Raw genomic sequence first — 72,089 nt, forward strand, 5'->3', positions numbered from 1 at the left:
GTTCCAAGAGATGAGGTACAAGTGATGGCAGATGAGGCTATGGGGAGACGTCCTAAAGCCCCAGTGTACACTTGGAATTGTAGTAGTATTTGCACTGTGCGTCAGGAATCTATTGACAAATTTTGAGAGTTTCTAAGAGAATATAGTAAAAAAAGTATAAAACAGAAGATTAAGGTGCTTCAAAGTCTGGATCCATGCAGAGTGAGAGAGAATACTGGTTTGCAGGGTCATTCTCTGGCTTGTCTATCTAGAAAAGTGTGCAATAGTGTTTTCCATCATTTTAGGATGCTGGCTGTTCATCATACTGAAATGAGAAAGTTTGTGAGACGGTTGTATTTTGCCAAAAGTCCAGCAATAAAGTTAAATGAATTGAATAGGGCTCTGTTCCGAGGAACGGTATCAGATGTAGAGAAGGTTGTTGATGAAATTCAGTTTTGTTACTTTGGTCCTGAACAAAACAGTGCAGAGAAGGACACAGTAAATGAGGAAGAAGTGGAAGAGAATGTAGAACCCTCTGTAAGTAACACATTTAATGATCATATAACAAAATGTGCAATAGTCTCTAATGAAAGACCAAATTTTACTTGTATTTGTTGCCGCAGAACTCATTATAGAAAACAAACTAGGAATGTTGATCTCTACAGAAAGAGTGAAAATGAAGATAATTATAAGTGGAAGGATTTTGCCACATATATATTTCTAGAAAATTGTTTTGATTTGGGTGAAGATCAGCGTATTTGTAAATACTGTTACAACAAGTTAGAAGAAAATAGAATGCCGACCAGAGCTGTACATAATAGTTTAGAATTGGATGCTATTCCTGCTGAACTTTCTGAATTAAATACATATGAGTCTATACTCATTCAATGTGTTCATCCGTTCCAGACCATAGTACGTATGGAGCCCAAAACTGGTAAATTGCCTCCTTCTGATTTACTGAGAGGTTTAAAAGGAAGAGTGGTGTATTTGCCCTTGGATTTGAAAAAAAATATGGAAACTATTGATGCGGATACTTTGGAAACTGAACCATTAATTATTCTGGTTAATGGTGTACCTACAAAGAATAAGAAGATTTGGCAGGAGCTGGTAGATGTGCGGAATGTACAAAGAGCAAATTTGTATTTGAAAAGGAATAACAAATGGTATGAATCAATTTATATAGAAGAAGAAGAAGAAGAAGATTTACAAGAAGACACAGAAACACCAACTGGACAAATTGAAAAAGTGGACAAGTCAAAGGAAGAAGAAATTTATGAACATTTTAGCATACATCCTCTTCATTCAAAAGAAGTTATGGGAGATAACATTGATCTCTTTCAGATGAAGAAAGCAAAAGGAACTCCCGTGAGTGTATGGGAGGAGAGCTTGGAAGCTCGATGTTTTCCCCAGCTGTTTCCTAAAGGAAAAGGAGGACGATACGATGAACGTCCAGAACAGATTCCAGCTTCTGAGTATCGGACTACAAGACTATATGCTGAAGATCCCAGATTTCGACAAAGTATTCCTTATTTGTTCCATCTTTTATTTGAAAGCGACTTGTCTGCACTGTCTTATGCAGTAAATCACATTTTAAAAAGTGGAGTACATTTACAAAATGTGTCTGCTAAGGATTTTATGGAGAAAGTGCAGCACCGAGATGATCATTTGGAAACACAACTGATCAATCTGATGGCTTGTCAGCGTGGGACAAATGAATATTGGTACCGACGCCATGGTGAACTAAAATGCATGTTACGGAATTTAGGAACACCAACATGGTTCGTTACCCTAAGCTGTGCGGAGTACGCTTGGGATGATTTACTGGATTTTCTACGAGAGGCAAATTCAAACATTAAAAACATTGAATACAAGACAGCAGGAGAACTGTGCTCATTGGATCCGGTTAATGTTTGCAGATATTTCAATCATAGATTTGAGGCTATGATGTCTTTCATCTGCAATAAAAAAAATCCACCTCTTGGAGAAGAAGTAGATTTCTTTTGGAGAAAAGAGTACCAGGCAAGAGGTGCTCCTCATATTCATATGCTGTTGTGGATCAAGGATGCCCCAAAGTTTGGAACAGATACTGATGAAGCAGTGTTATCTTTCATTGAAGAATATGCAACATGTGCTATACCAAAAAGCACAGAAGAGAAAAAGTTAAAGGAGCAAGTTTTACGTTTCCAAAGTCATCGGTGTGGAAAATACTGTCGACGGAAATACAAGAGCAAAGATAAATACTACACTAAATGTCGATTTGGATTTCCTAGACCTGTTCTTTCAAATGGAAGAGTCAACAGTTTTATGTCAGCTGTGAGACATACTATCACAAGGAAATCACCTAAGAATACCGACAACCTAAAAAGAAAAGAAGAATCCAAAAATATAAATGACTACAACCCAGTCATTTTATCCATGTGGAACGCTAACATGGATATACAGTATGTAGCTGACAATTCCATTGCTGTTGCTCGATATGTAACGTCTTACATTACGAAATCAGAAAAAACAGAATTGAAGGAAATGTGGGAAGAGATTTCTCACGAGAAGACTGTCAGTAAGAAGCTGTACAGTTTCAGTTTGAAGATGTTATCGCATCGAGAAATTGGATCCTACGAATGTTCAGATAGGTTATCTTCTGCAAGTCTCTACTCGAAGTCAAGAAGAATAATTTGGGCAAGTTTAGGCCTTGCAGCAATGAGAAATCGGGTACTGAAATCTGTTGGAGAAATTGAATATTTGGCCGAGAATGACCCAGAAAGTACAGATATTTTGAAATCAAACATGTTGGACACATATTATCCCAAGAGAAGTCAACATCTGGAGAACATGTGTCTCTATGAAGTGCTGCAGAACTACATTTATTCACGGAAAGCCGCAGAAGACATCAACAATGGAAAATATAAAGTCGTTGGTGAGGAAGGATGTTTGGTGAAGCAAACAAAAGGAAGTTTGATAAATCACAGGAAGCTGAGTTGCGACACTACTGACAAGAAGGAATTTTACTACTTGGCTCTTTTACAGTTGTTTAAACCATGGCGTACAGAGGATGAACTACTGGGAGAATTTCAAAGCTATGAAGATTCTTTTAATGCTTGCAAAGACAGCATACAATGCAGTACATTCTCAAGTTATCTGCAAATGTTAAATGAAGAAATTGAACAGGAAACTACAATTGCAGCAGAAATAGCTAGAGACAGTTCTCAGGACAGCCAAAGTTCAGGAACACTCAGTCAAGATCCCCTAGGACAACCAATCGTTGAAAATGAAGCATCAATAGCCATGAATGAAGTGGAAACGGCTATGAATCAAGCTCAAGAAGAATTTATAGACTTAGAAAATTTGGAAAGACAACTGAATCAAGAGCAGCAACAAATTTATGAAGAGATCAGAAACAAAATTGAACACGGATTTCTACATGAAAAAAAAGAGTGCTCATGCACATCATTTCATCCAATCAGGATGTATGTAAGCGGACAAGCTGGAACTGGAAAAAGTTTCCTTATAAAAGTCATCAGAAGCTACCTACAGCAAAAAACAGATTCTACTTTGTCTTGTGTGGTTACTGCTCCAACTGGGTTAGCAGCATATAACATAAAAGGAATCACTTTACATCGTTTGCTAATGTTACCAGTGGAGCATGAGAACAAAATACAATACAACAAGCTAACTGGAGAAGCATCCTTGGAAGTTTCAAGAGTATTGAAGAAGATGCAAGTTCTCATTATTGATGAGGTGAGCATGGTATCAAACTTAATGCTTGCCTTTGTGCATTTAAGAATGCAGCAAATTTTGAAGACAGACTATGACATGTTATTTGGTGGAAAACACGTCATAGTTTTTGGAGATCTTTTGCAACTTACTCCAGTTAAAGGACAACCAGTGTTTAGTACTGTCACACATGAAGACACGAAGAAGTCATTGGGAAGCATCGGAAATACAAATATTTGGTCCTTCTTTGAGTACAAGGAACTTACTACTAATATGAGGCAAGCAAGCGATGAAGAATATGGAAGTATTCTGAAAGATATCAGAATTGGACTACTCACAGAAGTTGGCAAAAAAGCATTACAGAGTCGGCTGCTACATAATTTATTTCCAAAGGAAGAAATAGTTGCAGAGAAGATATACAAGAACATTGCAGAAAACAAAAGTGTCATCTGCTTAATGCCAACTCTACGTGAATGCTCAATATTTAATGAGGAGCTTTTGAAATTGGAAAAGGAAGAGATCAGGAAATTGGAAGCAGTGGACAAAATTGAGGATGGAAGAATTACTGTCACAGTAACAGGCAAACTGAAAAATAAATTGGACTCACTAGAGAAGAACATCTCCAAAACAGCTGGATTAGAAAAAAATCTATATGTTTGCATGAACTGTAGAGTATTTTTAAGAAGAAATTTGGATGTTGAAAAAGGTTTAGTTAATGGAGCTATGGGAAGAGTTGTGGGTTTTATTAATTATCAGAAAAAAGATGGAATTGAATGTTTAAAAATAAAATTTGATCAGATAGAAGAAGTTAAAGATATTTGTCGTTGTACAGTTCGTTTCATGCTTGTGAAAGACTTATATGTACGTAGGAAGCAGTTTCCGTTTTCTCTAGCATATGCTGTAACTATTCACAAGTCTCAAGGATTGACTGTAGATTGTGCATTTGTGAACATTGGTTCAACTGTGTTCAAAGAAGGTATGGCATATGTTGCTTTGTCACGAGTGAAAACATTATCAGGTTTATTCATGATAGACTTTGATGATTCAAAAGTTAGTGCTGATACAAACTGTGTAAAGGAGTATAATAGATTAAGAAGAAGCTCTGCTCCTCATTTAGGTCAGTATCCTGTGTTGGAGAAACGTGTAGTTTCTCGTAAAAGAAAAAATGAGAATATCTGTAATGAAGATGTAGAGAAGAGGAAAAAAAAGAGGAGTGATGTAATTGCAAGCAAAAAGAAAAAGGAAAATGAAGAACAGGTTGTAGGATGTCATTTTGAAAATAGCTCTGGTGTCAACTGCTACGCAAATGTAGTGCTGAATGTTGCATTTTATCTGGAAAGTTTGCAAGAGCAGATAATAGTAAATCAGGGAAAAAGATTCTGTTCTGAGCTGAGTCTCCTTTTTCAAAAGCTGAGTAAAGATAAAACTCAAATAGAAAGTGCTACTGAAATTAGAAAACTTTTAGATATATGTTCAGGACGAACACAATTTTCTCAAAATGTACAGCAAGATGCACAGGAATTCTTGATGTATTTTCTTCAGGTACTGGAAGAAGAAGGGGTTCCCATTGAAAATGTATTTGGTCTCTCTTATAAATGGGAACATAGTTGTGAAAACTGTTATAATATATGTGGCTCTAATGTTGATAATGAAAGGTTTATTTATTTGACATTGCCAGACAGTAAAACAGTCACTTTTGCAAAATTAGTTAAAGATGCTAATCATAGCATGAAATGCGGTGAGTGTAAATCTGACATGTTTTCAACATTAATTTTAAACGAATACGGACAGTATGTAATTTTAATGATGCAACGATGTAGAGCTGATGGTTCAAAATTGGATACTTTAATAAAGAAGTTTACAGGACAGCAATTATCAATTTCAGGAAAAACTTTTGTAACTGTTGCAATAATTTTCCATGATGGACCTACTGTTACTTCTGGACATTACACAGTTTATCTTAAATGTGAAAAAGGCTGGACACTGTGTAATGATTCCCAATTGATTTTCAAACAACGTTTGCCTTTTGATTTAGCAAATTCTTATCTAATCTTCCTGAAACCTAAATTTTAGAGAAACTTGGCAAGATCTGGACAAAATAATTTTACCATTTTACTGGATTACCATTGGAAATTTCTAAAAAAAAGATTTTTTAAATTATCATTTGGCCTAATGGAAAGATAACCAATTGTAATGTTGACTTTTTTAATTTTTAATGAAACTTTCAAAAACCAATAATTTAGAGATAATCGGTAACATCTGCACAATTTAAATTTTGGAATGTTATTGGAGTGCCATTGGAAATTTTTTCAAAAATGATTTTAAAAATTACTATTTGGCCATGCGGAAAAGTAACCAATTCTATTGTGGACTTATTAAATTATTAAAAAAAAATTCTTGAACCAAAATGTTACAGAGAATCGGTGAGATCTGGACAAATTAAACTTTAGAATTTTATTGGATTACCGTTGGAAATTTAATCCCCAAAAAATTTTAAAATTACTATTTGGCCTAAAGGAAATGGAATCAGATGTATTGTGGAGTTATTTGAGATATAATATTGTGATTATACTTCTGAAACAAAAATATCAGACGGTATTTTAAAGAAATAAGTATTGTTTTTTGATGATATTTTTTTAGAATATTATGCATTTCTGTAATGTTAAGTTTAAGTGAGAAGAGATTCTGGGCTTTTTTAATACAATCTTTGAGATTGTTATTTTTTTTTTGCCCGCTGTTAAATGATGAATGCAATTGCTTTCACAATTTAAAGTGAAATGCAATATATTCTGAAAACAGCAAAAATAAGGCAAAAATATTTTTTTAAAAATATGTAAATACGAGTACTGTATTTTAAAATGTTTAAAAAATATTAATACTTTTTTCTTTTTTTTCAGATTGATATAGAAAATTTTCGAAAACTAGAACCATTTTTAAAGCAATTTTTTTTAAAAAAAACAAATGAATAAATATTTTTTTGAGTAGGTATGGTAAGTCAATAATAATAATTGTAGTGTTTCAAAGTCCTTGTAATGTGATTATTGATTTTTAGTGTTTTAAAAAAAAAAAAAAAAAAAAGAATAACGCACACCGTACGCGTACGGTAAAAAAAAAAAAAAAGTTTTTAAAAACATCTATAAAAAAAAGATGAAAGATAAGGTTGGCTCTTAAAAGAGCCGTTGTGTTCATGCAGGGAGAGAGGAAAGAAAGAATGGGAAAATTAGTCTCTGTGACAAGTGTGCTGATCTATTTTGAGGTCCACTAGGGAAACACTGGTCTCCCTATGACAAATTAGATCATGACAAGAGGCACATCGAATATCAACCCTCAGAAATCGAGGGTTAATTTCCAGAGGGCCAGCAAAAGGAGATGCTCCCCCCACAGATGAAGGGCTCACCTGACCTGCAGAAGAAGGAGTCAGCCCTGCAGATGATGGTCCAGGCTGAGCTGCTGTGGATGTGCTTGGTTGACTTTCTGAAGGGTTACCTCCAAAAAGTCGAGCATGTGTCCTTCTGTGTACATCCCTGAGGTGCCTCATCATGGTATGATTCCCAAAGGAATACTTCCTGTCAGGATTACCTCTTGAAAGTACACGCTTACACAGCTTACAAGTTACTAAGGGTGCATTTACCTTTTGCTGGCCTTCAGGAAAAGTAAAATAATCCCATACATAAGAGGTCTTTTGTTTCCTCGCTCTCTGCCTCAAGGTAGTGCTGCTAGTGCTAGCCTCACTCTCAGAAGGGCTCTGCTGGTCTGCCATCGTATCACAAAGACAACCCAGCTCCTTCTCCTAAGGGATCACAAGCAGAAATGAGGGGAATGGGTGTGGTGTAGGAGAGTTCTAGAACTGAAAGTAGTTTCAACCAATCAAAAGTTGTGTTTCATGATCACATGACCTACCGTACGCTTACGGTACGCTTACGGTACGCTTACGGCAAAAGTGCGCATGCGCGTAAAAAAGACACGCGCTTGCGCGCATGCGCATAACAGTCACTACCCGACACTTCCGCGTAACGTGCGCGTGTAGCGTACACGCGTACGCGTCCCACGCGGAGTACGCGCGGCTACGCAAATTGCGTAACTATACACAAACAGCGTAGAAAAATTACGGACATTGCGTAAACCGTACGCTTACCGTAAGCTTACGGTACGCGTACTAAAAAAAAAATAAAAAAAAAAGGAAAAAATGTATTGCTAATAAATTTTACCTTTTTATTTTATAAAATATTTTTAAAAAAACATATTATAGAATTTTAAAAATTTAACCACAGTCTTAAAAAAAGGATAGAAAATTTAAAAAAAAAATATGTAAAAAAAATAGAAAAAAATACATAACTTAGCATTTAAAAAACCGTACAAATTCACTGAAAAAACCATAGGTTTCACACACATTATAGTTAGGAATTTGCATTTAAAAAACCTTGCTAATTCAATGAAAAAACCATAGGTTTCACACACGTTATAGTTAGGAATTAGCATTTAAAAAACCTTAGAAATTCAATGAAAAAACCAAAGGTTTCACACACGTTATAGTTAGCTGGACATTTTACTCGTAAAAAACCATTGAAATTCCCCCGTTATAGTTAGTTAAGCTAACTATAACTCGCGCGCCTGCAATGCACTGCTGATGACGTCACATATTACATCACTCATGACATGGTCAGTGACATCACTCATGACATCACTGATGACATCTCAAATGACATCACTGATGACATCACTAATGACATCATCCTTGTGATAGAGTGGCAGACCTCCTCTCACCCTAATATAACCTTTGATACACACATTCATAAATAGAGACTAAACTTTTCAAAACAATGGACATACCAATACCAGTTACAACAAACTCTTCAGTAATTCTACGATCCACATACACATCCACTCATTCACCAACAGTCCTATTCAGTCACTCATACATGTACTCACTCATCATATGTACTCATACACCTATACATCCTGTTACACAATGGCACTCATCCGTAGAGTTACTCACACACATAGTCACTCATGCTAATAAAGAATCAAACATCCATTTACTTGCATATACAGTTATACACACACCACCACACTTACTTCTACAAAAACTTACACATACTTAGTCTTTTAAACAATCACTTATAGAAACACATACTTATTCATACAGGAACTCTTTCAATCTCTCACTCTCACATATACTCACTTATATACACCAATAGTCACATATACTAGTTTAAAACATATGTAGTTACTCATAAAAACACTGTAGAGACAGTCATTCACTCACGAACACACCCATACACACACTCATCCACCCATGCAGTCCTGCACACATACTATCTTCAACACATACAAACAGTAAGTCACTCATTCATGCACCTATGCACTACGTAATACCCCCCATCGAACCATACAGACATCAGACACTTATACTGATACCCAAAAAACCAACTAATAACCTATATAAACACTCATGTAGCTGCTCACCAACCCATGCAGCCACTTATACACAAAGTGAAAGACTGATACATATATATACATATTTAAACATTACTCACTAAGCCATGTATTCACTATGATACACCTAATCAGTCAGTTACACAATCAATTTTTCAAAAACAAATCATCCATTTAGACACTTATATACCCATTTATTCTTCCATCGACCTTGAGATATACATATATAAAACATATTTAATTTTCAGAAAAACACACATTCACGGGATGATGTCATTAGTGATGTCATCAGTGATGTCATTTGAGATGTCATCAGTGATGTCATGAGTGATGTCACTGACCATGTCATGAGTGATGTAATATGTGACGTCATCAGCAGTGCATTGCGGGCGCGCGAGTTATAGTTAGCTTAACTAACTATAACGGGGGAATTTCAATGGTTTTTTACGAGTAAAATGTCCAGCTAACTATAACGTGTGTGAAACCTTTGGTTTTTTCATTGAATTTCTAAGGTTTTTTAAATGCTAATTCCTAACTATAACGTGTGTGAAACCTATGGTTTTTTCATTGAATATATATATATATATACATATATATATATATACGAAAAGTAACACAGCTCCTTCTGGAATACTGGGCCCCATTGGAAGGTGGCGTACACTCCGGCGGAGCATGCCGGTGATAATTATCCAACCAACAAACAAAAGTATATGTCGTACGCTCTCAGGAAAAACCAAGCAGCAGTCGAGAAAGGTGATCCAAGTTTAATCCTACACAACGCGTTTCGGCGACAGCCTTGTTCACGTGTAGAGTTACAATGAAAAACGATACTGATAAAGTTGTACAGGATCCACATCATAGACATAGAAAATGGGGGCTGTGTGCAAACGAAAGGTTACTGAACATGGCATCTTGGAAAGGTGTGTTACAGCGTCAAAAACATGCTAATGTGTTCACTAAACATAATGGTTGGTTTTTCCTGAGAGCGTACGACATATACTTTTGTTTGTTGGTTGGATATATATATATATATATATATATATATATATATATATATATATATATATTACCTACTGGCGGTCGCCAGTAGGTAGTTATAGTTAGGACCTCTTTTCCATATGAAATCCGCAACATTCTATTCCCAATAACTTTGGGGCCGATTGACGGATCTTCGCGAAATTTTCTAAACTTTTGGCCAGCTCCGGTCCGCTCCCATGCTGAAAATCTCGGGATGATTCGTGTAGCGGGGGCGAGAAAAAAGGGGGGTCCCAAAACGTGTTTTCCCCAAGCAATTTCCCATAGACTTGAGATATAAGTATATCTGAGAAATGTTTGCATTTCTCAGCAACAACTGAATGGACTTACACCATTTAACAAAAAGAGTGCTTTCTGGATCAAGAGCTACCTTTTTGCCAAATTTCGTGTAATTCTGTGCAGTGAGGTGGTAGTGGGGGCAACATTTTGGCACAGATTGCAGGACATAGTCGCTATCAACTATATAATTTGTTTAACATACTTGTCACTGCTTCTTGAATTTGGCCCTTCAAAACAAACCACATCCCCCCACTACCACCTCACTGAACTGTGTATCTATATCACCACTGAGCACTGAAGGAGCTGAACTGTTTTTGTGATACAATGGCAGAGCAGCAGTCATCTTCTGGGTGTGAGCAGGAGACTCTTGTGAGACAGAGACAGCGGAAACAGAAAGATTATTTTATCTGGCAATATTTTACATTTCCACAGGGGCAGAAGAAAGTGAATGCTCCCAAAGTCACCTGCACTCTTTGTGGTCGTGTCTTATCAAGAGGAGATCCTAAAAAGAAGTACTCTTTTAGTATCTTCACTATGATCAGGCATGTTAGGGATGTACATCCTGTGGCTTATGCTCGAGCTGCTAGAGAAAACCCTCCAGCAGCTCAGCCGAGCACATCTGCAGCAGCTCAGCCGAGTACATCATCGGCAGCTCAGCCGAGCACTTCATCTGCGGCGGCAGCTTCACCTTCTTCACTCCTCTGGATATCCACCCTCTGTTAGAGAGGGTGCATATAAGGTGCAATACGTGTAATGCTCTTCTTGCTTTGTCGGAGACCAGCATTCCCCTAATAGACATCAAGATATAGCAGCACACGTGTGACACCCTATAATTTTTGCCATTCTTTCCTTCCTCTGTCCCTCAATTAACACAACGGCTCTTTTTAGAGCCACATCTAAACACTTTTTTTTTAATCATTTTTTTTTTTTAAATTCCCCGACGTGCGCGTACCGTGCGCGCACGGTACGCGCACCCCTCGATTTTTTAAATAAAATAACGTTTTTTTCACCCTTCATGGTCCTTCAGGGACCTCCTGTCAAAAGGTAGGGGGTCAGGAACTCTGTACCTTGCTCCCTTTTCACGTTCTCCACTTTTTTTTTAAATGGAAACACACATTTCTTTTTTTTGCATATTTTAACCTTTTCTAAATGATTTCTTTTTTTTTTTTTTTTTTTTTTTTTTGAAACCGTTTATTGCAGTTCGTAAAAGTTACAGGTATGGGCCTACAACCATCCGGCCGGCCGCTAGAATGACAAAAAACATATTGCACACATTCAGTAAAAGTCTCTAGGCAGTGTAGAGCAGTGAAACAGGAGTAATCAATGGTGCAGGCCACACAGCTCCAAGCCCACAGTACGGTTCCCTTTTCTTGAAACAAAACAACACCAAAAAACCACACCCGCAAGGCAACCCGCGATCCAAAATAACAGCACGTGCTCCATAAGTGGGGGATCCAAACCAGCAGCAGAACTCTGGAGAGGGGAATGGGAATAGATCAGGGACTGGGGGACCGCGCGCCCGCGGCTGAGGGAGGGGGGCCGTCTAGGGAGACGGAGCAGGCGAGGCCGCCTGTAGCAGTGGTGGCTCACAAATACCCCCGCGGTAGGCGTTCCAGGGGCCCCAGATTTTCACCCACGCCCCAGGCTTAGCTCTCGCCACATACACCACCTTTTCACGAAACATACACCAATCCATATGCTCTTTCCAGGCCAACACCGCAGGGGGCCTCTGGGATCCCCACAATTGAGCAATGTCGCGCTTGGCTATCATGTATCCCAGAGTCACCCACCGCGTCTGCGGGACCGAATAGTCATTCGGTTCCCATACATTCAGCAAGCATCTCCTCGCTTCAGGCAGCAGCGCAACACGCGTCACCACACGCAGGACCTCATGCACACCACGCCAGAATCGCTCCACCCTCGGGCACTCCCACAGTATATGCATGAAAGTCGCCAACGCACCACAGCCACGCTTACACATTCCGTCACCAGCAAAACCCATACGCAGAAGCCTTGGCCCCGTCACGTAAACCCGGTGAAGGATCTTGAGCTGGACGAAACGAAGGCGAGCCGGGATGGCCACCTCTTTCGGAGAGGCCACCGCGGAAATCCAATCCTCATCGTCCAGCTCCAGCCCGTCGGCAACCCAAGCCTCGCGGAGACTAGTCAGCAGGCACGATCTATCGTTGATCAGTTTTTTGTATATGAGGGAGATCGTGCTGTCCGGGACATGGCCATCTAGGACTCTGTCCTCCAGGGGGGAAGACTCCGGAATGGATGCGACATCCGGGAAGACGGAGCCCAGCGCATGGCGGACCTGTAGGTACCGAAAGTACTCACTGCCCTGCAGCTGGAACTCCGCCTGCAGCGTCTCAAAAGTTTTGAATCCCCCCCTCGTCCAGAGATCTCCCACCGTGCTGATTCCGATCGTGTCCCACTTCTCGAAGCCCTTCGACGTCCACAGGGAGCCCAACCTCTCAGACGCATACAGCGGTGACGCCCGGGTCAAACGGTCCTTCCACCCCATAGCTGCATTAGCCGCGTGCCAGACACGCACCATGACACGCGTCGGTCCCGACAAACGGGAGTCGGGCGCGCCAGCGTAGAGCGCTCGATTGTAATCGCCACCGGGCAGGAGCATCTTATCCATCTCGAATGCCGGGTTCAAGGCGGGCCCGTAAAGGCCATGATTAATTGCAGCTAGTTGGGAGGCCCAGTAATACCGTTTAATGTCAGGGAGGGCGACCCCCCCATCGTACCACGGGAGCGTCAATTTAGCCAGAGCAATGCGCGGCCTCCCGTCCCAGAACAGGCGCCGCTGGAGGCCCTCCACCTCACGGAAATAGCGTGCCGGGACCAAGTCCATAGTATTCTGGAGGGCGTAGAGGAAGCGTGGCAGGGACATCATTTTAAACAAGGCCGCTCGGCCGAGCGGCGAGAGCGGCAGACGCCGCCAGCGCACCACGTCCTCCCTCAAACGCCGAAGGGGGGGTAACAAATTCCGCTCGTAGCGGGCCTCCGGGTCAAGAGTGATATAGATACCCAGGTACCGAAAACCTTGGGAGGCAATCTGGATCGGACAGTCCCGTGGTAGGGCCGGAGCCTCCCCGGAAAGCACATATACACAGGATTTCGCCCAGTTGATGACCAGGCCTGAGTTGCGACCGAATGAACGCAAAACATCAACCAGGACGATCAGTGATTTACGCGGGGAGGCGAGATACAGAAGGATATCGTCAGCATAGAGGGACACACGGTCCTCATGCTCGGGGGTCCAGCGGAGACCACGGATAGAAGGGTGCCACCGCAGCCACTCCGCCAGGGGCTCCAGGGCCAGGGCAAACAGGAGAGGCGACAGGGGGCAGCCCTGTCGCGTACCCCTCCCCAGCGCGAATGGGGCCGAGACTCGCCCATTCACTACCACCTGCGCCAATGGGCCCGAATATAGCAATTTGACCCAGCTAATGAAACCCGGGCCAAACCCGAATTTTGCCAGCATCGCCCAGATGTATGGCCATTCAAGCGTATCAAACGCCATGGTGGCGTCCAAGGACGCCAAGATGGCCGGCTCCCGCACAAATGGGACACGCGCGAGCACCCCGTGCAAGCGCCGCAGGTTGAGCGCCGTGTTGCGGTGCGGTATAAAGCCAGATTGGTCTTGGTGGACCAAATCGCCCACCACGCCAACCAACCTGTTGGCCAACACCTTGGCAAGGATTTTGGGCTCCGCGTTCAAAAGCGAAATCGGCCTATAGGATGTGACCCGTTCACGGGGCCTCCCCTCCTTGTGGATCACCACAATTGTGGCTAGACGCTGGTCTAAATGATTTCTACCCCCAACATGACTTCTGCCTGCTAGCATAGCATTAGATCATGTAACACTTGTGTGTGCAGAGACGTCAGAAGTTCAGCACATAATGTTTCTAATCCAAAGAGCAAGAGTACATTTCACAGATGAAGGGAAAAGAGTCTTCCTTTTGATCTTTAGACTCTGCATAGATACTTATTTAGAGGTACCAAAAAACACTCAATTAACACAATGGCTCTTTTTAGAGCCAACCAACATCCAAACACTTAAATTTTTTTATTAATTTTTTTTGTTAAGGATTTGTTTTGTCGCATCTCTATGCTTCCCCTGCACAGGCGTACAAACTGCAGCCATGCGCCGGCGCAGGCTCCCTTGCACCATGGTACAAGGATGCCTGCGTGGTGGGGAGATTGTTCTTGTGCAGGAAGGGACACCTTCCTGCACAAAAATAATCACAAGAGGCTTTTTCCTCTTTCAATGCGTGCTGTAGAATGGAGGACACACTAAAAGAGGAAAAAACAAGGAGAAATAAAAACATTTCTCCTTGTTGTGCCTTGCAACACCACCTCTAGGGTGGCATAGCATTCACACACATCTCCAGAGTTACGATTTCTCGTAAACCAGGAGATGTGTCTAGTTCTTTGTGTGTTGCATGGGAACACCCACAACAACACCCATGGAACGCCCTTTCAACACACAGTGCTGCGTGTGAAGTGGCTGTATTTATGTGGAGAGGAAAAGTCACGCAGGATGGCTTTTCCTCTCCTTGTAAATATGAAGGAGCTCCCTGCGCCACCAGTACGTTATGAAAAGTGACGTAGTGGTGGCACAGAGGCCTTGTTAATCTGCTCCAGAGATGTTAAGGAAATTAAGGGTAAGACAGACAAAGGGAGAGAGACAGAAACAGAGACAGAGAGCAAGGAACTGAGAAGGAGTAAGGAAGTTAGAATGACTGAGACACATGGAGACAGGGAGAGATACATGGTTGAAAAAGTAGTGATGGAGGCAGTAAACCTAGGGGAGTAGTATAGAAGGAGTAAGGGAGTTACGAAAGAGCAGTAAAGGAAGAAGACTGAGAGAAGGGGAATGAGAAAAGCACAGTGAGGAGAAGTGAAGAAAAGGGAGCATGAAAGTGAAGGGGTGAGAAATACAGATATTTCAAACTTACCTGACCAACAAAATAACTTAATTATAAATAAATGTTTTTTTTTTAATTGCTAGAAAAAAGGATTACATTTCCTACATTTTCTTTCTCGATCTGAAAAAAAAGAAAAAAGTATTAATATTTAACAATACATTTTAGAATACAGTACACATATTTTCACATTTAACAAAGTAATTTTTTGCCCTTTTTTTGCTGTTTTCAGAATATATTGAATTTCACTGCAAATTGTGAAATCAATTGCATTCATCACTTAACAGCGGGCAAAAAAATTAACAATCTGAAAGATTGTTTAAAAAAAGCCCTGAATCTCTTCTCAGTAAAACATACCTTGATAGAAATGTAACATATATATTAAAAATATCATCTAAGAACAATAACGTAGGGTTGCCAAATCATGCGCTGACTCTGCAATAAGAATAGGGGAAGCCGAAACACGGATATCAACGCTGGAGGATGAAGTAATTTCTCAGAGAAAAGAAATCATTTCACTGAATGCTCACAAAGATGACTATTTATGGAAGTTAACCGATATGGAAAACAGGCTAAGACGCAACAATCTTAGAACTCTTGGGGTACCGGAGGGAAAGGATGGGACCGACCCTCGGAAATTCGTAGTGGAACTACTGTCTGAGGCCTTCCCGGATATCAACAGCTGGGATTGGAAAGCAGAAGTTCAAAGGGCTCACCGATTCCCGTTTTTTCGGAAGAAAACAGCGGCTCAAGAAACCTCCTTCCCCCGAGCAATTTTAATCTCTCTAAATCATTTTCTTGCTCGAGAGGCCCTTTTTGATTTGGCCCGTCCTAATAAGAAAGCCCATGCTATGGGCTGTGAATTCTTTGTGAGACCTGACTTTTGTCAATCAACGGTGGATCTCAGATGGAGACTTCGACAGCTGATTCCGAAATTTCAGGAAAAAGGAGCGCAAGTCTTCCTGCAAAATCCTGCAAGACTCAAAATTATTATAAAAGGACGGACATCTGTATTTACTGAAGAGGCTACCGCCAAAGAATTTGTGCATAAGTTATAGATGTCCAGGGGGTTTTTGTTCTGTTTTTCTAAACTCTGAGGTTCGGTGATTTACATTGTACGGGATCCAACTAAGGTTACCCGTTTGTTTCAATAACCCCTTATCAAAAAAAAAACAAAAAAAAAGAAGAGAAAGTTTTTTCTTCAGCAAAATCGAACCTGGTCGTTAATAATAATATAGAATGTTCCCTCTTTTCTGTTTCTTAGTTTGGATGGGATAGGGTAGGCTAGGCACGGACTAGCTATATTTAGATACGGATTAGAGTTCCGGGGGGGGGGAAAGGAGTGGCAGATCAATCACCATCTTTTGGGACAAGCATCCCTATGCTTCATGGGAAGGGTTACGGGGGGTTGGGAGGGGTAGGGGTGGGGGTTGGGGGATTCTTGGTGGGTTGAGAAGGGGGGTGGAAAGAAAAATCAGCATTGATCTTTTCGCTTTTTTTTGTTACTAAATGCCTGGGACTAGATTCCAGGCCAAAAAATATTATTATTGGGGATGTAGTTTGGTCCATGTTTGATGTAGGTATGACAAATTTACTGTCTAATTTAAAACAATTATTCAATGAGAAAAATACAGTTATGTACGCTAAATATATGTGGCCTGAACGACTTTAAAAAAAGGCTGGTTTTTGCACAATTAGCTAGGAGTTTCCCATGGGATATTGTCTGTCTTCAAGAGACACATATTGCTTGGGCCAATAGGGTATGGCTTAAAAAGATGGGGTTTGATTTGATCACATGCTCTAAGCAGTCTACTAATACGAGAGGTGTAGCAATTCTTTGTAAACCAGGCGTTGTTTCTTGTAAGAAGTATAAAGAGGATAGAAACGGCAGGTGGGCTATTATTGAGGCAGGGTTTGGTATAGGGGAGGTTATAACCATATGTACTATCTATGGTCCTAATGTAGACGATCCTGAACTATATGACTCCCTCAATTTGGAATTAGCTCTATGGCCCCATCCTATCATACTGTGTGGGGATTTTAACATACACTTAGCCGAAACAGCCAACATAAATTCAGGGATAGACTATATGGGTCGGAAACCAAAAGTTTTTAGATCCTTATGTAACCTAGCAAGGAAACAAGGCCTACATGATGCTTGGAACCAACTCAATAAATTCCAACAGGGCAGCACTTTTTACTCTGCTCCCCACAATAAATTATTCCGTCTTGATTATATATTTGCTTCTCCTTCTATTTTGGCAGATGCCACTATTACGTTATTGCCAAGATTAATCTCAGATCACAACCCTCTCGTGTTAAAATTCCAGATCTTTGCAGGGCCATTTATAAGATATAAATGGACCTTTGATAGGAAGCTATTAGTAGATGAGGAATATCGGGACTGCATCAAACATTGGCTCCCAAACTTTTTTGCAATTAATAATGGCTCTGCTTCAGATACAATGGTCTGGGATACTTTCAAGGCCGGCGTAAGGGGGGAAACCCTTAGATATGCATTAAGGAAACGTAATGCTATAAGACAAAAAAATGAACAAGCTATGCTAGAGCTAAGTGCATTGGAACGAGAGCTAGCCCAGAAGATTAAAGATCGGACGGACGTTTCTGTAATACAAAGTAACATTGTTAAACAGAGATCTTTAACCTATAATCAGCACATGGAAGAAACGGCTGCTAAATATCAGACATTCCGAAGGGAATGTTTTGAATATGGGGAGCAGGTGGGGAGAGTACTGGCAAATAGAATAAGGCAAAAGCAGTCACAAAGCAAAATCGATAAAATTAAGGATATAGATGGGTCTCTGCAAAACTCGGAGTCCGGCATTTTGGAGGTATTTAAACTTTTTTATGAAAAACGTTATGAAAGTGGGAAAACCTCTGACCCGTGGGGGTACTTGGGTGAAATCAGCACGGTAGGTCTGGACCCGGCTCAGAGTGAAAGCCTGTCTACCTCTATAATCTGGGAGGAAATTATTCAAGCAATGGTATCTCTACCAAGGGGGAAAGCAATGGGGCCTGATATGATTCCTTTAGAATTTTATGTCTCCTTCCAGGCTGAGCTACAGGACATGTTACTATCTTTATTCCAGCAGGCATTCATGGGTACAGTACCCGACTCATGGGCTAAAACAACTATAATCGTCTTTAAAAAGAAAGGCAAGGACGAGGCGGAGCCAGCCTCATATCGCCCTATCACATTAATTAATTCAGACAGCAAGATCTTCTCTAAAATACTTGCTAGAAGACTTGGAAAGATTATAGCACCACTAGTCTCACTACGTCAGCATGGGTTTGTGGCAGGTAAAGGCACTACGGATCATGTTCGGCGAATAATATCTCTTCTGGACTGGTCCCAGGCTTCCGAAGTCCCAATAGGGGTGGCCCTGTTGGATGCCGAGAAAGCATTCGACAGGGTCTCCTGGGAATTTTTATGGGCAGTTCTGCATTGGAAAGGCTTTCCATCTTCCTTCATTAAGGCGGTACAGGCCATGTATACTTGTCCAGTTGCCACAATCCGTATTTCAGGCAATCACTCAGGGGAGTTTAAGATATACAGGGGCACTCGTCAGGGGTGTCCTTGCTCCCCTCTTTTATTTTCTATCTATATTGAGCCCTTGCTGATTAAGATTGAGCATGACCTAGAGATTATCCCAATACAGCCTGTGAGTGAGTCTATAAAAGTTTTAGCCTACGCGGACGATGTGGCCGTAGTGACATTGGATGTTCCCAATGCAATGAGGCATATCGAATGCCTGACATCAGAATTCGGTGCCGTGTCTGGCTATAAGTTGAATTTACATAAAACTCAAGTCCTTTTTACTGGCTCTGACGCCCTACCCGGGGTCAACACAGTTACAGAGGCTATTTATTTGGGGGTAAAAATTGCGGTTAATGTACAGTCCATAGTCAATCTAAATTTTGAACCTATCTTAATCTCAACAAATAAAATGCTAGAGAATCTTGATTACTTGCATTTATCATTATATGGCAGGTGTAATGTTATCAAGATGGTAGTCTTCCCGAAACTTCTCTATTTATTCCGCACGATCCCACTTCTAGTTCCTAATCTAATTTTTATTAAAGCCGAAAGAATGTGCTCCCGCTTTATATGGGGGTACAAGAGAACAAGGAGAACCCTTAAAAAACTAAGCTTATCAAAGGAGAGGGGGGGATTAAATATCCCTCAATTTCAATATTATTACTGTGTGGCCATGCTCCAATATATGGGAATATTGTTTTTCGGTGTTCAGTCCTATAAGGACCCAGCTATATGTCCGTCTATTTATGAACTTATTTTAGGCCCAGAAGCCAACTATATGTTCTCTAAGTTTTTTGAGCCCAGCTATTACAAAAGGACACGTTTTAAGACTTTAGCTGCTGCTGCTGTAGTTTGGTCTAGAATTCGCAAATACTTTATTTTAAAGGAATATAACCGATATATGCCCCTGGGAATACCAGGTAAACTCCCTTTAATTTTTTGTGACTCTATTATGCGGAGATGGAGTGCTCAGGGGGTTAGAATCATTGGTGACCTTTTCATAGAGAAACAATTAATCCCATTTGCAGAACTTCAAGAGAAATTTGGGCTGTTACGTACAGACATTTTTTAAATATCTCCAAGTTCGCAGCTTTTTAGATAACCTTGATTTAAGAGGACAGATTAATCTAGAAAATAATGTAATATTAGAATGCATAAAAGGGAGATGTAAGATTTCTCAACTCGCTAAAATAATGATTGCAAGTCAGCAAGACGACCTTGCTTTATATGAGCACCGCTGGGAGATGAGGTTGGGGATAGCAGGGGTCGACCTACAAGCCGCATTCAATCTAGCCGATCGGTTAATTTTTTCAGGTAGATATAAGAGTCAATATTATATGGCCATTTTTGATTTATACTACTCTCCAGCGAAGATAGCCAAATGGGGGACAAACCGAGGGATCTCCTGTCCTAGATGTACCCTGAGGGCTGCCGACTTGGTGCATATGCTATATGAGTGCCCAGTTCTCTCTCCGTGGCTTAAGGAGATACAAAGTGTTTTGAATACATGTTTAGACATTTCAGTTAATTTGTCACCTCAACTAGTGCTGTTTGGTTGTGAGTTTGGAGCAAATGTCAGAATTCGACCAACCCCTGAGAAGGGATTTTTGTTTCTATGTATGGCTATTCTCCGTTTATGCATTACTTCCCAATGGCTAAGTCCTGACTCACCGTCCTTTAGTATGTGGATGACCAAACTATTATCCTTGTATAAGTTAGAAACTGCTCTGTACAAACTTAAAGGCAGGGAAAAAAAGAAATTCGGACTTGCACTATGGGCCCCAATCATGAACTGGGTATGATTAATTTGGTCTTTTTCTTCTTTTGGATTTTTACTGTATGTAAATGTCATTCGAACGCCTTCCTCTTATGTATACGTTTTTTTCTTTATTTATGGGTAATGTAACAAATGTTAACAATATGAAATTGTTTTATCACTAATGCTGATTTTTGAAAATTCTAAAATAATAATAAAAAAATAAGAACAATAACTATTTGCAATAAATAACGTCTGTAAATCTTGTTGCTTAAGCTCATACACCAAAATGTTATCTGTCAAAGAAGTCCACAATAGAAATTTTTACCTTTCCATGAGGCCAAATGGTAATTTTAAAATTCTTTTTTGGTGAAATATCCAATGTTAATCCTATAAAATCAAAATAATGGTTTCTTCAGATACTGCAATTTGTATCTAAAATTTTGGTTTTAGAAAAATTAAGTAGGAATTTGGTAATTCTGCAGGCAAACATTGCTTGAAAATCAATTTAGAACCATTACACAGTGTCCAGCCTCTTTCACATTTTAGATAAACTGTGTAATGACCAGAAGTTATAGAAGGTCCATCATGGAAAATTATTGCAACTGCAACAAACGTTTTTCCTGATATTGATAATTGATGTCCTGTAAACTTCTTTATTAAAGTGTCCAATTTTGATCCATCAGCTCTACAACGTTGCATCATTAAAATTACATACTGTCCATATTTCTTTAAAAATAACGTTGATAACATGTCTGATTTACATTGTGCACATTCCATGTTGTGATTTGCATCTTTAACTAATTTACTAAAAGTCACTGATTTACTCTCTGGTAATGTTAAATATATGAACGTTTCTGAATCAACATTAGAGCTGCATGTGTTCAGTTTTCACAACTATGTTCCCATTTATATGAGAGACCAAACATATTTTCTATTTCTACCCCTTCATCTTCCAGTACCATAAGCATATACATTAAGAATTCCTGTGCATCTTGCTGGACTTTTTGAGTAAACTGTGTACATCCTGAACATACATCTAAAAGATTTCTAACATCAGAAGCACTTTCTATTTTAGTTTTATCATTACTCAGCTTCTCATAAAGAAAACTCAGCAGAGAACAGAATCTTTTTTCATGATTTAGTATTATCTGCTCTTGCAAACTTTCAAGATAAAATACAACATTCAGCACTACATTAGCGTAGCAGTTGACACCAGAGCTATTTTCAAAATGACAACCAACAACCTCTTCAACATTGTCCTTTTTCTTTTTGCTTGGAATCACATCACTCTCCTTTTGTTTTCTCTTCTGTACATCCTCATTACAGATATTCTCAATTCTCCTTTTCTGACAAACAACACGTTTTTCAAACACAGGATACTGACCTAAATGAGGAGCATAGCTTCTTCTTAATCTATTATATTCCTTTACACAGTTTGCATCAGCACTAACTTTTGACTCATCAAAGTCTATCATGAATAAACCAGATATTTTTTCATGCGTGACAAAGCAACATATGCCATACCTTCTTTAGACACAGTAGATCCAATGTTTACAAAAGCACTATCTACAGTTAATCCTTGAGATTTGTGAATAGTTACAGCATATGCTAGAGAAAACGGAAACTGCTTCCTATGTACATATAAGTCTTTCACAAGCAAGAAACAAACTGAGGGGGAGGAGCCTAGCGCGCATCCAAGATGGTCGCGTGAGCACAGGGCTCCCCGGACCCTCGCTGCTCCTCGGAATTTATCCTGACAATATCCTGACGTGGTTTATGGAATCTGGGAGATGACGACCGGCTGAGCACGTATCTCTTTTCAGAACTTTAATCGGACCTGGGAATCCTGAGTTATCGTTGTTTGACCTTTTGGGACCCACCCGACGGAGGTGCCCGGGGCGAAGGTGAATCGTGGAGCCGTGTCGCAATTGAACAACAGCGGCTGCGGCTCGGTGCCAGGGGCCGCTCGACCACTTTCGGTTTCACTTTCAGGCCTCGGGGGGCTGGCCGGTGGAGCGCTTGAGGTGGCGGGGTGTTTCCTCGACCTCTGCACAAGGCTTTGTCTCCGCCTGCCTCTAGAGTGCCTATCGCCTTGGGTCCCCCCGCACCGCCATATTGTTGCCTCGGGTGAGGCGCTGGTTTCCAGGGCCTGTACCTCAGCTACTTTTGATCGGCGGTCCCCCTCGGAGTCTGTGACCACATGGGGGGCAAGGGGGGCCCCGAGGGGCGTAAGACTAAGGCCTCCCTCCGTGGGGGATCGGTCCAGACCAACAACATGGACCGCTACACACAGGGCAGAGGCTCCCCTGGAACGGCCGGTCCCCCCTCAGACGCCGCCGGTGGGGGCACATCCGTCTCTTCGGAACTTTCCCTACAGGATATCATGGGCGCCATTGATGGCATCAGGGAGACCATCGCCACGCAATACGAGGCCCTGGCCCGCAAGATCGATACGGTGGCGATTGATGTCACCTTAATACGGGCGGATCTCTCCAAAACAAACGAGAGGGTTCAAACTCTCGATGCGCGGACCTCCACCCTTGGTGCGGATGTGTCGGGCCTGCAGGCCGCGCTTGGTGACATCAAGGTGGTCAATGATCAGATGGCCCGGCGGCTGGAAGACTTTGAGGGACGGGCCCGACACAACAACATCCGTGTCATCGGCGTACCGGAGTCCTCCGACGACCGCCCGGTTGACCTCCTGGTCGAGGAACTCATCCTCCAACAGCTGACCCCTGCGGGCTTGAGTAAATTCTTTGCAGTTGAGCGGGCTCATCGAGTTCCGGGCGGGCGGCCACGGCCGGGGGCCACCCCGAGGCCTATCGTGGCCAAACTGTTTTACTACAGAGACCGGGATGCGATTCTGCAGGCCTCACGTGTCCATGGCCCGGTTCGACATGAGAACTCATCCATTAACTTTTATCCGGACTTTACTCAACTTGTCCAGAAACAGCGGATGGGATTCCAGGGGGTGAAACGTCATCTTCGTGAGCTGGGCCTAAAGTACTCTATGCTCTACCCTGCCAAACTCCGAGTGGAACATGAGGATCGGACTGCCTTCTTTGACTCTCCTGTGGCCGTGAGTGACTGGCTGGACTCGCTACCGGACAGAGGTGGCCGTCCCGGGCCCTCTGCAGGTGCCAACGGTGACGGGTCCCCTTTGGAGTGACTCTTGGTCCTTGATTTTGCCATTTTGCACTGCTCAGCTGGGTTGTACTTCTTTGGTTCAGTGTGTTTTGCTAGGACCTGTATGGGGGGCGGGCGGGGACGGGTCCCTTTCCTCCTCCAGGGTCTTTTTGTAGACTGGGGTTAGTTGGGCGACAGGCACACTGCAAGTTGGGGGGGTTTTTGGCCCGCAGGGGTGCAGGGTGGGGGGAGTTGGGTGTTGGGGGGGGTGGGGGGGAAGGAGGGGTTGTTTTGCCGTGTGTTTTTTGTTAGCAGGGCGAGGTATTGATTTTCTTCCACTTTTGGGACTTGTGCTACTTGCGGGGGGACCTTTGATCTATTGGAGGGGATGGGGGGGGACGGGTTGAAGTTGATTTCATGGAACGTCAATGGGTTGGGGGACCGTATCAAACGGGGTGTAGTACTGCAGTATCTGCGTCGTCTGACTCCTGATGTGGTGTTTATCCAGGAGACGCATCTGGTTGGTAATGTCTGCCATGCAATGAATAGGGGGGGATACCGCCTCGTGGCTCACTCTGGTTTCACAACTGGCTCCAGGGGGGTGGGCATTCTCCTGCGATCCTCACTTCCGTTGGAGATCACCAGGGTAGTCTCAGATGACAGAGGGCGTTATGTTTGTCTGACTGGGAGGTGGGAGGGGCATCCCCTTGCCCTGGTCTCAGTTTACGTCCCCCCGGGCCTCCAGAACTCCACCTTCGCGGACTTGGGTCGAATGCTGCTTGAACTTCCGGGCATTCTTTTGCTTATGGGCGGGGACTTTAACTCGGTGGTCTCGGGTGACCTGGATCGTCACCCACCCAGGGCCCTCCCCGCTGCCCAGGCTTGGCTAGGTGGTCTGTTGGAGACCTTCGGCCTGGTGGATAGTTGGCGATTAATGCATCCGACCCAATGTCAATACACCTTTCACTCTGGGGCACATGGGAGTCTTTCTAGGTTAGACTATTTCCTTATGCCCGCGGCGCAGACGGGTCGAATTCGAGAGGTCAGGCACCTGGCGAGGGGTATCTCCGATCATTCCCCGCTGTGGCTTCTCTTTGACACCGAGTCGCGGTCTGCAGGGCGGATCGCTCCCATTAACCCGTGGTACCTGCGAGACCCTACGACTCGCGAGAGTCTGGTTAAGGCTATGGACCAATACTTTCTTGAAAACGAGGGGTCGGTGGTGTCTGCAATGTCCCTGTGGGAAGCCTTTAAAACCGTAATCCGCGGACACGCCCTCTCCCAGATAGTGGTGGCTAAGAAGCTCAGGAGTGAGGCGGTGGTGAGGCTGGAGACTGACATCTCGGGGCTGGAATCGGCCTTGGAGGCGGGTGTCACCCCGGACGGGCTCCACGCCCTCAGCCTGAAACAGTTTGAATACAGATCTCTTGTCACTGACGCTGCCAAAACTATGTATAGGGAGCAGCAGGGTCGATTGTATGATGCCGGGGACAAGGCGGGAAAGCTGATTGCGTGGCTGGACAAGAAGGAGAGAGTGAATCGTGTGGTCCCGGAGTTGCGTGTCTCGGATGGAGTGTGTGTGACTGAGCCTGGTGAGATTGTGGAATGTTTTGCCGACCACCTCCGGACCGTGTACTCCCCGGTGACTGATAGGGATGAGGAAGACTCTTGCCTTCTACTGAGGGACATTGCTTTGCCCGGCCTGTCCGCCGAGGACCGTGAGCAGCTGGACGCTCCCTTGTCGGTAGATGAAATAGCGACGGCGATTCGATCCCTTCGCTCGGGCAAGGCCATGGGTCCCAACGGTCTCCCTATCGAATTATATAAGTTGCGCCCGGATGAACTAGCGCCCTTCCTCCGTCGTATGTTTCAGGTGTCCCTTGAGGCCGGTTCCCTTCCGCTCGACCAGCGACTGGCCACGATAGTCGTGATCCCCAAGGAAGGTAAGCCGCGGGACCGCTGTGCCTCCTACAGGCCTATCTCACTGCTAAATGCAGAGCCTAAAATCCTGGCTAAAGTCCTTGCCAATCGTTTGTTGGGCGTCATCTGCGATCTGATTCATCCTGATCAATGTGGCTTCATCCCGCATCGCAACACTGCCCTCAACTTGCGGCGTCTCCATGGCGCCCTCGCCAGGGCAGAATACCTCTCCGAACCCGCCGTGCTGGTTTCTTTAGATGCCACGATGGCCTTCGACACCATCGAGTGGCCATTCCTCTGGGCTGCCTTGACCAAATTCGGCTTTGGGGAGGGATTTCTTGGCTGGGTGAAGCTTCTCTACACGGGACCCATGGCTCAGGTGGTGGTTAATGGGCGGGTCTCTCGGCCCTTCGCTCTCGGTAGGGGTACGAGGCAGGGGTGCCCGTTGTCCCCTCTGCTCTTTGCTCTCGCCCTGGAGCCACTCGCTGCTTGGCTCCGCTGGGAGCCCTCGATCAAGGGGATCCGGTGGGCCCCGGGCTTTGAGGATCGGGTCTCGTTATATGCTGACGATATTCTCCTGTATCTTACCTCGCCGCGGCAGTCGCTTAACGTTCTCTTCGATGTTCTGACTTCCTACGGGAGAAATTCGGGTCTCACGATTAACTGGTCTAAATCCTGTGTCTATCCTATCTCCGGTGGCCCCCCTCTCCTGCCGCCTCGGCTTCCGATTCAAATATCTCTGTCCGGCTTTAAATACCTGGGGATACACGTCTCGTTGGACCCGGTGGCTCGCTATGAGCACAATCTCCTGCTTCCACTTCGGCGTTTGAGGGAAGACACGGCGCGGTGGTGTAGGCTGCCCTTGTCCCCACTGGGTCGGGCAGCATTGTTTAAAATGATGTCCCTTCCCAGATTCCTCTATGCACTTCAGAACTCCTTCGACATCATTCCAGTGGCCTACTTTCGGGAGGTGGAGAGCCTGCAGAGGAGACTGGTGTGGGACGGACGGGCGCGTATCGCCCTGGCCAAGCTTACTCTCCCCTGGTACGACGGGGGCATCGCGCTTCCCGACATTCGCAGGTATTATTGGGCCTCGCAGTTATCGGCCATTAACCATGCCACGTATGCGCCTGGCTTGAATCCGGCGCATGAGATGGATAAATTCTTGCTCCCCGGTGGGAACTATAACAGGGCGCTTTACTCCCGCTCGGCCGGACGGACCCTGACGGGCCCTACTAAGATCGCGGTACGGATCTGGAAGGCGGCCAATGCAGCCATGGGCTGGAGTGAGCGACTAACATGTGCTACTCCTTTATTTGCCTCCGACCGACTGGGAAGCCTCTGGACAACGAAGGGGTTTGACCGTTGGGACACGATTGGCATCAGTAGAGTGGGAGACTTATGGATGAAGGGCGCGGTTAAGACCTTCGCGGCGCTCCAGAGCGAATACGAACTCACGGAAAAGGAGTTCTTCCGATACGCCCAGGTTCGGCACGCCCTGCTCTCTGTCTTTGGGGAGGGGACCAAGATCCCTGCCTCTTCGCCCCTCGAGGACCGCATACTCGATGGTCATGTCCCCGACAGTACTATCTCTTTAATCTATAAAAAACTTATTAATAATCGGGCTGACCTCTTGGTGCGCCTTCGGGAGACGTGGACGGGGGACGGGGTGGAATTAGACGACGAGGACTGGCAGTCCGCACTATCGTCCCCCAAGGAAGTAGCCATTCCAGCCCGTCTCCGCCTGGTCCAGCTAAAGATTCTCCACCGGGTGTATGTGACGGGCCCCCGTCTGGTCTCGATGGGATTCTCGGAAGATGGGCTCTGTAAGCGGGGGTGTGGGCTCAGTGCCACCTTTCTCCATATCCTTTGGGAGTGCCGGGAGGTGGCGGAATACTGGCGTCGGGTTCATGGGGTCATGGGACAAGTCACCGGGGTTGCGCTGCTGCCGGAGGTGCGTCGCTGTGTCTTGAATGTGTGGGAGCCCAATGATTATAACGCGGCCCAGACTCGGTGGGCGGCCCTGGGATACATGATTGCCAAGAGGGATATTGCGCAGCTTTGGGGCTCCCAGCGGCCACCCACCGTGTCAGTATGGAAGGAGAACATGGACTGGTGTATGTTCAGGGAGAAGACTGTGTATGTGGCCCGCGGTAAACCCGGGGCATGGGGTAGAATTTGGGGGCAATGGAACGCGTATCGTGGGGGTATCTGTACGCCCCCCCTAGTGGACACCGATATTGCCTTGTCCCCCTGACCCTTGATGGTTCCTTGCAACTGGATGTAATAATCGAATATAGATGTTCCTCTCCCGTTACCCCCCCCCCCGATCCTTCAGTACTCCCTCCTGTTGATAGCTAATTGACGGTTTGGAGTAGAGTCCCCCGGATGTAGCCTGACCCACGCTTTTTGCCCTTATGCCTCGCCTTTTGTTTTTTAGTTGTTATTTATGTTAAATGTATGTCTCCTGTTTCTTTCGAGCTATCCTGAGCCATTTACAGGGCTGGGCCCCAGGAGTCGCCTACTGCCTTAACTACTGTAAGATCCTTTCTGAATCTAGCGGCCGGCCCTGGTGGTTGTAGGCCCATGCCTGTAACTGATTTATTGTTTCAATAAAAAATTTAAAAAAAAAAAAAAAAAAAAAAACGAACTGAACAACGACTAATGTCTTTAACCTCTTCAATCTGATCACATTTTATTTTTAAAAATTCAATTCCAACTTTTTTCTGGTAATTAACAAAACCCACAACTTTACCCATAGCTCCATTCACTAAACCTTTTTCTACATCCAAATTACGTCTTAAAATTACTCGACAGTTCATACATACATAAAGATTCTTTTCTAAACCAGCTGTTTTCGAGATGTTTTTCTCTAGAGAATCCAATGTAGTTGTCAATTTGCTTGTCAATATAATAGTTATTCCTTCATGTTGTATTTTATCCACAGCTTCCAGTTTTACAATCTCTTCATTTTCCAATTTCAAAAGTTCTTGATTGAATATAGAGCATTCATGTAGTGTTGGCATTAAGCAGATTACAGTATTTTTTCCAGCAATTTTCTTGTATATTTTCTCTGGAACTATTTGTTCTGTTGGAAACAAATTACATAGCAATCGACTCTGTAAATCTTTTCTGCCATGTTCTGTGAGTAGTCCAATTCTGATATCTTTGAGAATACTTGCATAAACATCATCATTTGCTTGCCGCATATTGGTAATGAGTTCTTTGTACTCAAAGTATGACCAAATATTCACATTACCTATACTTCCTAACGACTTTTTCGTGTCTTCATGTGTAAGAGTATGAAATACTGGTTGTCCTTTAACTGGAGTGAGCTGCAGTAGATCCCCAAAAACTATAACATGTTTTCCTCCAAATAGCACGTCATAGTTTGTCTTTAGAATTTGCTGCATTCTTAAATGTACAAAGGCAAGCATTAAGTTTGATACCATGCTTACCTCATCAATAATGAGAACTTTCATTTTTTTCACTACTCTTGAAACTTCAAAACAAGCTTCTCCTGTTAGCTTGTGGTATTGTATTTTGTTCTCATGCTCTACTGGTAACATTAGCAAAAGATGGAGGGTAATTCCTTTTATGTTATATGCTGCTAACCCAGTTGGAGCAGTAACAACACAAGACAAAGTTGAATCAGTTTTTTTCTGTAGGTAGCTTCTAATTACTTTAATCAAGAAACTTTTTCCGGTTCCAGCTTGTCCACTCACATACATTCTGATTGGTTCAAATGATGTGCATGAGCACTCTTTATTTTCATGTAGTAATCCATGATCAATTTGTTTTGTGACTTCTTCATAAATTTGTTGTTGTTCATCATTCAGTTGCTGTTCCAAATTTGGTAAGTTTATTAAATCTTCCTGAGCTTGATTCATAGCTGTTTCCACTTCAGTCATGGCTATTGCAGCTTCATTTTCTACGATTGGTTGTCCTAGGGGATCTTGACTAAGCGTCCCAGAGCTTTGACTGTCTTGAGAACTGTCTCTAGCTACTTCAGCTGCAATTGTTGCTTCTTGTTCAATTTCTTCATTTAACATTTGTACATGAGTTGTGAAAGTACTGCATTCAATGGTATCTTTGCATGCATTAAAGGAATCTTCATAGCTTTGAAAATGTCCAAGTAATTCATCCTCTGAGCGCCATGGTTTAAACAACTGTAAAAGTGCTAAGTGGTAAAATTCCCTCTTGTCAGTAGTGTTGCAACTCAGCTTCCTATGATTAATCAAACTTCCTTTTGTTTGTTTTAGCAAACATCCTTCCTCACCAATGACTTTATATTTTCCATTGTTGATGTCTTCTGTGGCATTCCGTTTATAAATGTAGTTCTGCAGCACTTCATCGAGACACATGTTCTCAAGATGATGACTTCTCTTTGGGTAATATGTGTCCAACATGTTTGTTCTTAAAATGTCTGTACTTTCTGGTTCGTACTCTGCTAAATATTCAATTTCTCGAATAGATTTCAGTACCCGATTTCGCATTCCTGCAAGACCTAAACTTACCCAAATTATTCTTCTGGATTTGGAGTACAGACTTGCAGATGATAACCTATCTGAGCATTCGTAAGAGCCAATTTCTCGATGCGATAACATCTTTAAACTGAAACTGTATAGCTTTTTACTGACAGTCTTCTCGTGAGAAATCTCTTCCCACATTTCTTTCAATTCCGTTTTCTCAGATTTTGTGATGTAAGATGTGACATACCGAGCAACAGCAATAGAATTGTCAGCTACATACTGAATATCCATGTTAGCATTCCACATGGATAAAATGACTGGGTTGTAGTCATTTATATATTTTGACTCTTCTTTTCTTCTTAGGATGTAGGTATTCTTAGGTGATTTTCTTGTAATAGTATGTCGCACAGCTGACATAAAACTGTTTACTCTTCCTTTTGAAAGAACAGGTCGTGGAAATCCAAATCGACATTTTGTGTAGAATTTATCTTTACTCTTGTACTTTCGTCAACAGTATTTTCCACACCGATGACTTTGGAAATGTAAAACTTGCTCTTTTAAGTTTTTTTCTTCTGTGCTTTTAGGTATAGCACATGTTGCATATTCTTCAATGAAAGATAAAACTGCATCATCAGAATCTGTTCCAAATTTTGGGGCATCCTTGATCCACAACAGCATATGAATATGAGGAGCACCTCTTGCTTGGTACTCTTTTCTCCAAAAGAAATCCACAACTTCTCCAAGAGGTGGATTTTTTTTATTGCAGATGAAGGACATCATAGCCTCAAATCTATGATTGAAATATCTGCAAACATTAACCGGATCCAATGAGCACAATTCTCCTGCTATCTTGTATTGGATGTTTTCAATATTTGAATTTGCCTCTCGAAGAAAATCCAGTAAATCATCCCAAGCGTACTCTGCACAGCTTAGAGTAAGGAACCATGTAGAAGTTCCTAAATTCCGTAACATACATTTCAATTCTCCATGGCGTCGGTACCAATATTCATTAGTCCCACGCTGACAAGCCATTAGATTAATCAATTGAGATTCCAAATGATCATCTCGCTGTTGCCCTTTGTTCATAAAATCCTTTGCAGACACATTATGTAGATGTACTCCAGTTTTCAAAATGTGATTTACTGCATAAGATAAGGCTGATAAGTCACTTTCAAATAAAAGATGGAACAAATAAGGAATACTTTGACGAAATCTTGGATCTTCTGCATATAATCTTGTAGTCCGATACTCAGAAGCAGGAATCTGTACTGGACGTTCATCATATCGTCCACCTTTTCCTGTAGGAAACAGCTGGGGAAAACAATGAGCTTCCAAGCTCTCCTCCCATACACTCATGGGAGTTCCTTTTGCTTTTTTCATCTGGAAGAGATCAATAGTGTTTCCCATAACTTCTTTAGAATGAAGAGGATGTATGCTGAAATGTTCATAAATTTCTGCTTCTTTTGACTTATCCACTTTTTCAATTTGCCCAGTTGGTATTCCTGTGTCTGCTAGTAAATCTTCTACCTCTTCTTCCATATAAATTGATTCATACCATTTATTATTTCTTTTCAAATATAAATTTGCTCTTTGTACTTTTCGTACATCCACCAGCTCCTGCCAAATTTTCTTGTTCTTTGTAGGTACACCATTAACCAGAATAACTAATGGTTCAGTTTCCAAACTATCTGCATCAATTGTTTCAATATTTTTTTTCAAATCTAATGGCAAATAGACAACTCTTCCTTTTAAACCTCTTTGTAAATCTGTAGGAGGTAATTTGCCTGTTTTGGGCTGCATACGAACTATAGTCTGAAACGGATGGACACATTGAATGAGTATAGACTCATACGTATTTAAATCACTAAGTTCTGCAGGAATATCAACCAATTCTAAATTATTATGTTGAGCTCTAGCAGGCATTTTATTTTCTTCTAACTTGTTATAACAGTATTTACAAATACGGTGATCTTCACCCAAATCAAAACAATTTTCCAGAAATAAATATGTAGCAAAATCCATCCACTTAGAATTATTTTCTTTTTCATTTTTTTATAGAGATCAACATTCCTTGTTTGATTTTTGTAATGTTTTCTCCGGCAACAAATACAAGTAATATTTGGTCTTTCATTAGAGATGATAGTAAATTTTGTCATTTGATCTTCAAATGTTTTACTAACAGTGAGTTCTACATTCTCTTCCACATTTTCTTCAATAACTGTGTCATTTCCTGCACTTTCTTGCTCTGGACCAAAGTAACAAAACTCAATATCCTCACAAACTTCTTCACATCTGTTACAGATCCACGGAACAGAGCATTATTCAACTCATGTAACTTTAGTGCTGGACTTTTAGCAAAATACAATCTTCTCACAAACTTTCTCATTTCAGTATGATGAACAGCAAGCATCCTAAAATGGTGAAAAACACTTTGACAAACTTTCCTAGAAAGACAAGCCAGAGAATGTCCTTGCAAACCAGTATTCTCTCTCACTCTGCATGGATCTAGTCTTTGAAGCACCTCAATCTTCTGTTTAACACTTTTTTTACTGTATTCTCTTAGAAAGTCACGAAATTTATCAATAGATTCCTGTCGTACAGTACAAATACTACTACAATTCCAAGTGTACACTGGGGCTTTAGGACGTCTCCCCATAACCTCATCAGCTAACACTTCTTCCTCATTTCTTGGAACCATTTTCTCCTTTTCCATTACACAACCATCCTTAACTTCATAAGCTCGACCACTGGTGTCAACTGCATGCAGCAAACTATTAGTTTGAAGATAACTCTCTTCATTAGAAAATGGTTCAGTACTTGAACTATGCTTCCATTCTCCTAAGAACACTTTACAAAAGTTTTTTTTTTCACTTCTCTTTTTCTTTTGCTTTTTGACTTCATTACATTCACTAATTTATCTAATGTACGGATCCTGTTCAAAATTAAAATGAATAGTTTTCTTTTTAATTCCAAAGCCTTGGCAACAATTGATTCAATATGTTTCTTTTTCTTATAAAATTTGGCTTTCTTCCTATATTTTTTCACATCCTTTAGCAAATTGAACATCACTCTTCTCTCAAACATTTTTCTACGAATGTTTTTTAAATCTATTTTTCTTTTTAAGTCATTCTTTCTTACTTCTGTTTGTACATTAGCATTTAGTATATTCTGTCGATTGTCTTGTTGTTTTCTACTTGAAACACTATTTCCAGTGGATATATTTTTTACATTTTTTCTTGGCTTGAGGATATTTTAAAAAAAATCCTTAGTCTGCTTACCAGAAGGCTTTTTCTTTTTTCCGACATGAGGTTCTTCAACTAATTTGTTTTGTCCAGTTGTCTTCAAATATAGATGTTGTTGCTGTTCTTTTCTCTTTCTTGATTTTATAGGCATCTTTAATTTATTTCAGTCTTGTTCAGCAATACCTGAAAGAAACTAGAAAAAAAATACCTTTATGTAATTTATATATATTACTATATTTTTTATGAGCTTTTCAAAACATATCATATGAGCTATCCCTTTCCTACGACTGCAAGTCTTACACAATAAAAGCTACACAAATTAAATCTCTGACAACAATTCCTGTGTGCACACAGACTCATGGTGTGATTCTAGGCAGAAAACGTTTTTTGATTGGCAATTTCAAAGCACATTTACCACTGTGGTTTTGCAAGTGATAATTACTGTAAGAGCCTGACACATTTTCCTTATAGTTTAGAGAGGCAGAAAAGAGCACATGTCCTAACAGCTACTTGAGAGCATGAGCATGTGGAACCTGGGTGAGTGATTAGACTAGAGCAAAAGAAATGAGCCTTGGTGATGATAAATGTGTTAGCATTACACACTACTATCTAAAATACCACACAGTGCTGAATACTTAGCATGGGAGTGCAGGAGAAGCAACTGCCTGTGTGCTAAGAGCGTGCTTCTGGAGACTGTGTATTGTCAGGTGCAAGAGAGATCTGCATGGACGCTTGCAGAACTGCATGAAGTCTGCACAGATGTATGTAAGAGTACATGTGGGGTAAGGGTTAATTGCAGTTTAGAACATGTAGGATCTACCTCACCCATGGCAGGAGTGGAAGGAAAATCTACCCTGTTGTTTTCAAATGTGTTAGCATTTGCCTCTCATTTATGAGATAGTGATTTCTGCTGAATGCAAACCATCACAGTTCAAGAAAACAAGCTGACCCTTTCCTACGAATGCAAGTCTTACAGAACCAGGCCAACACGAATTAAATCTCTGACAACAAATTCCTGTGTGCACACAGACTCATGCTGGGATTCTAGGCAGAAAACGATTTTTCATTGGCAATTTCAAAGCACATTTACCGCTGTGGTTTTGCAAGTGATAATTACTGTAAGAGCCTGACACATTTTCCTTATAGTTTAGAGAGGCAGAAAAGAGCACATGTCCTAACAGCTACTTGAGAGCATGTGCATGTGGAACCTGAGTGAGTGATTAGACTAGAGCAAAGGAAATGAGCCTTGGTGACATTGAATGTGTTAGTGTTACACACTACTATCTAAAATACCACACAGTGCTGAATACTTAGCATGGGAGTGCAGGAGAAGCAGCTGACTGTGTGATTAGAGCGTGCTTCTGGAGACTGTGTATTGTCAGGTGCAAGAGAGATCTGCATGGACGCTTGCAGAACTGCATGAAGCCTGCAGAGATGTATGTAACAGTACATGTGGGGTAAGGGTTAATTTGAGTTTTGAACATGTAGGATCTACCTCACCCATGGCAGGAGTGAAAGGAAAATCTACCCTGTTGTTTTCAAATGTGTTAGCAATTGCCTCTCTTTTGTGAGATAGTGATTTCTGCTGAATGCTAGCCATCACAGTTCAAGAAAACAAGCTGCCCCTTTCCTACGAATGCAAGTCTTACAGAACCAGACCAACACGAATTAAATCTCTGACAACAAATTCCTTTGTGCACACAGACACATGGTGTGATTCTAGGCAGAAAACAATATTCCTGGGTGATACCAGTACACCTTTACTTATGGTGAAGACATACTCCATAATATCTGACAACTTCAAGGCAGTTAAATATCTTCCAAAACATAAAATGTAAAACACAACTTTAAAACAAGAATCTCATTTACATTTTTCAAAATGCACCACATACATCCCCTCTCAAATTCATAACTCACCTTTAAAAGTAGTTAGTTGAGAAAGAAATGTGGCACTCACACAGCAGATTATCAGAGCCAGAATCTCTGAACTGTACACCTCTCAGCAGAACCAGTAAATGGCAATGTTTCCCTCTCTTTTTTCACACATATACATGTTAACTTCAAATCACAGTGCTTCCCACATTTTTTCAAATGGAAACACACATTTCTATTGGTTGCAAATTTCAACCCTTTCCAAATGATCCCTACCCCCAACATGACTTCTCCCTTCTACCATAGCAACAGGTCATGGAACACTGGTGTGAGCAGAGAGGTCAGAAGTTCAGCACACAATGTTTCTAATCCAAAGAGCAAGAGTGCTTGACTTTTCAAACCTAACAGCAAATCCAAAGTAATGTTCTGTGGGAACACATTTTTCTGAACCAATACAAAACATGCTTTTTAAAATTTAAACATACAGCCTAGTTTTTAGTGTAGAATGGTGTGAAACAGCCAATGAGTTCTTTTTAATAAAAAAAAGTATGTAAGCCTCCATTTTACAACTATCTTTCTTTTCATATTGCCATTCTACTGAAAGACACCTTCCGAGCGCATCCAGATCTCCTTGAAAGATGTTCACAGTGTGGATTGTAGGTCATAGCTATGTCTTCTGGAGTGAAAAGTATGCAGAAAAAAGAGGTATTTTCAAAGACCTTGCTTTGCCAAATGTAGACATTAAATGGATTGGTCAGAGAGGGTTAAAGTGGCACCAATTAATGCCTTTGGTGAAATCCTTTCTACATCTCCCACAGCCTGACCTTATAATTGTGCACTGTGGTGGAAATGACCTAGGCACTTTAACTGGGGTAGGTCTGGAAATGCTTGTTAAGGACACCTTTGTACAATTGATGTCACTTTTTCCACAAACTACCTTTGTATATTCTAATATATGCCAAAGGCAGAAGTGGAACTGGTCCAAGCAATATTGTCCGCAGATTGACAAAGCAAGAAAGCACGTCAATAAGTCTGTTTCTGCTTTTCTCAGAGACTATGGTATGGGTTGTATATACCACAACATCTTACGTTACAACATGCAAGGCATTTATAGAGGAGACGGTGTTCATTTCACAGATGAAGGGAACAGAGTCTTCCTCTTGAACTTTAGACTCTGCATCGGTACTTACTTGTAGGTACCAAAAAACACTCAATGAACACAACAGCTCTTTTTAGAGCCAACCAACATCTAAACACTTAAACTTGATTTTTTAATCTATTTTTTTAATGATTTTTTTGCCACCGTGCGCGCACCGTGCGCGCACCCCGCGATATTTATTTATTTATTTTTTTTTTTTTTTAGACCTAAGCAGTATTTCATGGTCCCCATGAGGATGCCTAGGGGGTCAGGGACTCTCTACCCTGCCCCCTTTTCACGTTCTCCACTTGTGTTTTTAGCTCTCTTCTACCTCTAAAACTCAAAATGGCAGCTGGGGGTGCACGCACCGTGCGTGCACCCCGCGATTTGTGGAAAAAAAATAAAATGTTTTTTTCACCCTTCGGGGTCCTTCAGGGACCCCCTGACAAAGGCTAGGGGGTCAGGAACTCTCTACCCTGCCCCCTTTTCACGTTCTCCACCTTTCTTTTTCACTGTCACACACACAACACACAAAATGGCGGCCGACACTTCCTGATTTCGACCGATTCGAATATTGACTGTCATGAATCCACCAATCGGAATTACGCTCGCGCACGTTAGGATGCGCGTACCGTGCGCATACGGTGCGCAGACGGTGCGCGCATATAGATATGTATGTGCTTTTAAATGCAATTTTCTCAGGAACTACTGAACAGATTGACACCAGACCTGCAAAAGGCACATGCCTGACCTGAGGACTACCTCTTTGCCAAATTTCAAGTAATTCTGTTCAGCCGTTCGGGCTGTACCTTCGACTAAAGGTCCTATGGGAAAATGTATGGGGAAAACGCGTTTTGGGACCCCCCTTTTTTCTCAGCCCCCGCTTGACGAATCACCCCGAGACTTTCAGGGTAGGAGCTGAGTGGAGCGCCCCATTAGATTTGAAAATTTCGCGAGGATTCGTCAACCAGCGCCAAAGTTATTCAAAATTGAATTTTCAGATTTCCTATGGAAACACGGTCCTGACTATAACTATCTACTGGCGACCGCCAGTAGATAGTTATATATATATTATATATATATATATTATATATATATATATATATATATATTTCCTTAAAACTCTACAACCCCTCAACCCATACCTTCCCTAAATCCTAAAACGACCCTTGCTACCCATAAACTCATACTCATCCTCAACCCTAACAAACCCTCTTTATATACAAGCACTTAAAACGTACCTAATACTTACATTTAACATGCATATTCCTTTACCACTCATGCCTTTACAATGAAATTTGTTGTAAAGGCAAGCATTGTAAAGGCATTTCTACAGGAAACAACCATTATAACACGTTGTTATGACTGCGTTGTAATGGTTGTTTCCTGTAGAAATCGTGTGCAGCTACAGATGGGAGGGAGTAACGGTACTAGACTAGCATCAAAAATATCCCAGGATAAAAAATGCTTTAAGGCCTAATATCTCTTTTAGTGCGTATTTGAATCCTATAAATTTGTCAAAAGCACACCTTTTCTTTTATATTAAAATATATCTGTTATAGGTGGAACACAAACATGGGCAAGTTTTACAAAAATATGTAGTATTTAAACTCCATATGAAAATACAATAAAATCAAATACAGAAACCTTGGCACTTAAAATTTGGTTAATAATACAATAGCAACAAAAAAATTGAAATACAAAATATCAACTTGTAACCTTTTTAGTGCAGCCAGAGGCCTGTTGCCGATGGCAGCACTACCTCTACAGTGCAGCCATTGGCCGCAGAAGAAAAGAAAATGCTTCTGGTGAAAACACCAAAAGCATTTTCTTTACACAAATGAAAGTTGAGATGCTTCCGTCATGTCCCTAGTTTGATATTTTTTGCTTTGCTTTAATGGCAAACAGAAAAGTGAAAGCAGATGTAGCAATGGCGCTGGAGCCTTGGAACCAAACCCGGCCCTCGCCGGCACTGAGAACTGTGACGAGTAGGAGGGCCGCTGTGGTTCACAGGGAAGCCCAGGGCAAGGGCCCAGGTGGTTAAGCCATCACAGGTGCTGATCTTGGTGGTATTTCTGTAGTCTGTTTTCACATTTTTTTTTTATAACACATTTTATTGAATTTTCGTGATACCAGCTGGGACGTAGCCCTACATACATACATTGACACCGAGATAGTCTAGATGTGCAGAGTTGGTATACATTATTACGCTGACGATACCCAATTGGTAGTCTCCTTGAGTCAGCAAGACCAATCCCTCACCAACCTCCACAACTGTCTTAGCGACATAACCAAATGGATGAACATCTCACATCTCAAACTTAATAATGACAAGACAGAGATAATGGTTTTAGGCAATCAGTCACTTTACCAACCCAAATCCCTGTGGCCGCCCTGTATGGGCACGCCACCCAATCCGAAACAAGAAATCAAGAGTTTAGGAATTTGGCTGGATGAAGGCCTCAATTTTTTCACCCAAGCAAGAAAAACGGCTGGTGTGTGCCATGGCCTTCTACAGACCGCTAGAAAAATTCTGCCATTACTTCCAACACAATTACAAAAACTTTTGATTCACGGCCTTGTGCTCTCCCGCCTAGACTACGGCAATGCCCTCTATCTGGGGGCCCCTAAAAAAGTACTTTTGATCGTGCCAGAGTCCTAATTCTGCCCACAAATCAACGCTAGAAAGGCAGCGTTGGATAGCAGACAGGACATGCAATCCTCAAATATTGATCTACACCGGTAGATGCCAGAGATCCATCCATTGCCTGAGGGTGCGGCCACCCTGGACATGGGCTAGTGCTACCTCTTAACCCCAGCCATAGCAGTCTTAAGCACCCCTGGGGGGCAGATAGTGGGTGTTTACCCATATTTTCCCCCAATAGGGGCAGAAAGCCCACTAGAACACCAGGGAATGGCATTTTCTGGGAGTGTAGGTATGATCCTGGGCTCCCCTATGACCCCTGGCAAAATAGTCTTTTGCACCCCCTGGAGGGCAGATAGGGTTGTTTATCCCTATTCTGCCCCTTTAAGGGGGCAGAAAACTCATTAGAACCCCACATAATAGTTTCTTTACTGTTTTTGTTGGTGAAACGGGCCCCTCATGAGCACCGGCCTGTGACCCGCCTGGCCTCCAAGGCATAATAGTCTTTTTTTACCCTACTGGAGGCAGAAAGGGGTGTTTAATCCCAATCTGCCCCCCCCCCCCCCATGAGGGGCAAAATGCCCACTGGGTCTACAGGGAATATTTTCAATCATTGTTGAGGGAGAGAGTGCCCCCACTGGGCATTTTTTAGTGCTATCCTGAGCACAAATGTATTTCTTCTGCCTAGGGATGAATATTTGGTGTTAACTCCAAATCTGCTCCCCAGGAGTGTAGAAAGCCCACTCGACCACCATAGAGTATTTTGGCATTATTTTTGGGGGAGGAGTGGCCTCCCTTGCATGGAGCTCTGCGTCCCCACCAACCCCTGGGCACAAGAGTCTTTCTGCACTCCTAAGGGACGAATCCAGGTGGAGAAACACCACTAGACCACCAGGGGTTAATTTTACATTATTGTTTTGGGGGAATTCCCTGTGCTCCTCCCCACCTGTGGCGTATACAAAAAAGTGATGGGAGGAATGCTTCTCATCCACTGATAATTACTCAGGCTACAACCCAGTCTACTGTTATTTCATACACCATGCCACCGAAGTTTGGACCCAGCTATATGCAAATCAGCCTTGACGCTGCTCCAGTGCGAACAGTCTAGCATGGACTGACGGGCTAGGTCCTGCCTGAACTGAAACACTAACAACCCCAGACCGCTTTAGCCCCCATCAAGGCTAATCAATTGGGTTTAGCTTGGCTCCAGTAGCACAGTGTGCACTGCACACGTCTGTTCATATCCATCCCACTTAGGGAATCTCACTGAATTATAAAAAAAAAATTACAAACCCCCTGGTTGGGCAAATAGGGTAGTATTACCCCCATTCTACCCACTTGAGGAGGGCATAAAGCCCCCTAGACCACCAGGGAATACTTTCCCATTATTTTCTGGGGTGTGCCTCCCTGGAAATAGGCCTGTGCTCCCCCCACTCTCAGGACAAGAATCCTTCTGCCTCTCCTGGGACTAGGTAGGTGGGTTTACTCCCAATCTGACCCCCTGGGAGGGAAGGAAACCTACTAGATACCAGGGATAATATGGGCAGAAAATAGGTAGGGAGGCTGATGGTACACCCAGTTATCGGATTGTGCCCCCACTACAGAATGGACCCATCTGAGGATAATTGGAGGTTTAGCACAATTCTGCCCTCAAGGGGGCAAAAAGTCACGTGTACAGCAGGAGATATATTGTTATGTTTTAGGAAGACAATATAGGGTGTGAGTGAGCCACCCTAGCATTAACCTACTGCTCACCTCTAAAGCCTCAATAGTCTTTCTGCGGTGTACCCCCATCCCTATGTCAAGAAAAGGGAAATTAGAATTCTTTTGAGCACAGTTTTGACAGATGGACAAGCAGAGCGTGAGTAAATGCAACTGTCCTCTGACTTGCCATGCTGAATGGCTGCATTGTTTGGGCTCAGGCTTGGATGCCTGCCAAACCTTAAACTTTGTCTAAAATCAAGCATTTTCCTCACACAAAAAAAAGTTCTGGGTTTTGCACAGATCGACAAAATTGCATCTGCAGGTTTATTCAATGAACGGCCAAATCATCATCCTATTATTTGTCAGAAATAATACAACTAGGGCGGATCATGTGAGAGTTCAGGTGTCAAATCCCCAATGAAAATGCACTGCTCGACTCCAGATAGGATCTGCAGCCTGAGAGTTGAATCCACTTAAGTTAACAGGTTCTGTGAGGGGTACATCAGGAAGGGAGGGGAAGAGAAAAGCAATCACCAAAGGGATGGATGTTGTCTGAAGGAGTTTCAAGAATACAATCGCCACACGTACACAGAGTGGAGGGGAGCGGCATAGCAGCAAATAGGCTGGGAAAGTAAAAACATACAGTGTAAGGATCAATATGGGTGCTCATGGATGACAATAATGCACAAGCCCATTCCCTTAGTGGCTCACCTAATTATCTGATGTAAATGCTGGTTGGAACTCAGGAAGCACCCATACACCTACTCTGAGCATGGGAGCACCAGGAGATGCTGGAGGCAAGACTGAGGCTGGCTGCAGCTGGTCCAAAACTGACATAATAGCTAATTTCACAAGCAGTGCAGCTATAAAGGAATGAACATGACAGGGAGTGAAAGGAAACAAAACCAAGGTGGAAGGATCACAAATATGATGAACAAACTGAACGAACAGCAACCATACAGGCAAGTAACCTTCCCATTACACTGGTGTAGCCTTTGTTTGTCTGACCTGCAGTGCCCTCCCTCTCTATCTCAGTCCCGGCCAACCTTTTCTGGTCTTCCAAAGCCTCCAGGTATCAGAACTCAGTCTGCTCTGGTATTTCTTAGATGTGATTGTTTCTTTCTTTTTTTAAACATACGTTTATTGGTTTTTAGTTCTGTAAGAAAATACATTACAATCGTTGACGTATATCAACAGACAGAGTAAAGGGAAATAGAATCAACATCCTTGTCTCACAGAAAAACAAAACAGTTTGCAATGTGAGTCGGCGGAATGTCAGTCCCATACATCATCTTTGCACGTTAACTACTCACTGCGCATCTAGGCAGGTCTCACAATAGGCAGAAAAGGTACAGTGACCCTGGCGGGAACTACACAGTCATGAGAAAGAAAACAACTATCGTCACGATAGGGGTCCGTCAACGACATCATAGTACTGATATAGGACAGACTGCAACACGTCATTGGGCTTATCACAAAAGGGAGGCAGCAAGGGAATAATCGGTACAGCATGTGCTTTCAACATATTACAAACTCTTATAATGGAAACAGCGTTGTGGCGCCACCTCCTCTAGAGTATCGGGCGGGGCCTCTGGCGCATGTAATAAAAGATAACTCTTGAGAGGGTCCCATATATCTTTGGGCCTCCAAGCTCGGGGGAGTGCTTCGGCATATGTAGTCAGTTGTTCCTGGCAACATAGTAAATCATTAAGCCACTCCTTGAACTTTGGGGCCCGCCCCCTGCCCCATCTACAAGCCACTGCGTTTAGCCAAGCACCAGGGCAATAGTAATGTATCGACGGTACGATTTGGGAATGTGTTTGGTGTACCCTAACAAGGCCATCAGAGGATTGCGCTCCAATGGGACTGGTGTCATCTGTTCCTAAGCATCAAAGACCTGTGCCCAATACTCATTCACCCGTGCACAATCCCAGGCCAAATGTAGGAGGTCGGCCACTGGACTTCTACATCTCTCGCAGCAATCTGTGTCTCTTAATTTGAATCGGAACATTTTAACTGGAGTATAATATAAGCGCTGCAGAAATGTATAGTGCGTGATGCACAATCTACCACTAGCAGATATTTGTTCTGTTAGTAAACAACAATATGTTCCATTGTTCATCCCTCATTTCATACCCTAGTTCTGGGTTCCATTTTGCACGGGATGAGCTGGGAGATTCTATCTGCTGAGTGCGTATAGTGTGATAGAGCATAGAGACCAGGGGGCAGATTTATGAGCCCCTTGCGCCACTTTTGCGTCACTTTTAACATGGGAAAAGTGACGCAAAAGTGTAACAATCGCCAGCAGTCTCACCACCGATTATGCCCCTTGTCAGGAAACCGGGAGTGTTTCCGCGTTTTCCCGATGTCAGGAATTCACGAACTACAAATCCCTGCATGCACTGGGGCGCACCCGACGACCCTGTCTACATAAGCACTTCCGCGGGAAGCGGACGGTGCTTGTCAATCAGAGAGCTTGTGGATGTTTGTGGCGGAAGGTGTTCCCCGCCGGATTCCAGCGAGAAGCATTTCAGCAGCCATCCCTGTGACGGGCCGTGTCCCGCGTTCCCGAGGAAGCCAGCCCGTCCCGCGTTCCCGAGGAAGCCAGCCCGTCCCGCGTTCCCGAGGAAGCCAGCCCGATTCAGCGGCGAGCGAGACGCCGAGGTATTTGGGAAGGTAGTTTCTTCAGCTATTCTGGTAAGCCACGAGTGTTGCTTCGTCAACATAACTTTATTGACACCGTGAGAGACATTGCAATATCCCGGATTACTTGTTCCCTCTTTGCCTGGACATGGTGGGGTCGGTGTAATGTAGACACGGACACTGAGTGCCTCATTGCCGTCCTGCCTCGCAATTGGAAAAGTATCCACGAAGTCCCGAGGAAGGGATTATCAATTGGTTATTTGAACTTTACTTTCGCTGTGACTGTGCACGTACGGAGGGCTCCCGCTTGGACCCATTCCGTCATTGGCTTGTGGGGGTGAGAGAGTATCACTTCCCGAAGACCTAGTGCTTTCTAGTGACATTGAAGTAGGGGATTGTGGAGTAACCCAGGAAAGGGTGTGTGCGGCTAAAGGCAGTTAAGGGGGAGCCACAGTGAGAGTTCCGCAAGAAGAAAGGTAATTTCAGACATCTCCTTTCAGGCGGGTAGGCGTAAGTCCTGTGCCTTCACTGCATTATATAGAGAGAAGTCTCCTGTTTACCGGTTCTCTCTCTCTCGTCCCATGTCTGCAGGTACTTATCTTCCCAGAGGAGAGTACAACCCCGACCTTCATCCTGGAGAGTTCCTATCCCTGGCCTCATCTATTTATGTTCTCCACTTCCCTTTTTCCCACAGACCTGATCTCACGCAGTTAGGTTACCTTCCGCTGCTGGGGAGTAGGTTTTTGGGAGTCAGGGACCTTCTCATCTATCGTCTCTGCTGGAGTCTACATTGCAGGTTAGTGGCGGGTTATTGGCTTGGGCGCTACTGACAACCTGGCAGACCTGACAGATTGACAAGCCCACGTTTACGCCCAGCCCAGACGATGGATACCAGTGTAGTGCTCACCTCTCTGCTGGACAGCCTGACGGCTCTACAGCAAGAGGTTCAGACATCCCAACAAGAAAATCAGAACATCCAGAGAGAAGTAAGCTCCTTGAGGAGAGAAGGGGCAGGTCTTTCTCGCAGGGGTCAGGGGGAGAGTTCTTACATTAGACCAGCAACCTTGCCCCCTCCTGTCTCTACCACCACTAACCCGTCTCCTGTAGGGGGCTTTTTCACCACCCCTCATTCCCACGCATCTACAGACACGGTTCCTACGGTTCACGTGGTACAGAATACCAGCATTCCGTTAGCCCCACCTGAACGCTTTTATGGGGATCCAAAAAAGTTCGAGACCTATTTAAATCAGTGTAGGCTTCATTTTCTCTGCAAACCTACGGTATTTCAGGGAGATGCAGCTAAAACGGCATTTATGATGTCTTATATGGGGGGCAACGCAGCCAGTTGGACCATCCCTCTGATGGAAAGAAACGATCCAGTCCTCCATAATTTCACGGAATTCTGCTTGGCCTTACGGAAACTGTTTGACAGAAAATCCCACATGCTGTCACTGGATCGTGAATTACTCACCTTACGACAGGGATCACAAGACCTGCTGTCCTACATAACCACGTTCAATCGGTTGGTGGTGGAGACCGAGTGGCCCCCTGACAAAAGACTAACCCTGTTTTATCAAGGACTCAGGGGGGAGCTCAAAGATGTCCTAGCCCAAGTTGTGCAACTGCCACAAACATGTGAAGAACTGATCGACTTAACCGTCCAGTTGGATCATCGTCTCCTAGAGAGAAAAGGGGATAAGAACCGAGGGGAAAACCGATTTTCCTATACTCAGCCACGGAACGTCCCGGAAGAACCACCTAAATCCCCAGAGGGGGTGGAACCCATGCAACTAGGAGGTCTTCGAGGCCCTCTCACCCCAGAAGAGAGAGAAAAAAGACGAAAAATGAAACTGTGCCTCTACTGCGGCAAGAGCGGCCACTTCATACGAGAGTGCCGTGCTCGGACGCCAATCGGTAGCAAAACACCAGTGTCTCGAGTACAGGCTGCTATGAAACTGGACGAACCGACGGAAAACTAAAATGTCCGAGTCAGGTTGAGGTCTCTGGTTTGGACGTTCCTAGTGTCATGATCTCATCGGTAATAGCCAATACCCTGCAAGCAGCTGTTGCCCATCTGAATATCGGGGTGTCTTTGTGGCTCACGCCCCAGAACATGTTGGAAGTAGATGCGCTGTTGGATTCTGGAGCCACAGGAAACTACATAGACCAGGAGTTTGCCCGGCAATTAGGGATCTCCCACGAAATGAAAGAGATTCCGGAGCATGTGAAGACAGTAGACGGAACAGCCCTTTCTTCCGGACCGGTGACATATCGGACCCTGCCTCTGAGAATGACTATCAAGCCAGACCATCACGAGTATATCCAATTCGACCTCATAGACGCCCCTCAATTCCGTCTAATCCTAGGAGTACCGTGGTTGACCTTACACGACCCTGACATCAGTTGGGCAGAGCGCACGGTGAAGTTGGCCTCCGTGTATTGCCAAGAACATTGTAAAAGTCTAGACAGTGAGGATCCTGAAGTAGGGGAAACACCGGCCGCTTATTTAGCGCTTGCCTGCGAGTCAGAACAGTCCAGTCGCTCCAGCACCCTGCCGGATGACTACGGCATGTATCGCGATCTCTTCGATAAACAAAAGGCAACTACCCTTCCGCCTCATCGAGAGTACGATTGCCGCATTGAACTGATACCAGGAGCACCCATTCCATGCAGTAGAGTGTACTCGTTGACTGAGCCGGAAACCCTTTATCTCAAGAAATACCTCGAGGATAATCTGGCCTCCGGATTCATCAGACATTCCTCCTCTCCCGCTTCTTCTCCTCTTTTCTTCATTCCGAAGAAGGACTGCGAAGAATTGAGGACGTGTATTGACTACCGTGCGTTGAATAGGATAACCATCAAGAACCGGTACCCACTCCCTCTCATACCGGTACTGTTGGACCAGTTAAAAGGGGCAAGATACTTTACCAAACTTGATCTCCGAGGAGCCTACCACCTTGTCCGAGTTCGTAAAGGAGATGAGTGGAAGACCGCTTTCAGAACTAAGTTCGGTCTTTTTGAGTACCGGGTGATGCCCTTCGGGCTCTGCAACGCCCCGGCGGCTTTTCAGTTTTTCATGGATGAAGTACTGCGGGGTTATTTGGATACCTTCTGTGTAGTATACATAGATGATATCCTAATACATTCAGCAACATACCAGAAACACCTAACCCATGTTAAAGCGGTGTTAGCAAGATTACAACAACATTCTCTGTATGCTAAACTGGAGAAGTGCCTCTTTCATGTTCAGGAGGTCGCATTTTTGGGATACATCATCAACGCCCAAGGATTTCAAATGGAAACCTCTAAGGTAGAAGCCATCACTCAATGGCCTACTCCCCAGAATATCAAGGCCGTGCAAAGCTTCCTAGGGTTTGCCAACTTTTATCGGCGCTTTATCCAAGATTTTTCAAAGGTGATCCGCCCCATCTCTGGGTTGCTACGAAAAAACGTTCCTTTCAGGTGGGGAGAGGAAGCTGCGCGATCCTTCCAGGAGCTGAAGGACAAATTCACTCAAGCCCCCATCCTACGACATCCTGATACACGGCTCCCGTTCATACTGGAAACGGACGCTTCACAACACGCCGTGGGAGGGGTACTATCTCAGCGTCATCCTGAAACGGGACAAATACATCCTGTTGCGTTCTATTCCCGAAAACTTACTCCGTGTGAAGTCAATTACACCATCTCAGACAAGGAACTCCTGGCTATAAAGAGAGCTTGTGAGGAATGGCGACACTACCTCCTGGGGGCGCAGCACACGGTAGAGATTTACACGGATCATAGGAACTTGTTGTTTCTGAAGACAGCCAGAGCTCTGACCCCTCGTCAATTACGCTGGACCTTGTTCTTCTCGGACTACGATTTCGTTATCAAATACCGGCCTGGACCCCAAAACGGGAAAGCGGATGCCCTTTCTCGCTTGGGAGAATCAGACAACAACATCTCCCCGAACGTAGATCCACCACCGTGTATACTCACCGAGAACAAGCAACCCCGACCTACGATAGCTTTTCTCACCTCTTCCGACTTCCTCGAAGAGGTGAAGGTGTCGTTAGCAGAGGTCGACGTGCAAGCCTGGATTCAAGAAGAACCCGAAATCAGGTCGGAAGTAGAGGAGTTGGCATATCGCTACCAGGCGCTGTACATTCCTCATCCCAGTCAACAGCAGCAGGTTTTGCAATGGGCTCACGACTCTGTTTTGGGCGGACATCTCGGAACCTATAAGACTATCGCTTGTGTGGAACGATCGTTTTGGTGGCCAGACCTGCGAAAAGACATTCATGACTACGTGAAGAATTGTGCTGTTTGTGTGCAAGGCAAGGCCAGACATGTGAAACCAGTAGGGCTACTACGGTCCTTGCCTATTCCCCCACGACCTTGGCACACAATATCAATGGATTTTGTAGTTGAAATGCCCCCCAGCGATGGGAAGACAGTAATATTGGTGCTGATTGATCATTTGACCAAGATGGGTCACTTCATTGCCTTGGGACGGTTACCCACATCCCAGGAACTAGCTGGGGTTTTTCTACAGCATGTGATCCGAGCTCATGGAATACCGAATGTCTTAATTACTGATAGGGGGACACAATTCACCTCCCGTTTTTGGAAGGCTCTCTGCAAAACATTGGCCATCGATGCACGTCTTTCATCCAGTTACCACCCCCAAACAGATGGCAAAACAGAACGCCTAAATCAAACCATGGAACAATATCTCCGCTGCTTTTCTTTGCAAAATGCCATACACTGGCCTACCTTGTTATGGATGGCGGAGTTCGCATACAACAACGCCACACATGCCACCTTGGGTTGTTCCCCATTTTATTGTAATTATGGTCATCACCCCAACATGCTCCCGTTTGAATGGCCAGTCAAAACCCCCGTACCCAGTATCCAAGAACATCATGCACACCTCAGGGCCGTATTAACAGAAGCTAAACAAAATCTAGCAGATGCCCAGGCCACTCAAAAGACCTATGCAGACAGAAAGAGAACAAGAGAACCCGAGTATCAGGTGGGGGACAAGTTGTGGCTGTCGACAAAAAATCTACACTTAAGGGGAGTGAATAAATTTAAGCCCAGATTCGTGGGACCCTATAGTGTAGAAGAAATCATAAACCCAGTAGCCCTGCGACTGTCCTTACCTAGGGCCTGGAAACTCCACCCTGTCTTCCATGTCTCTCTTCTTCAACCCTGTCTCCCCAGCACTAGATTACCAGCAAAACCGCAGCCCCTAGAGATAGAGGGTCAGGAGGAGTATGAGGTGCGAGAAATCCTGGATTCTAAGTTGGTCCGGGGGAGGGTGCAATATCTCGTGGACTGGGAAGGTTTTGGGGTGGAAGAGAGAACCTGGGAACCCGAGGAGCATTTGCATTGCCCAGATCTGGTAGAACGGTTTCATGAAGAAAACCCAGGTAAACCAGGTCGACCGCCGAGTCGTCGGTCCTTGAGAAGGGGTACTGTAACAATCGCCAGCAGTCTCACCACCGATTATGCCCCTTGTCAGGAAACCGGGAGTGTTTCCGCGTTTTCCCGATGTCAGGAATTCACGAACTACAAATCCCTGCATGCACTGGGGCGCACCCGACGACCCTGTCTACATAAGCACTTCCGCGGGAAGCGGACGGTGCTTGTCAATCAGAGAGCTTGTGGATGTTTGTGGCGGAAGGTGTTCCCCGCCGGATTCCAGCGAGAAGCATTTCAGCAGCCATCCCTGTGACGGGCCGTGTCCCGCGTTCCCGAGGAAGCCAGCCCGTCCCGCGTTCCCGAGGAAGCCAGCCCGTCCCGCGTTCCCGAGGAAGCCAGCCCGATTCAGCGGCGAGCGAGACGCCGAGGTATTTGGGAAGGTAGTTTCTTCAGCTATTCTGGTAAGCCACGAGTGTTGCTTCGTCAACATAACTTTATTGACACCGTGAGAGACATTGCAATATCCCGGATTACTTGTTCCCTCTTTGCCTGGACATGGTGGGGTCGGTGTAATGTAGACACGGACACTGAGTGCCTCATTGCCGTCCTGCCTCGCAATTGGAAAAGTATCCACGAAGTCCCAAGGAAGGGATTATCAATTGGTTATTTGAACTTTACTTTCGCTGTGACTGTGCACGTACGGAGGGCTCCCGCTTGGACCCATTCCGTCATTGGCTTGTGGGGGTGAGAGTGTATCACTTCCCGAAGACCTAGTGCTTTCTAGTGACATTGAAGTAGGGGATTGTGGAGTAACCCAGGAAAGGGTGTGTGCGGCTAAAGGCAGTTAAGGGGGAGCCACAGTGAGAGTTCCGCAAGAAGAAAGGTAATTTCAGACATCTCCTTTCAGGCGGGTAGGCGTAAGTCCTGTGCCTTCACTGCATTATATAGAGAGAAGTCTCCTGTTTACCGGTTCTCTCTCTCTCGTCCCATGTCTGCAGGTACTTATCTTCCCAGAGGAGAGTACAACCCCGACCTTCATCCTGGAGAGTTCCTATCCCTGGCCTCATCTATTTATGTTCTCCACTTCCCTTTTTCCCACAGACCTGATCTCACGCAGTTAGGTTACCTTCCGCTGCTGGGGAGTAGGTTTTTGGGAGTCAGGGACCTTCTCATCTATCGTCTCTGCTGGAGTCTACATTGCAGGTTAGTGGCGGGTTATTGGCTTGGGCGCTACTGACAACCTGGCAGACCTGACAAAAAGTGGCGTAAGGGGCTCATAAATCTGCCCCCAGGTGTCCCGGCGAGGTAGCACGTACCATCAAATGTAAGGGAGCGAAGTTGGGAGGTTCTTGAGGGAACTCCGGAGTAATTGAACGTACTCCCTGACGGAGCCAAATATAAAGAAATATGTCCGGAGAAGAGGGTTGCATCTCCTGGAAAATGAGGTCAGAAGAGCGAAATGTGCCATTTTGCTATAGCTCTCCCCATGTGGTAATTTTAGTGAGCTAGATGTGATTGTTTCTCGTCTGATCCTATGCTTCCTGAATGTTCCTGATCCTTGTCGAGTCAAGACAGTGGTGCGTAATTTAGTGTAAGGTTATACCAGTGGATAAGCCTAAGAACCCTTACATAACTTCTCAAACGGCCAGACAAATATTTTAGCATGGATGAGCATAGTTGCTGAACCCTCGGTTGGGCAGAGAATGTGGCCTAACGGTTAGGGCGGTTGACCTTGGAGATGGGGAATGAGGTTCGAATCTCTGCAGGGACGCTCTCCATCCTGTGATTGTGGACAAATCACTTAGGGGCATATGTATCAACATCTCCATTTGCGATTCTCAAATAGCGATTTTTTGAGAATCGCTATTTCAGAATTGCAAAACGGGATGTATCTAAAAATTCGCACAAATTTTGCGAATTCTTAAAATTCCTTAATTGCGATTAGCAAATTGCGAAATCGCAATTAAGGAATACCTACCCATTCATTCCTATGGGCCAGGAGGCCCATAGCAATGAATGGGAAGTCTTTCTCAATTCGCGAATCGCTATTTGCTAATCGCAAATTGAGAATATTTTCAAGTGTGCAAGGGTGTGCACCCCTGAAATCAGCATGTGTGCGCATATGGCACACATATGTGCGCCACATGGCACTTTGAAAAATGCCAAAAAGTGCATTTTTCAAAGAAATCGCAAATTACCACCAACTTGAAGTTGGTGGTAATTTGCGATTTCTTAAGGAGAAATCGCACAACTTGGGTGCGTGTTACATAGCATTTAAGGAATCGCAATTTGCGATTTCTTAAATGCTTACGCAAACTTAAGAAATCGCAAAATTAGCGATTCCTTAAGAATGCGCTGCTGAAATGCCTCATACATCTCATTTTGCGATTTTGTATTCGCAAATGCTGTTTTTTTGCGATTCGCAGCATTTGCAAATACAAAATCGTTTGATACATATGCCCTTAATCTCCCCGTGCCTCGCAAAAATGAACGTGTCCGGCTGTACCTTACTGGTGTTCATGTAAAGCGCTCTGATACATTCGGGCCTAGTTCGTGCTATATAAAACTCCCAAAAAAAGGACGCAGTTAAATATGCTCTGTTTATTCACGGCAAACTACAAATTATTTGTAATGTTTTAGATATTTCCACGTTAAAAACCTATCTCAAATATTCCACGTGATAAAACAAACTAAAGTCAACGTATCTTCTAAACACCATAAAAAAGCTTTCTTTAGTCCTATTGTCAGACATGACAATAGGACTAAAGAATTCAATATAATACAATTACAGAAATTCAGAATTCAAGAATAGTACAATTCCAGATGCCTCACCATGCTTCTTTGCAAGGTCTAGTTCCTACACAAAAAGCTGCCAAGCTTAAATATTATTCAAATAGATAGCATTGCACATGCCTCAAATGTCCTCAGCATATGATGCATCCCATCAGTTCCAAATATTCTCTCCCACCCTAAGTGAAACACTTCCTACCTGCACACAATTGTCCACGTAGATGTGAAAGGGTCGGATTTATGTGGGTCTTTTCTTTATTGTGATGCATCGTTCTAAAGCTTTCCACTCCCTAGGTGTTATTCTACCAAGAAAAATTCACAAGATTCAATAATACCTTACTTCTCTATATGTGCAAACATGCTTATGAATGTTCTGCACAAGGGCAGACCTGTGCATGTATGGGTGTTTGCATGTACAGTTTGCAGTAGCTACAGTAGTCTTTTGTATTTGCAGAACTTTAGATTACTGAAATCAGTGGAGGGATTGTCATAGGAACATATTAAGCATGATAATATTCTATTGTACATCAGACAGATGCACACTACAACAATGCTACATAATGCTTGGCTCCTAGCCAGTCAGTGTGGGCCCAAGAGATTTAGAACTAGTACTTTAGAGGATCCTCATTCTAAGGGGTGTTCACAATGTGCATGTGTCATCTTAGGTTACAGAACCTTCAGCATGTGAGGTTCTGTAACCAAGTATTAATGTGCAGCCTTGTAACCAGTGCATCCTCACTGGATTGTAGGGTTGAGGATTCTAGGTGGGTAGTTAGTGTGTAAAGGAGATTGATGCTGATGCTAGCCCTGTCTGTGGATGGGGTCTCTGTTTAGCTGTAACTTAATAAAGAAGCTAACCACAATAAGAGTCGTCCTGGCGGTCTTCCATCGGAACAGTGCACAATGTGCATTTGCATAAATATACGTAAAACTATACTATACTAGGCACTTCTAAAGCACATGGCTACTTACTGAGACCCCAACACTTAATGTCAAGTCCGTTGCATAGCCCCCCTTAATAAGAGGCGTACTAATCAAAAAGGTAATTCTTCAGATGTTTCTAAAACTGAGTTCTTCCTTGATCTTTTTTAGTGGCAGTGGCAGCGTGTTCCAAAGTTTGGACGCCAGGGAGGCGAACGAACATCCACCACTACTCATTTCAGGTAAATTATATAAAATGACAGGTAATTATGCGCATTTGGTCCTACATTTCCATACACAATGCATTTTTACTTTCATTGTGGACACAAGTATGCAATTTGTAGAAAAAACGTAAGCCGCAAACAAAAGCTGCTCATGTTCTGGTTGCTCACGTTGCCCCCATGTCCCTGCACAAACTTTTTTGTATGTAATTATGCTACGTGGCGTAATAGCATCATTTTGTGAATTACCCAAACTGCGCAACATTATGCAGACAAACTCAATTTTACATGGGCCTAATAATCACCAGTGGTAGCTTGTGATCTGTGAAACTGAGGATGAAGAAGCTTAAGACGAAATCATGAATTTGCATGCAGGAGTGCAGCAAGCAAACTTCACTGTACCAAAAGGGTTAACTGGGAGACGTAGAGGTTATCTACCTGAGAATGTTAGTTTTTAGGTCCATCCTAGCGGCAGCGAGCATGCACTGCTCGCTCTGCGAGGCATGCAGTAGTCGAGTATGCTGTGGATGCCTTGCCTTCTCTTCGCCCATATTTGTGATTGGCTGGTGTCATTGTCCTTGGTAAATGCTGGTTTCCGATTGATAATGAGGCTAGTTAGTCCCTCCTTGTTACCGCCCTGTCACCATTTGTGACCCCCCATGTGGACTGGATCTTTTACTTGTGGCGTTACACGGTCTCCTTCATAAGTCGGTAAGCACAATTTTTTCTTTATTTGCAGCGCGGTCCGCTTTCACTTTAGCAGCCGCTCTTGTTTATTTAATTAATTTGCAGCGCGGGCCGAAAGGGAGCGTTTCTACTCACTAATGTAACAAGCATTTGCAATGCAATAGGTCTCGCATTTACGCGACTTTGAGCTATTGACATTGCAAATAACAATGCCTTTTATTTTTGTTTTTGTTTTTAAAATATAAATAAAAGGCATTGTCATTTACAATGCCAATAGCTTAAACTTGCGTAAAAGCAAGACCTATTGCATTGCAAATGCTTGTGTTTTTTTAAGCAGCACGGCTGCCCCCGTAACACGGGTGCCTGCTTTCAATCACTTTAACCCGTGTCTTTTTCAAAACCCCCCACCCCCAAGTAAAATGGAATTAGAAAGGATTAGCAAATTGAGTCATGTGAATTACAGGTAGCACATAATCGTGTGCTAATGGCCTAAAGCTGTGTTACATGTCAGCTCTACTAAAGCCATCTGTTTTCAAAAGCCTGTTCTATTAACAACACCACCACCAATACCTCCACCGCTAACAGTACCACCACCACCAGTACCACCACTACCATCAGTACCACCACCACCAGTACCAACACCATCACCACCACCAACACTATCACCAGTACCACTACCACCAGTACCACCACTTATACCAGTACCACTACCAGTACCACTGCCACTACTACCAGTACCACCTCCACTACTACCAATACCACCACCACGTACCACCACCACTACCAGTACCCCTGCCACTACCACCACTACCACTACTACCTGTACCACCACCAATACCACCACTGCAAGTACCACCACCACCAGTACCACCACTACCACCAGTACATCCACCACCAGTACCACCACTACCAGTACTACCACCACCACTACCACCAGTACCAGTACCACCACCACCAGTACTACCAACACCATTACCATCACCACCACCAGTACCACCAGTACCATCAGTACCACCAACACCAACAGTACCACCACCACCAGTACCATCACCACCAGTACCACCACCACCAGTACAACCATTACCAGTATCACAAGTACCAGTACCATCACCACCACAATCAGTACAACTAACACCATCACCAGCACCACCACCACCACCAGTACCACCACCACCAGTATCACCAGTACCACAACTAGTGCCGCCAGTACCACCAGCACCACCACCACCACTGGAACCATCACCACCACTACCACCACCAGTACCAACAACTGTACCACAACCACCACCACTACCACCATCACCAGTACCACCAGTAACAGTACCACTAGTACCAGTACCATCAGTACCACCACCAATACCACCAATACCAGTACCACCACCAGTACCAGCACCACCAATACCACCAGAAGCACCACTGCCACCTTTACCACCACCACCAGTACCACCACCAGTACCACCACCACCAGCAGTACCACAGCACCAGTAGCAACACCACCACCACCACCATTACCACCACCACCACCACCAGTACCACCAGTACCAGTACCACCCTGACCACCGCCAGTACCAGGTCCACCATTACCAGGTCCACCAGTACCACCACCGACACCAGTACCACTACCACCAGTACCACCACTGGCACCACCACCATCAGTACCACCACCACCACTAGTACCACCACCACCACCAGTACCACCAGTAACGGTACCACCACTACCAGTACCACCAGTACCACGACCAATACCACCAGTACCACTGCCAGTACCAGTACCACCAATAACACCCGTACCAGTACCACCACCAATATAACCAGTACCACCACCAATACCACCACCACTAATACCAGTACCACCAGTACAACCAGCACCAGTGCCATCAATACCAGTACCACCACCAGCAGAACCACCAGTACCACCACCACCACTACCAGTACCACCACTACAAGTACCATCACCACCACTACTATCACCACCACCACTACTAGTACCACCACCAGCAGAACCACCACCACTACCAGTACCACCGCTACCAGTACCACCACCACCACCACTAACAGTACCACCACTACCAATACCACCACCACCAACACTACCACAACCACCAACAGTGCCACTACCACCAGTACCACAACCACCACCACCAGTACCCTTACCACCACCACAGTACCACCACCACCAGTACCAGCACCACCACCACCACCAGTGCCACCACCACCACCACCAGTACCACCACCACCAACAGTACCACCACCACCAGTACCACCAGTACCACCACCAGTACCACACCACCAGTTCCAACCACCAGTACCACCAGTACCTACACCAGTACAACCACCACCAGTACCACCACCATCAGTGCCACCAGTACCACCACCCCCAGTACCACCACCACCAGTACCAGCACCAGTACCACCAGACTTACCACCAGTACCACCACCACCACCACTGCCAGTACAACCACCAGTCCCACCACTAGTACCACCACCAGTACCACTACCACCACCAGTACCACCACCAATACCACCACCAGTACCACCCCAGTACCACCAGTACCACCACCAGTATCACCATCACCCCTGCCACCAGTACCAACACCAGTACACCACCAGTACCACCAGTACCACCACACCACAACCACCACCAGTACTACTACCACCAGTACTACCACCACAAGTACCACTGCCAGTACCACCACCAGTACCACCACCACCAACACTACCACAACCACCAACAGTGCCACTACCACCAGTACCACAACCACCACCACCAGTACCATTACCACCACCACAGTACCACCACCACCAGTACCAGCACCACCACCACCACCAGTGCCACCACCACCAGTACCACCACCACCAACAGTACCATCACCACCAGTACCACCAGTACCACCACCAGTACCACACCACCAGTTCCAACCACCAGTACCACCAGTACCTACACCAGTACAACCACCACCAGTACCACCACCATCAGTGCCACCAGTACCACCACCCCCAGTACCACCACCACCAGTACCAGCACCAGTACCACCAGACTTACCACCAGTACCACCACCACCACCACTGCCAGTACAACCACCAGTCCCACCACTAGTACCACCACCAGTACCACTACCACCACCAGTACCACCACCAATACCACCACCAGTACCACCCCAGTACCACCAGTACCACCACCAGTATCACCATCACCCCTGCCACCAGTACCAACACCAGTACCACCACCAGTACCACCAGTACCACCACACCACAACCACCACCAGTACTACTACCACCAGTACTACCACCACAAGTACCACTGCCAGTACCACCACCAGTACCACCACCACCAGTGCCAGCATAACCACCACCACCAGTATCACCACCACTGCCAGTATCACCACCACTACCACCACCAGTACCACCACCAGTACCACCATCAGCACCAGTACCAACCCCAGTACCATTACCACAAGTACCACCACCACCAGTACCACCACCAGTACCATCCCCACCATCAGTACCACCACCAGTACCACCACCAGTACCACCACCAACCCCACCCCTACCACCACTAGTACCACCACCACCACCAGTACCACCATCACCACCAGTACCACCATGAGTACCACCACCACCAGTACCACCATCACCAGTACCACATCCACTAGTACTACCACCACCAGTACACCACCTCCAGAACCACCACCACTAGTACCACCATCAACAGTACCAGTACCACAACCACCACCACCTGTACCATTACCACCAGACCTAACACCAGTACCAACACCACCAGTACCGCCACCAGTACAAGCACCACCAGTACAAGCACCACCAGTACAAGTACCACCACCATTACAGTACCACCACCAGTACCACCACCAGCACCACCAGTACCACAACCACCACCACCAGTACCATTACCACCACAACCTGCACCACCACCACCAGTACCAGCACCACCACCAGTGCCACCACCACCAGTACCACCACCACCACAAGTACCACCACCACCAGTGCCACCAGTACCACCAGTACCACACCACCAGTACCACCAGTACCTATACCACTAAAACCACCACCAGTACCACCACCATCAGTACCACCAGTACCACCACCCCCAGTACCACCACCACCAGTACCACCACCAGTGCCACCAGACCCACCACCAGTACCACCACCACCACCAGTACCACCACCAGTCCCACCACTAGTACTACCACCAGTACCACTACCACCACCAGCACCACCAGTACCACCACCAGTACCACCACAGCACAACCACCACCAGTACTACTACCACCAGTACTACCAAAACAAGTATCACTGCCAGTACCACCACCACTACCACCACCAGTACCACCACCAGTGCCAGCATAACCACCACCACCAGTATCACCACCACTACCACCACCAGTACCACCCCCAGTACCACCACAAGCACCAGTACCATGACCAGTACCATTACCACAAGTACCACCACCAACAGAACCACCACCATCAGTACCACCACCAGTACCACCACCAGTACCACCCCCACCCCTACCACCACTAGTACCACCACCACCACCAGTACCACCACCAGTACCACCATGAGTACCACCATGAGTACCACCAGTACCACATCCACTAGTATTACCACCACCAGTACACCCCCTCCAGAACCACCACCACCAATAACAGCACAACCACCAGTGCCACCACCACCACTACCACCACCAGTACCACCACCACCACCAGTACCATCACCACCAGTACCACCAGTACCACCACCAGTACCACACCACCAGTTCCAACCACCAGTACCTACACCAATACAACCACCACCAGTACCACCACCATCAGTACCACCAGTACCACCACCACCAGTACCACCAAAACCAGTACCACCACCAGTACCACCAGACCCACCACCAGTACCACCACCACCAGTACCACAACCAGTTCCACCACTAGTACCAACACCAGTACCCCTACCAACACCAGTACCACCAGTACCACCACCACCAGTACCACCCCACTACCACCAGTACCACCACCAGTGCCACCATCACCCCCCACCAGTACCACCACTAGTACCACCACCAGTACCACAACAGCACAACCACCACCAGTACTACTACCACCAGTATTACCACCACTGCCAGTATCACCACCACTACCACCACCAGTACCAGCACCAGTATCACCACCATGAGTACCACCAGTACCACATCCACTAGTACTACCACCACCAGTACACCACCTCTAGAACTACCACCACCAGTACCACCACCAACAGTACCAGTACCACAACCACCACCACCAGTACCATTACCACCACCACCAGTACCACCACCACCAGTACCAGCACCACCACCAGTGCCACCACCACCACTACCACCACCAGTACCACCACCACCACCAGTACCACCACCACCAGTACCACCAGTACCACCACCAGTACCACACCACCAGTTCCAACCAACAGTACCTACACCAGTACAACCACCACCAGTACCACCACCATCAGTACCACCAGTATCACCAGTACCACCACCAATACCACCACCAGTACCACCCCAGTACCACCAGTACCACCACCAGTGCCACCATCACCCCCGCCACCAGTACCACCACCAGTACCACCACCAGTACCACCAGTACCACCACAGCACAACCACCACCAGTACTACTACCACCAGTACTACCACAACAAATACCACTGCCAGTACCACCACCACTACCACCACCACCAGTACCACCACCAGTGCCAGCATAACCACCACCACCAGTATCACCACCACTACCACAACCAGTACCACCCCCAGTACCACCACCAGCACCAGTACCACCACCAGTACCATTACCACAAGTACCACTACCACCAGAACCACCACAATCAGTACCACCACCAGTACCACCCCCACCCCTACCACCACTAGTACCACCACCACCACCAGCACCACCACCAGTACCACCATGAGTACCACCATGAGTACCACCAGTACCACATCCACTAGTACTACCACCACCAGTACCACCAGTACCACCACAGCACAACCACCACCAGTACTACTACCACCAGTACTACCACCACAAGTACCACTGCCAGTACCACCACCAGTACCACCACCACCAGTGCCAGCATAACCACCACCACCAGTATCACCACCACTGCCGGTATCACCACCACTACCACCACCAGTACCACCACCAGTACCACCACCAGCACCAGTACCACCACCAATACCATTACCACAAGTACCACCACCACCAGTACCACCACCAGTACCAGCACCAGTACCACCACCACTCCTACAACCACTAGTACCACCACCACCACCAGTACCACCACCACCACCGGTACCACCACCACCAGTAACACATCCACTAGTACTACCACCACCAGTACACCCCCTCTAGAACCACCACCACCAGTACCACCACCAACAGTACCAGTACCACAACCACCACCACCAGTACCATTACCACCAGTACTAACACCAGTACCAACACCACCAGTACCACCACCAGTCAAAGCACCACCAGTACAAGTACCACCACCATTACAGTACCACCACCAGTACCACCACCAGCCCCACCAGTACCACAACCACCACCAGTGCCGCCACCACCAGTACCACCACCACCACCAGTACCACCACCACCAGTACCACCAGTACCACCACCAGTACCACACCACCAGTTCCAACCACCAGTACCACCAGTACCTACACCAGTAAAACTACCACCAGTACCACCACCATCAGTACCACCACCCCTAGTACCACCACCAGTACCACCAGACCCACCACCAGTACCACCACCAGTACCACCATCAGTCCCACCACCCGTACCACCCCAGTACCACCAGTACCACCAACACCCCCGCCACCAGTACCACCACCAGTACCATCAGTACCACTGTAGCACAACCACCACCTTTACTACTACCACCAGTACTACCACCACAAGTACCACAGCCAGTACCACCACCACCAGTACCACCACCAGTGCTAGCAAAACCACCACCACCAGTATCACCACCACTGTCAGTATCACCACCACTACCACCACCACCACCACCACCAGTACCACCACCACCACCAGTACCACCAGTACCACCACCAGTACCACACCACCAGTTCCAACCACCAGCACCACCAGTACCTACACCAGTAAAACTACCACCAGTACCACCACCATCAGTACCACCACCCCCAGTACCACCACCAGTACCACCAGACCCACCACCAGTACCACCACCAGTACCACCATCAGTCCCACCACCAGTACCACCCCAGTACCACCAGTACCACCAACACCCCCGCCACCAGTACCACCACCAGTACCACCAGTACCACTGCAGCACAACCACCACCTTTACTACTACCACCAGTACTACCACCACAAGTACCACTGCCAGTTCCACCACCACCAGTACCACCACCAGTGCTAGCAAAACCACCACCACCAGTATCACCACCACTGCCAGTATCACCACCACTACCACCACCAGTACCACCACCAGTACCACCACCACCACCAGTACCACCATGAGTATCACCACCACAAGTAACACCAGTACCACCACCACCAGTACACCACCTCCAGAACCACCACCAACAGTACCACCAGTACCACCACCAACAGTACCAGTACCACCAGTACCACAACCACCACCACCAGTACCACCAGTACTACCACCAGTACCACCACCACCAGTACCACCACTAGTACAAGCACCACCAGCACCACCAGTACCACCACCACCAGTACCACCACCTCCACCACCAGTACCACCAGTACCACCACCAGTACCCCCACCACCAGTACCAACCACCAGTACCAACAGTACCAACACCAGTACCACCAGTACCACCACCACCAGTACCACCAGTACCACCACCACCAGTACCACCACCAATACCAGTACCACCACCAGTCCCACCAACAGTACCATCACCACCACCAGTATCACCACCAACAGTACCAGTACCACAACCACCACCACCAGTACCATTACCACCACCACCAGTACCACCACCACCAGTACCAGCACCACCACCAGTGCCACCACCACCACTACCACCACCAGTACCACCAGCACCACCAGTACCACCACCACCAGTACCACCAGTACCACCACCAGTACCACACCACCAGTTCCAACCAACAGTACCTACACAAGTACAACCACCACCAGTACCACCACCATCAGTACCACCAGTATCACCAGTACCACCACCAATACCACCACCAGTACCACCCCAGTACCACCAGTACCACCACCAGTACCACCATCACCCCCGCCACCAGTACCACCACCAGTACCACCACCAGTACCACCAGTACCACCACAGCACAACCACCACCAGTACTACTACCACCAGTAATACCACAACAAATACCACTGCCAGTACCACCACCACTACCGCCCCCACCATTACCACCACCAGTGCCAGCATAACCACCACCACCAGTATCACCACCACTACCACCACCAGTACCACCCCCAGTACCACCACTAGCACCAGTACCACGACCAGTACCATTACCACAAGTACCACTACCACCAGAACCACCACAATCAGTACCAACACCAGTACCACCAGTACCACCACCACCAGTACCACCAGTACCACCACCACCAGTACCACCACCAATACCAGTACCACCACCAGTCCCACCAACAGTACCATCACCACCACCAGTATCACCACCAACAGTACCAGTACCACAACCACCACCACCAGTACCATTACCACCACCACCAGTACCACCACCACCAGTACCAGCACCACCACCAGTGCCACCACCACCACTACCACCACCAGTACCACCACCACCACCAGTACCACCACCACCAGTACCACCAGTACCACCACCAGTACCACACCACCAGTTCCAACCAACAGTACCTACACCAGTACAACCACCACCAGTACCACCACCATCAGTACCACCAGTATCACCAGTACCACCACCAATACCACCACCAGTACCACCCCAGTACCACCAGTACCACCACCAGTACCACCATCACCCCCGCCACCAGTACCACCACCAGTACCACCACCAGTACCACCAGTACCACCACAGCACAACCACCACCAGTACTACTACCACCAGTACTACCACAACAAATACCACTGCCAGTACCACCACCACTACCACCACCACCAGTACCACCACCAGTGCCAGCATAACCACCACCACCAGTATCATCACCACTACCACCACCAGTACCACCCCCAGTACCACCACTAGCACCAGTACCACGACCAGTACCATTACCACAAGTACCACTACCACCAGAACCACCACAATCAGTACCACCACCAGTACCACCCCCACCCCTACCACCACTAGTACCACCACCACCACCAGTACCACCATGAGTACCACCATGAGTACCACCAGTACCACATCCACTAGTACTACCACCACCAGTACCACCAGTACCACCAGTACCACCACAGCACAACCACCACCAGTACTACTACCACCAGTACTACCACCACAAGTACCACTGCCAGTACCACCACCAGTACCACCACCACCAGTGCCAGCATAACCACCACCACCAGTATCACCACCACTGCCGGTCACACCACCACTACCACCACCAGTACCACCCCCAGTACCACCACCAGCACCAGTACCACCACCAATACCATTACCACAAGTACCACCACCACCAGTACCACCACCAGTACCAGCACCAGTACAACCACCACTCCTACAACCACTAGTACTACCACCACCACCAGTACCACCACCACCACCAGTACCACCACCACCAGTAACACATCCACTAGTACTACCACCACCAGTACACCCCCTCCAGAACCACCACCACCAGTACCACCACCAACAGTACCAGTACCACAACCACCACCACCAGTACCATTACCACCAGTACTAACACCAGTACCAACACCACCAGTACCACCACCAGTCAAAGCACAACCAGTACAAGTACCACCACCATTACAGTACCACCACCAGTACCACCACCAGCCCCACCAGTACCACAACCACCACCAGTGCCGCCACCACCAGTACCACCACCACCACCAGTACCACCACCACCAGTACCACCAGTACCACCACCAGTACCACACCACCAGTTCCAACCACCAGTACTACCAGTACCTACACAAGTAAAACTACCACCAGTACCACCACCATTAGTACCACCCCCCAGTACCACCACCAGTACCACCAGACCCACCACCAGTACCACCACCAGTACCACCATCAGTCCCACCACCAGTACCACCCCAGTACCACCAGTACCAGCAACACCCCCGCCACCAGTACCACCACCAGTACCACCAGTACCACTGCAGCACAACCACCACCTTTACTGCTACCACCAGTACTACCACCACAAGTACCACGGCCAGTACCACCACCACCAGTACCACCACCAGTGCTAGCAAAACCACCACCACCAGTATCACCACCACTGTCAGTATCACCACCACTACCACCACCACCACCACCACCAGTACCACCACCACCAGTACCACCAGTACCACCACCAGTACCACACCACCAGTTCCAACCACCAGTACCACCAGTACCTACACCAGTAAAACTACCACCAGTACCACCACCATCAGTACCACCACCCCCAGTACCACCACCAGTACCACCAGACCCACCACCAGTACCAACACCAGTACCACCATCAGTCCCACCACCAGTACCACCCCAGTACCACCAGTACCACCAACACCCGCGCCACCAGTACCACCACCAGTACCACCAATACCACTGCAGCACAACCACGACCTTTACTACTACCACCAGTACTACCACCACAAGTACCACTGCCAGTACCACCACCACCAGTACCACCACCAGTGCTAGCAAAACCACCACCACCAGTATCACCACCACTGCCGGTATCACCACCACTACCACCACCAGTACCACCACCAGTACCACCACCAGCACCAGTACCACCACCAATACCATTACCACAAGTACCACCACCACCAGTACCACCACCAGTACCAGCACCAGTACCACCACCACTCCTACAACCACTAGTACCACCACCACCAGTACCACCACCACCACCAGTACCACCACCACCAGTAACACATCCACTAGTACTACCACCACCAGTACACCCCCTCTAGAACCACCACCACCAGTACCACCACCAACAGTACCAGTACCACAACCACCACCACCAGTACCATTACCACCAGTACTAACACCAGTACCAACACCACCAGTACCACCACCAGTCAAAGCACCACCAGTACAAGTACCACCACCATTACAGTACCACCACCAGTACCACCACCAGCCCCACCAGTACCACAACCACCACCAGTGCCGCCACCACCAGTACCACCACCACCACCAGTACCACCACCACCAGTACCACCAGTACCACCACCAGTACCACACCACCAGTTCCAACCACCAGTACCACCAGTACCTACACCAGTAAAACTACCACCAGTACCACCACCATCAGTACCACCACCCCTAGTACCACCACCAGTACCACCAGACCCACCACCAGTACCACCATCAGTCCCACCACCAGTACCACCCCAGTACCACCAGTACCACCAACACCCCCGCCACCAGTACCACCACCAGTACCATCAGTACCACTGCAGCACAACCACCACCTTTACTACTACCACCAGTACTACCACCACAAGTACCACAGCCAGTACCACCACCACCAGTACCACCACCAGTGCTAGCAAAACCACCACCACCAGTATCACCACCACTGTCAGTATCACCACCACTACCACCACCACCACCACCACCAGTACCACCACCACCACCAGTACCACCAGTACCACCACCAGTACCACACCACCAGTTCCAACCACCAGTACCACCAGTACCTACACCAGTAAAACTACCACCAGTACCACCACCATCAGTACCACCACCCCCAGTACCACCACCAGTACCACCAGACCCACCACCAGTACCACCACCAGTACCACCATCAGTCCCACCACCAGTACCACCCCAGTACCACCAGTAGCACCAACACCCCCGCCACCAGTACCACCACCAGTACCACCAGTACCACTGCAGCACAACCACCACCTTTACTACTACCACCAGTACTACCACCACAAGTACCACTGCCAGTTCCACCACCACCAGTACCACCACCAGTGCTAGCAAAACCACCACCACCAGTATCACCACCACTGCCAGTATCACCACCACTACCACCACCAGTACCACCACCAGTACCACCACCACCACCAGTACCACCATGAGTATCACCACCACAAGTAACACCAGTACCACCACCACCAGTACACCACCTCCAGAACCACCACCAACAGTACCACCAGTACCACCACCAACAGTACCAGTACCACCAGTACCACAACCACCACCACCAGTACCACCAGTACTACCACCAGTACCACCACCACCAGTACCACCACTAGTACAAGCACCACCAGCACCACCAGTACCACCACCACCAGTACCACCACCTCCACCACCAGTACCACCAGTACCACCACCAGTACCCCCACCACCAGTACCAACCACCAGTACCAACAGTACCAACACCAGTACCACCAGTACCACCACCACCAGTACCACCAGTACCACCACCACCAGTACCACCACCAATACCAGTACCACCACCAGTCCCACCAACAGTACCATCACCACCACCAGTATCACCACCAACAGTACCAGTACCACAACCACCACCACCAGTACCATTACCACCACCACCAGTACCACCACCACCAGTACCAGCACCACCACCAGTGCCACCACCACCACTACCACCACCAGTACCACCACCAGTACCACACCACCAGTTCCAACCAACAGTACCTACACCAGTACAACCACCACCAGTACCACCACCATCAGTACCACCAGTATCACCAGTACCACCACCAATACCACCACCAGTACCACCCCAGTACCACCAGTACCACCACCAGTACCACCATCACCCCCGCCACCAGTACCACCACCAGTACCACCACCAGTACCACCAGTACCACCACAGCACAACCACCACCAGTACTACTACCACCAGTACTACCACAACAAATACCACTGCCAGTACCACCACCACTACCACCACCACCAGTACCACCACCAGTGCCAGCATAACCACCACCACCAGTATCACCACCACTACCACCACCAGTACCACCCCCAGTACCACCACTAGCACCAGTACCACCACCAGTACCATTACCACAAGTACCACTACCACCAGAACCACCACAATCAGTACCACCACCAGTACCACCCCCACCCCTACCACCACTAGTACCACCACCACCACCAGTACCACCACCAGTACCACCATGAGTACCACCATGAGTACCACCAGTACCACATCCACTAGTACTACCACCACCAGTACCACCAGTACCACCACAGCACAACCACCACCAGTACTACTACCACCAGTACTACCACCACAAGTACCACTGCCAGTACCACCACCAGTACCACCACCACCAGTGCCAGCATAACCACCACCACCAGTATCACCACCACTGCCGGTCACACCACCACTACCACCACCAGAACCACCCCCAGTACCACCACCAGCACCAGTACCACCACCAATACCATTACCACAAGTACCACCACCACCAGTACCACCACCAGTACCAGCACCAGTACCACCACCACTCCTACAACCACTAGTACTACCACCACCACCAGTACCACCACCACAACCAGTACCACCACCACCAGTAACACATCCACTAGTACTACCACCACCAGTATACCCCCTCCAGAACCACCACCACCAGTACCACCACCAACAGTACCAGTACCACAACCACCACCACCAGTACCATTACCACCAGTACTAACACCAGTACCAACACCACCAGTACCACCACCAGTCAAAGCACAACCAGTACAAGTACCACCACCATTACAGTACCACCACCAGTACCACCACCAGCCCCACCAGTACCACAACCACCACCAGTGCCGCCACCACCAGTACCACCACCACCACCAGAACCACCACCACCAGTACCACCAGTACCACCACCAGTACCACACCACCAGTTCCAACCACCAGTACCACCAGTACCTACACCAGTAAAACTACCACCAGTACCACCACCATTAGTACCACCACCCCCAGTACCACCACCAGTACCACCAGACCCACCACCAGTACCACCACCAGTACCACCATCAGTCCCACCACCAGTACCACCCCAGTACCACCAGTACCAGCAACACCCCCGCCACCAGTACCACCACCAGTACCACCAGTACCACTGCAGCACAACCACCACCTTTACTACTACCACCAGTACTACCACCACAAGTACCACGGCCAGTACCACCACCACCAGTACCACCACCAGTGCTAGCAAAACCACCACCACCAGTATCACCACCACTGTCAGTATCACCACCACTACCACCACCACCACCACCACCAGTACCACCACCACCAGTACCACCAGTACCACCACCAGTACCACACCACCAGTTCCAACCACCAGTACCACCAGTACCTACACCAGTAAAACTACCACCAGTACCACCACCATCAGTACCACCACCCCCAGTACCACCACCAGTACCACCAGACCCACCACCAGTACCACCACCAGTACCACCATCAGTCCCACCACCAGTACCACCCCAGTACCACCAGTACCACCAATACCCACGCCACCAGTACCACCACCAGTAGCACCAATACCACTGCAGCACAACCACGATCTTTACTACTACCACCAGTACTACCACCACAAGTACCACTGCCAGTACCACCACCACCAGTACCACCACCAGTGCTAGCAAAACCACCACCACCAGTATCACCACCACTGCCAGTATCACCACCACTACCACCACCAGTACCACCACCAGTACCACCACCACCACCAGTACCACCATGAGTATCACCACCACAAGTAACACCAGTACCACCACCACCAGTACACCACCTCCAGAACCACCACCAACAGTACCACCAGTACCACCACCAACAGTACCAGTACCACCAGTACCACAACCACCACCACCAGTACCACCAGTACTACCACCAGTACCACCACCACCAGTACCACCACTAGTACAAGCACCACCAGCACCACCAGTACCACCACCACCAGTACCACCACCTCCACCACCAGTACCACCACCAGTACCCCCACCACCAGTACCAACCACCAGTACCAACAGTACCAACACCAGTACCACCAGTACCACCACCACCAGTACCACCAGTACCACCACCACCAGTACCACCACCAATACCAGTACCACCACCAGTCCCACCAACAGTACCATCACCACCACCAGTATCACCACCACTACTGCCCGTACCACCAGCACCACCACCACTACCACCACCTGTACCAACAGTACCACCACCAATACCACCATCACCCCCACCACCAGTACCAGTACCAGCACCAGTATAGAATCACCAACTGTACCACCACCACCACCATCCACAGTACCACCAGTACCATCACCAGTACCCCACCACCACCACAACCACCAGTCCCACCACCAGTCCCACCACCAGTAACACCAACAGTACCAACACCAATACCCCCCCAGTACCACCAGTCCCACCACCAGTACCATATCACCCCCACCTCCAGTATCAGTACCACCACCAGTACTACCACCACAAGTACCACTGCCAGTACCACCACCAGTTCCACCACCACCACGACCAGCATAACCACCAGTATCACCACCACAGCCAGTATCACCACCAGTACCACCACCAGTACCACCACCAGTACCACCACCAGTACCCCACCACCAGTACCAACCGCCAGTACCACCACAACCAGTACCACCACCAGCAGTACCCCAGTACCACCACCACCAGTACCACCACCAGTACCACCACCACCACAAGTACCACCACCAGTACCACCAACACTACCACACCAGTACCACCACCAGTACCACCATCACCCTCACCACCAGTACCAGTACCACCACCATTACAGTACCACCACCAGTACCACCACCAGCACCACCAGTACCATAACCACCACCAGTGCCACCACCACCAGTACCACCACCACCACCAGTACCACCAGTTCCACCACCAGTACCACACCACCAGTTCCAACCACCAGTACCACCAGTACCTACACCAGTAAAACTGCCACCAGTACCACCACCATCAGTACCACCACCACCAGTACCACCACCAGTACCACCAGACCCACCACCAGTACCACCACCAGTACCACCATCAGTCCCACCACCAGTACCACCCCAGTACCACCAGTACCACCAACACCCCCGCCACCAGTACCAGCACCAGTACCACCAGTACCACTGCAGCACAACCACCACCTTTACTACTACCACCAGTACTACCACCACAAGTACCACTGCCAGTACCACCACCAGTACCACCACCACCAGTACCACCACCAGTGCTAGCAAAACCACCACCACCAGTATCACCACCACTGCCAGTATCACCACCACTACCACCACCAGTACCACCACCAGTACCACCACCACCAGTACCACCATGAGTACCACCACCCCAAGTAAGACCAGTACCACCACCACCAGAACACCACCTCTAGAACCACCACCAACAGTACCACCAGTACCACCACCAACAGTACCAGTACCACCAGTACCACAACCACCACCACCAGTACCACCAGTACTACCACCAGTACCACCACCACCAGTACCACCACTAGTACAAGCACCACCAGCACCACCAGTACCACCACCACCAGTACCACCACCTCCACCACCAGTACCACCACCAGTACCCCCACCACCAGTAACACCAACAGTACCAACACCAATACCCCCCCAGTACCACCAGTCCCACCACCAGTACCATATCACCCCCACCTCCAGTATCAGTACCACCACCAGTACTACCACCACAAGTACCACTGCCAGTACCACCACCAGTTCCACCACCACCACGACCAGCATAACCACCAGTATCACCACCACAGCCAGTATCACCACCAGTACCACCACCAGTACCACCACCAGTACCACCACCAGTACCCCACCACCAGTACCAACCGCCAGTACCACCACAACCAGTACCACCACCAGCAGTACCCCAGTACCACCACCACCAGTACCACCACCAGTACCACCACCACCACAAGTACCACCACCAGTACCACCACCACTACCACACCAGTACCACCACCAGTACCACCATCACCCTCACCACCAGTACCAGTACCACCACCATTACAGTACCACCACCAGTACCACCACCAGCACCACCAGTACCATAACCACCACCAGTGCCACCACCACCAGTACCACCACCACCACCAGTACCACCACCACCAGTACCACCAGTTCCACCACCAGTACCACACCACCAGTTCCAACCATCAGTATCACCAGTACCTACACCAGTAAAACTGCCACCAGTACCACCACCATCAGTACCACCACCACCAGTACCACCACCAGTACCACCAGACCCACCACCAGTACCACCACCAGTACCACCATCAGTCCCACCACCAGTACCACCCCAGTACCACCAGTACCACCAACACCCCCGCCACCAGTACCAGCACCAGTACCACCAGTACCACTGCAGCACAACCACCACCTTTACTATTACCACCAGTACTACCACCACAAGTACCACTGCCAGTACCACCACCAGTACCACCACCACCAGTACCACCACCAGTGCTAGCAAAACCACCACCACCAGTATCACCACCACTGCCAGTATCACCACCACTACCACCACCAGTACCACCACCAGTACCACCACCACCAGTACCACCATGAGTACCACCACCCCAAGTAAGACCAGTACCACCACCACCAGAACACCACCTCTAGAACCACCACCAACAGTACCACCAGTACCACCACCAAGAGTACCAGTACCACCAGTACCACAACCACCACCACCAGTACCACCAGTACTACCACCAGTACCACCAGTACCACCACCACCAGTATCACCACCAGTACAAGCACCACCAGCACCACCAGTACCACCACCACCAGTACCACCACCTCCACCACCAGTACCACCAGTACCCCCACCACCAGTACCAACCACCAGTACCAACAGTACCAACACCAGTACCACCAGTACCACCACCACCAGTACCACGAGTTCCACCACCACCAGTACCACCACCAATACCAGTACCACCACCAGTCCCACCAACAGTACCATCACCACCACCAGTATCACCACCACCAGTAGTACCACCACCAGTGCTACCACCACAAGTACCACTGCCAGTACCACCACCACCAGTACCAGTACCACCACCAGTACCAGCAAAACCACCACCACCAGTATCATCACCACTGCCAGTATCACCAACTGTACCACCACCACCACCATCCACAGTACCACCAGTACCATCCCCAGTACCCCACCACCGGTACCAACCACCAGTACCACCAGTACCAACACCAGTACCACCACCACCAGTACCACCACCCCCAGTACCACCACCAGCAGTACTACCACCAGTACCACACGTACCACCACCAGTACCACCACCACAACCACCAGTCCCACTGCCAGTAACACCAACAGTACCAACACCAATACCCCCCCAGTACCACCAGTCCCACCACCAGTACCATATCAC

The sequence above is a fragment of the Triturus cristatus genome, chromosome 2_1 (assembly GCF_964204655.1).
Source record: "Triturus cristatus chromosome 2_1, aTriCri1.1, whole genome shotgun sequence".
Classification (NCBI taxonomy): domain Eukaryota; kingdom Metazoa; phylum Chordata; class Amphibia; order Caudata; family Salamandridae; genus Triturus; species Triturus cristatus.